This window comes from Bos mutus, chromosome 15, assembly GCF_027580195.1.
Source record: "Bos mutus isolate GX-2022 chromosome 15, NWIPB_WYAK_1.1, whole genome shotgun sequence".
NCBI lineage: Eukaryota > Metazoa > Chordata > Mammalia > Artiodactyla > Bovidae > Bos > Bos mutus.
Genome location: NC_091631.1, coordinates 35248287 through 35320375, shown reverse-complemented (window position 1 = coordinate 35320375; position 72089 = coordinate 35248287). Strand labels below are relative to the sequence as shown.

General features: G+C 44.2%; 3 protein-coding genes across 3 annotated transcripts; 2 read left to right on the top strand and 1 right to left on the bottom strand.

Moving 5' to 3' along the window:
* Positions 1–19667: 19667 nt before the first annotated feature.
* On the bottom strand, positions 19668–28017 carry EIF3F (eukaryotic translation initiation factor 3 subunit F). Its single transcript, XM_005901956.3, has 8 exons — positions 27586–28017; positions 23351–23421; positions 23034–23113; positions 22467–22604; positions 21033–21124; positions 20516–20652; positions 20284–20397; positions 19668–19903 (listed from the first exon to the last, which is right to left on the bottom strand). Exons 1-8 carry the CDS (start codon positions 27983–27985, stop codon positions 19826–19828), a joined length of 1110 nt encoding a protein of 369 aa, XP_005902018.3. The 5' UTR covers positions 27986–28017; the 3' UTR covers positions 19668–19825.
* A 15354-nt stretch (positions 28018–43371) lies between these two features.
* Positions 43372–46360, top strand: NLRP10 (NLR family pyrin domain containing 10). Its single transcript, XM_014480191.2, is given in 5 exon segments — positions 43372–43495; positions 45535–45878; positions 45881–46027; positions 46029–46329; positions 46332–46360. Coding segments are annotated over 5 exon segments (945 nt in total).
* Positions 46361–61501: 15141 nt separating this feature from the next.
* LOC102276579 (olfactory receptor 10A3) lies at positions 61502–62445 on the top strand. The gene is given in 2 exon segments (XM_005901958.2): positions 61502–61760; positions 61763–62445. Coding segments are annotated over 2 exon segments (942 nt in total).
* The last annotated feature ends 9644 nt before the right edge of the window (positions 62446–72089 follow it).

The window sequence follows — 72089 nt, the reverse complement described above, 5'->3', positions numbered from 1 at the left end:
AGGAGAAGCCACCCCAGTGAGAAGCCCACACACTGCAACTAGAGAGTAGCCCTCACTCACCGCGTGTAAAGGAAAGCTCATCAGCAACAAAGACCCAGAACAGCCAAAAAAATAAATCACTCACTAAATAAATAATTTGTTTAAAAGACAGACAAGATCAGCAGAACAGAGAACACAGAAATAAATATATAGACACATGATAAAGGAGAAAAACGGAGAAGGCAATGGCACCCCACTCCAGTACTCTTGCTTGGAAAATCCCATGGACGGAGGAGCCTGGTGGGCTGCAGTCCATGGGGTTGCTAAGAGTCGGACACGACTAAGCGACTTCACTTTCACCTTTCACTTTCATGCATTGGAGAAGGAAATGGCAACCCACTCCGGTGTTCTTGCCTGGAGAATCCCAGGGATGGCGGAGCCTGGCGGGCTGCCGTCTATGGGGTCACATAGAGTCGGAAACGACTGAAGTGACTTAGCAGCAGCAGCAGCAAAGGAGAAAAAAGTAGTCCTTCCAACAAATGGTGCTGGAACAATTGAATATTCATTTTAAAAAATGAACTTCATACCATAAAGAAAAGTTAACTCAAAATGGAGCACAGATGCAAAATGTTAAACCTAAAACCAGAAAACCCTTAGGAGAGAAGCTTTGTCATCTTGAGTTACGCAATCATTTTTTAGATATGACTTCAGAAGCACAATCCATAACAGCAGAAAGTGATAAACTGGACTGCATTGAAAGTGAAAACTTCTGCTCTTCAAAATACGTAAGAGAATGAAAAAAAAAAAAAAAGCCATAGACTTAGAGAAAATATATGCAAGTCACATATCTCATAAAGAAATGTATCCAGGATATGCAAAGAACTCTCAAAATTCAACAATAAGGAAGAACCCAATTTTAAAAATAGGACCCCAAAGGAGATATATAGATGGCAAATAAGCACATGAAAAGGTGCTCAGTAAATAAATGCAAATTAAAAATCACAATGAGATAGTACTACGTACCTACTAGAATGGCTAAAATGAAAGAGACTGACCCTGTAAAGTTTGTGAAAGGATGTGGAAGAATTGGGACTCCACTTGTGGGAATGTAAAATGCTACAACCACTTTGGAAAAGTTTCAGTTTCTTAAAAAGTTAAACGTACACCTACCGTATGATCCAACCAGTCTGTCTCTAGGTGTGTTTACCGCCGAGAAATAAAAACACGTGTCCACACAAAGACTTCTATAGTCACAAAGCTTTAGTTGTAATAGCCAAAAAACCCAAGTGTTTACGATCAGATAACGGATTAACAAACTATGACATCTACATATAATGGAATATTACTCAGCAACAAAAAGAAATGAACATGGAAAGAATAAAAACATGGAAGAATATCAGAGTAACTATGCCGCATGAAAGAAACCAGACCAAAAAAGAATACATACTGAAAGAGTCCCATTCGTCAAAATTCTAGGAAATGCAAAGAAATCAGAGCAGTATTTCCCCGAGGATGGGGAGAGTAGGACTTGGTGGGGGAGGGGGAGTCGGAAGTAAGCATTCCCAGGTGGGCTTCCCAGGTGGTGCCAGTGGTAAAGAACCTGCTGGTCGATGCAGGAGATATAAGTGGTGCAGGTTTGATCCCTGGGTAGGGAAGATCCCCTGGAGGAGGGCATGGCAGCCCACTCCAGTATTCTTGCCTGGAGAATCCCATGGACAGAGGAGTCTGGTAGACTATAGTCCATGGGGTTGCAAAGAGTCAGACACGACTGAAGTGACTGAGCACAGCACATTATAAAGAGGCACAAGGAAACACTTGCCTCTGTGCTGTTCCCAAATAGACACTGGGCTCATTCTTATCGCAGGACCTTTTTACTCGCTATTCCTCTTCCATGGAACATTCTTCCCACTAGCCACACGATTCACTCTCTGGCTCTTTTCAGGCCTCTGCTGAAACATCACCTTATCAGCAAGAGTTGCCCTGACCACACTATATAGTACAGCATACTCACAACCACCCCAGCCCCCATGTAATCAGACTCTGTCCTTATACTGCTTTACTTTTCTTCTGTACACTAACGAGATCATGTTTCACTTAGCACTGATACATATATATATATATATATATAAAAATATAAACATAGACCAAACTATTATATATAATTACAATTATATATATATATATATATATATATATATACACATGGAGAAGGCAATGGCACCCCACTCCACTGCTGCCCAGAAAATCCCATGGGTGGAGAAGCCTGGTAGGCTGCAGTCCATGGGGTCGCTAAGAGTCGGACATGACTGAGCAACTTCACTTTCACTTTTCACTTTCATGCATTGGAGAAGGCAATGGCACCCCACTCCACTGCTGCCCAGAAAATCCCATGGGTGGAGAAGCCTGGTAGGCTGCAGTCCATGGGGTCGCTAAGAGTCGGACATGACTGAGCAACTTCACTTTCACTTTTCACTTTCATGCATTGGAGAAGGAAATGGCAACCCACTCCAATGTTCTTGCCTGGAGAATCCGATGGACAGAGATTATCTGTCCTGAACAATTATACTACATAGTCCCAGAGTCTGGGAAGTCAAACTCACAAATACATAATCATACAACCATGTCGGTAAAGTGATTAAATGTGAGAATACAAATCACTTCACTCCTTTTGGAGAAAAATCTGTCAACAATCCCCAAATCTGAAACTAACAACCCCTCTTTTAATCAAATAATCAATCATGAGAAAAAAAAATGTTATCTGGGACTTTCCTGGTGGTCCAGTGGCTAAGACTCCACATTTCCAGTGCAAGGGGCCTGGGTTCAATCCCTGGTCAGGGAATTAGATCCCATTTGCCACAACTAAGAGTTTGCACACTGCAACTGAAGATCCCATATGCCATGAGGAAGATCAAAGACCCCACGTACTGCAACTAAGACTGCTGCTGCTGCTGCTGCTAAGTCGCTTCAGTCGTGTCCGACTCCGTGCGAACCCATAGACGGAAGCCCACCAGGCTCCCCCGTCCCTGGGATTCTCCAGGCAAGAACACTGGAGTGGGTTGCCATTTCCTGCTCCAATGCAGGAAAGCAGAAAAATGAAAGTGAAGTTGCTCAGTTGTGTCCGACTCTTAGCGACCCCATGGACTGCAGCCTACCAGGCTCCTCCGCCCATGGGATTTTCCAGGCAAGATTACTGGAGTGGGGTGCCATTGCCTTCTCTTGCAACTAAGACTGGGCACAGCCAAATAAATACATGAATGAATATTTTTAAAGATATAAAATAAAAATAAAGTTTAAAAAAGTGTTGTCTTAAGGATGTTTATCATGGAATGGTTTCTAACAGAAAGATGTGGAAACAATGAAAAAGTCCCCAGAAGGGAATGACTGAAGTGTAGGAGAAGTGATGTGGAGGCAGAAGTTACAGAAGATCAAGCTGGATGTGACTGATTTTTCTCAAAGGCAATATCATTTGCTTAGAGTCTGGGGACATGGAGAAAGGGTCAAGTGAGAGGAGTCTTGAGTACGACGCTTTGGAAAAGCTGTTGTGGGAAATGAGAGTGAAGGTAACCCAGGAGAAATGAAAAGATTGAGAGATGATGGAGATAGCCAAGCTGCGATGAAGACCATGAAAGTGAGGACAACCCGCATAGCTGTGTAGTTCACGTGATAGGGTTCTGGCGCCACCATAAGAAAGGGGGGTAGAGATCCAGACAGGGCTAGGGTAGTGGTGAGCATGTGTGAGGAAATACCAAGTGATGGGAGCAAGTGATTCAAATGACCTCTCATGTGGTCCTGGCTGGGAAGCTAAGAAGAAAGGCCAGGAAAGGGCTGCAGAGAATATGCAGAGATGAGGCACTAAAGGACACTATAGTATCATCCTAGAGGATGGGATGATCATGTGTATGATAGCAGAAGTCAAGCAATTCCAGGTATCAACATCTAGGAATGTATCCTGTAAATAACTGAAGAGAAGCCTCTAGAATAAGAAGATCTGGAAATTGGAAGGAGTACGTTTAGTCATTGACAAAGGCATTGAAAGCTCTAGGGATAATGACTGGAGCCTCAATAGATACAAGGTAGTTAGCCAAGTGCCAAGTTGTTGAGAACACATGGAGTTAACGATACTTTGTGCCAGTTATTTTGGATATATTCTCTCATTTTATGGTCCTAATCATCAGTTGTAGAGGTAAGGACAGACAGATGAAATGACTAGACTTGGAAAGTTCAAGGTCAGTGTCAAAGTCTTGAGTTGTTCATTTGACTATCAGCGAATCTAAATAGAGAATACAGGTTTATCAGGGAAGGGTCTGATTTTGAACATCTTGAGTTAGTTGTGAGATGTAGAGATGTAGGGCTAGGCTCAACATAAAGACTGGGGTTGAGGAATTCCTTGGTGGCCCAGAGGTTAAGAATCTGCCTGCCAATGCAGGAAACAAAGATTAGATCCCTGGTCTGCGAAGATGCCACATGCTGTGAGGCAACAGAGCCTGTATGCCATGGCTACTAAACCTACACTCTAGAGCCCACGCCCTAGAATCTGTGCTCTGCAACAGGAGAAGCCACGGCAATGAGAAGCCTATGCACCTCGACTAGTGAGTAATCCCCACTTGCAGCAACTAGAGAAAGCCCTCACACAGCAACGAAGACCTAGTGCAACAAAAAATTTATCTTTTAAAAACTCTATTAAAAAATTGGGGTTGAAGATATGGATTTCTATGTTAAAAGCATTGAGTTGATAACTGAGAATAGAATGGAATGGAACAGAATGGAAAAGGGGAGAGAGCTTTGGTGTGTGCTCACATTTAGAAGGTGGGAAATAAGAGGAGGCAACAATTTTTAAAATGTAGGTAGCATATTGTAACAAATGGCCATGAATTCTTTGCAGCTCCTCCCTTCAAGAGATGAGGCTTATTTCTCTACCCTTTGACTTATTTTGGCCAGTAACAGTGTGGCAAAGTGATGCTGTACAAGTTCTAAACCTAGGCCCAAGAGACCTTACAGCTTCTTTTCTCTCACTGGGAACCCTTCTAGTAGTATGTAAGGAAACCTGAGTTAGCCTGCTTGAAGGAGAGAGGCCCCAGATGGACTAGCCTTAATAGCTGAGGCACCAAACATGTGAGCCAGTGTAGCCAAAAAAAGCTGAGTTTGGCCCGGACCACAAAAACTACCCAACTGCAAAGCCCAAACTGCTGATTCACAAAATCTTGAGCTAACTCAAACAGTTATTATCCTAAGCCATTAAGTTTAGGAGTGATATGTTACGCAGCAATGGATAACTGATACATAAATGGCCTCAGAAGCCAAGGGGAGGGAATTCCCTGTGGTCCAGTAAGGTTAGGGCTCAGCACTTCCCCAGTTGTGGACCCAGGTTTAATCCCTGGTCAGGGAACTTAGATACAGCAAGCTGCATGGACATGGTAAAAAAAAAAAAAAAAATCCAAAAACAAAACCAAACAAAAAAGAAGAAGAAGCAAAGGGGAAAATAGCTTATATGAATAGGTTACACACAGCACAGAGGTCAACTTCAATGGGAATGTGATGGAGAGTACCTTCCCAGGTTCAAAGATGTGGTGGGGACAGAGGCTAGAACAGGGTTGGAAAGTGAGGGTTAACTGTTAGCAGTGGTTTTCTCCTAGGAGTTGGGGGTGGGGGGCTACAGAATCACTGAACTTCACTTTTAATATCTATGCACTATCTGTGTTTGTTGATTGTGTAATCTTTTTAACAGCTTTTTTGAGGATTGCATAACTTTTTTGAATAATTCAATTCTTATGTTTTGAAAACTAAGTAGTAACTAGAAAATGGAAATGGGTGGTATATATCAGTGGTTTCAGCTGTCCCAGAATCATCTGGGAAGGTTTACCCAAGTATTGATTCCAAGGGCCCATACTTGGACGTTCAGATTCAGTTTCTTTGGAAAAGGGCCAGGGAACCTGTTTTTCTTCACTCAGCTCCCCAGGTGTCAAGGTTGTCAGAGTGAGAAGAAAAGAGTTCTGAGGACAGAATTCCTGGAAATATCTTAATGTGGGGGGCTTATAAAGGAGAATAATGATTTTCAAATAGTTTCTGTGGAAAACCAGGGCTCCCAAGAGACATTTACAATACATGCGTGCTCAGTCGCTTCATTCACGTCCAACTCATTGCGACCAGGGATTGAGCCTGCATCTGTCTCCTGCACGGGCAGGCGGTTTCTTTACCACTAGCGCCGCCTGGGAAGCCCACAGGAGACGTTTACAATATTTATTAATAAAACAGAAATGAAAGTTGCTTAGTTGCGTCCAACTCTTGGCGACTCCATGGGGTGTAGCCCAACAGGCTCCTCTGTCCATGGGATTCTCCAGGCAAGAATACTGGAGTGGGTTGCCATTTCCTTCTCCAGGGGATCTTCCTGACCCACAGATCAAACCTGGGTCTCCTATATTGCAGGTAGATTCTTTACCATTTGAGCTACAGGGGTTCCCAGCAATAGGTTCCACTTTTTACTATGTACCAGGCAGAATGCTAAGGCCTTTATATTTATTAATCCATCTAGTGCATGATATTTCTCCATTTTACAGATGAAGGAACAAGTTCAGAGAGGAAAAATAATGTGTTTAAGCTTAGCTAGGTAGAGTCAGAATTTGAATTCAGGCTGTGTAATTCTAGAGACTTGCTGCTTTTGTTTGTTTGTTTATGCAGGGGGAAAAAAGTTTAGTTACTATATAGAATTAATTTAATTTAAATATTTCCTCCCATATATGTATTAGACCTTTGGTATAATGCTACTCCCTGGAGAAGGCAATGGCACCCCACTCCAGTATTCTTGCCTGGAGAATCCCATGGACGGAGGAGCCTGGTGGGCTGCAGTCCGTGGGTCGCAAAGAGTCGGACATGACTGAGCGACTTCACTTTCACTTTCACATAATGCTACTGTGCATTTCTTTCTTTCTTTTTTTACCCCAAATCAAACAGACAATCTTCTTAATTTCTTATACAACAGACAGTAACATCAGCTTTTTTTTTAAACACAAATCTCAGGTCATTTGAAAGGCCAATTAGATCCAAGGAAGAAAGACAATAAACAGTTGAATTAATCAATAGGCACTACAACACCACCTAAAACCTACTACCGTGGTGGTGGTAGTGGGCTAAGGGAGATTAAGCTACAAATAATCTCATGTTAATGTTACAGATTATATAGCAGGAGTTTGAGCTTGCTTTCCAGAAGACTATGGTACAATCACATGGCACCAAGGGATATTTGGCCGGGGAAAGAAGTTCAGGCCAAACGAAAAGGAAAAGGGACAAAAGAGAATCCAAGTGACAGAATCCAAGCAAAGGGTGATGGATCATGCTTTTTCGTGCACATGCATTTTATTTCTCTGAGAATCTAAACAGTGAGCTTAAGTCGGGGAAGGAAGTAACGTACTTTTTTATATCCTTATCTCCAGGGCCCTTAGTTTGCACTCAATACATGTTTGTTGATTAAGTGAATGAACGTGTGGTTTGGGATCTGAAAGTTTTGCTATTTTAAGGTTAATATTTCAATCATTTTAGAGTTCCTCTCCATAGACAGCACTGCTTTTCAAAAGAGCAAGTTCACTGGAATTGTGAGGCAGACTGCAGGCTGATTACTAGGGCTGTGCAATGAAGGGCGGACGAGGAAACGGCATCAAACCGATCCTTTTCAAAGGAGGCAATGAAAGCCAGGAGAGGGGCGACCCAGGTGCGCCTGTCCTGCGGAGGGAGACAAGACAGGTTTGACGAGGTTTACAGGCTGAACGGAGGGGACCAGTAAAGAGGGAAAGATGAAGATTGATGGGGTCAGTGGGAGGTGAGACCCAGGAGGGAGGGAAGGAGGGGTCCCAGGGGAATTAGCCTGAGGCAGGAGGGACACCTGTTCCTTTGAATCTTTGAACACAGGGCTGTCAGAGATGCAGGAAGGTTTTAAGCAGAGGAGAGAGGAGGAAGGCAGGAAGCAAGACTTCAGGGAGATGAGAGCAGCCTGGCTACTGAAGTTTCTCTTCCAGGCCTCACCATAAGGGCCACTACTGCTGCTGCTGCTAAGTCGCTTCAGTCGTGTCCGACTCTGTGCGACCCCATAGACGGCAGCCCATCAAGCTCCACCGTCCCTGGGATTTTCCAGGCAAGAGTACTGGAGTGGGGTGCCATTGCCTTCTCCGATAAGGGGCACGGATCAAAGCAATTAACTTCAGCTTTCTGGAGACTGACAACGGGTTATGAACTTTAACAAAAGCAACATAAAAAATCCATTTACCACCATCATGACTTCATTAAAAAGAGGGGTGACATTTAACACACCAAAAAAGGTAGAAAGAACCAAATCTCAGAATAAATGTACTCTGCTTTATGACCGACTCATTCCGTTGCTTATTTTTCTCATTTCTTCAGAAGGATGGCTGATCCTTCCTGCCGGACCAGTGCGTGGGGAGCGCGGCTTCAAACCGCCCACGCCGGCAGCCGCTTTGCATCCTCGCGGGGAGGATACTGAGCCTGGCAACCCGGCGGGCGCGGGTGCCTCTTCTGGGGCCCCGACAGCCGGCCTCGGGCTGCCACCTCTATCCGCCCAGCAGGCAGCGACTAGCGGGTCCCCGACAGTGACCCGGGGCACTCCGCCCTGGGCTAGCCCTGTCCCCGCCGAGGCCCTGCGGGGCGCAGACCCAGGCGGCGACTGCAGTGCCAAGGGGGGCGCGGCCCGTACTCGAGGGGCGCCCCTTCTCGCCCCATGCACCGCGGGCCCGCCCCGCCCCGCAGTCCCTGGAAGCTCTTTTGCGCTGTTTCAGCGCGGATCGGCCCCCGCAGGGCAGCTGGGGTGGGGTGGGGGAGGGGTGGGAGGTGAGTGCCAACTCGCGGGTCCCAGTGCCCCGGTGCCCTCCTCCGACAGTTCTGCCCCGCATGTGTGAGGACACTCTCGCTCGGCTCCGGGTTCGGATAGCGGAGGCTCTCCGTTCAACCGTCCCGGATACTCAAGCGTCCGAGTGCACCCTGATTGCGGGGTTGGGGGGGCGGTGGTCTGGACGATCGCACCCGCTCTCACCCCGCGAGGACCGGCTTCTCCCGCAAAAGTGCGAGCTTCGTAGAGCGCCCACTCAGGGCAGCCCGGAGGGTCCTTGCGATGCCCATCCTCCAGGCGCCCGCCCTACCTGTCGTAGCTCCAGCGGCTGTAGGACAGGGTCCGGTGGCTGCTGACTCCCTCCATCTCCGTCTCCCGACTCTGCTTCGGACTACGCTGGCGGCGGTGGTGGCGGCGGCGGCGCCGTGGGGATCCGAGCTCGCCTGCTTGCAGCGGGCCGGGCCAGGGCGCGGGCGGAGGACTGTACCATTCGCCCCCCCTCCGGGGGGTGACCCCCCCCTCCGGCTCTGCCAATGGCGGGGACGCGCGGGCTGCGGGGACCCGGGCCCGCAGGGGCCCCTCCCCCGCGCTCGAGTCCCGCGGGGGCGCGGCTGCTGCAGCCAGAACTGCTTATTTATTTATTTCCGATGTGTGCTCTACGTCGCCATAGCAACCGTTCCATCTTTTCCGGAGTCACAAGGGCACCGCTGTTTTCAAACCTTCCCGGGACAGGGACTACTTAGAGGTTTTCCCTTCTTATGCGGGCATAGGAGGCCGGGATGAACACCGGATAACACAGACCACCCTGGACAGATATCCCCCCATCGCCCTCCTTCTGCGTGGATCTTTATCCATTAAACCTGTCACGATCTATTGCCTCCCTTCTCAGGAAAGGGAATACCTATCTCAGAATTTCAAAGATTCCCGCCGTGTCCCCGCTCCCATGCCTTCAGCAGGGAAAACCTTTAATCACTGGAGTGCCCCCTCCCCTAAAACTGTCGCAACTCAGCCTCCTCCTTACCCGAGAGAAAATCCACTTCTTCCTCCCTCTAACCCAGCCAGATTCCCTTGACATATTGTGTCCCCCTTGGGCTCGGAAGACCAAGTTCTGTAAACACTCCTACTTCAGGGCCATCGCTTTCTGTTTATTTTCCTTTATGCTTTCCCTCCATTACCACTCAAACTCCTTTGGGAAAAAAAACCCAGGTATATTGGCTTAACTTCGTCTACACCTGGCTGAGGGTGGCCCAAGGACGAGTGTCTACGGGAGAGGAGCCCGTTGGGTGGGGCAGGCTGGGTGCAGAAAGCCGACCGCGCAGTGGTTCTGCCCCGCCCCTCCTTCCATTCCCTTCCCCCACCCCGGGCTCCTGGCTTGGGGATTTACAGGTATAATCTTCTTGAAGAGGTCGTGGAAGCCTAAGAAGGCCCTTCCAGTGCCTCAGCTGTGGGGAAAGCTGCGCTAACAGGCTGAGGCAGGGTCCGGGTGGAGGTGTCAAGGTTCCCTAGAGGTGGAGTGCTGCCTTAGGGCCCAACCTATCCTAATCCAAGGATCGGGGTCAACTCCCTTGAAACTAGCCTTGCCTGTTAACCTCCTGGATCACAGGGCTTGCCACTAGCAGCTCACCTGTTGCATCCAGCTCACAAACGTATTTTCATTTGTCCTGAGCAGGTTTTTCTTTTTCTTTTTTTCCCAGTAACTAAGCAGACAACACTGGAGAAGGAAATGGCAACCCACTCCAGTATTCTTGTCTGGAGAATCCCAAGGACAGAGGAGCCTGGTGGGCTACAGTCCACAGGGTCACAAAGAGTCAGACACGACTGAAACGCCTTAGTACACATATATCAAGGTTTTATTTTCATTCCAAAGAGCCAGGTGTTGACCATCACATCACTGGGGGCACTTCCTTAATAAATCACTTGTGCTTCAGAGTCTGGTTCTGGAGAACCCAGCCTTAGAAAGGGACTATGTTGGCAGTTTATTGAGTGACAGGGGTTTGGGAGGTAGGATTTATTATATGAGACCAGAGAATGCACTATCTTATCTCTTCTAGCTCTAAATGTGGACTAAAGCAAGAAAGGCATCTTTAGCAGGTTCAAGCTGAGGTCCCAGCTGCCGAGTCTTGGGTTCAATGACCCAAAACTCCGACAGTGCCAGAGGCCTCTGTTTTAGATGAGGACACTGAGTGAGTCTGTGGAAAGTTCCAATAGGAGATCTTTTAGGTCTGAGAGCTAAGCCATGCCTTCGGCAACACAGAATTACTCATTTGAAAAAGCAGCCCATGATGTGCTACAGGCCTGGGTAGCCTGTAGACTTGAAAATGGGATATCAAGACACCATGACCAGAAACGCCCATTGTAGTCTGGGTTAGCAGTCATTAAGTTGGCCCAGTCATTAGCGGGGTGATTATGTTCACTAGTCTTAAATGGACGATTCATTGTATGATGACAGTGGTACTTTTGGGTCAGTTCAGAGAGTACAAGGATGCTGCATGGAAAGGAAAGGTGGTTTAGACTCCATGTCATCCCCCTACTGCACTAACCTACTCTCTCAGCTCACATTCACACCTGGGGGTGTGTGTGTGGGGGGGTGTTTCTGACTGCTATAGCTATAGGAGGACAAAAATTTGAGCCCCGGCCTATGGATGGGTTGGCTTCATACGATGTGCAAAATAAAAATGAATTGCGGCAATATCACACACCCACTCAGGAGGAGTGCTAAATGTGAGTGGTGAGGGAAATCCTTCTCGTGGGCAGTACACTTGGCCATCGGCTTTGCAGGTAGGGAGGCACGGCCTGAGGGGAGAATACACATGGACTCTGGGCAGTGGGGAGTAACTCAACTGGGTGGTCAGAGGCCTGGATGAAGCAAGACTGGAATCCTGGAGAAGGAAGTCTGGGAAAAAGGGGTGTGGATGGACTAACAGGAGCGGCTTCAGACTGGGCAGATTTTTGAATCTCAGTGCTCATCAGAAAGCGTCTGTTGCAGAGGAGGGGCCTTCAACAACCAGGTGCTCAGAATGATGTGTCTGGTGGGTATCAGTTTCTATCCTCGACTAAGAGTTTGGGCCCACGAACGGAGTGGGAAGGTGACAGAGATGGAAGCTCGGCAGAGGCCCAAAGACAGGGCTTCCTCTCAGTGAGGCAGATTTCTGTACTGCTGCTGCTGAATGCTCATTGCAGAGGCTGGCTCCTCATTATGCTGTCGTTTCTTGAGACTGCCCCAACTCCAGGGAAGTTGATTGCATCAGACTCCCTCCACCCTGCAGAGGGCAGCAGGGTGTCATTACTGGAACTGAAAGCTTTTCTGAATATGGACTCATCTTCCCTGCTGTAGTCTTTTCTCCAGTGATTTACAGAATGTTTACTATCAACCCAGGATCCTGTAGAGTGAAATCTCAGTTGAAGGGTGTGTTTTATGGTGAAGGATTGTGACAATGGTTCTGTACAACAATGGGTCTTACCATATTCTTCATCACCTGGAAGCCAAGGGTGGAAAATGGGAATGCCCTTTCAAAGACTTCACCTAGGAGCCAGCTTTGGGATGACAACCGTGGATGAGGTCACTCACTGTCTTCCAGGATGTAGTACATGTATTAAGCTACTGGCTGATAAACAGCGCTGCGTCCCTGGTAGTTAGAACACACAGGGCCAAGCAGTCAAGGGGTGAAGTAGAATTGACCCCTTTCATCATCACCCTGGGGACGTCCTTGCAGGAACTATGTTCTCCATTTCTGTGACTGGTTCTGGTCCTTGAGGGGACGTCTTCCACTGGTTAACATGGAAAGTTCTCCATTTGGGGCTCTCCGTGCCAGTGAACCATCAGGTAAAAAAGAATTGCTATATTTGAGGGCGTGACAACCCCTGACTGTCCAGAAGAGAGAGGTAAGGATAGTCTGTCTGATGGGGTCAAGGAGGGGTCATCTGACACCTGGGTGCTGGAGGGGCTCTTGGTGCTTTCAGGCCTGGTGATGGCAGCGGCTAGGCAACCACAGCCAGCACCACCTGATGACGGCAAAGCCAAAGGCTCACACCCTCAGGACTAGCAATCAGACCACCTTTGGCAGCTGGGTTGTGGGGAAAGAGATGATAAATATTAATAGTGGCTTAGGAGCAACCACAGCAGGGGAACTACACTTACTACACTTTATTCTACAGTCCAGTGGTTAAGACTCCATGCTTCCAATATAGGGGGAGTGGGTTCGATCCCTGGTCAGGGAACTAAGATCCCATGTGCTGTGTAGCACAGCCAAAAGAAAAAAAAAAGTCAACGACAGAGTGGACTGACTTCTTGTGGGTCATGAGCAGATCTGAGCAGTGTAAAGGGTGTATCTTCACAGACACTTTTGGTTCCCTGTGCCATAGCCCATATCTCCCTGACTTCAGCACAGCTGTGGTGGACAGCTCTTCGCACAGTGCTTGCATCCCACTTCAAACTCTCCTGATTAGCTGGAAAAGTATGCTCAGTCCACCTGTGCAAGCAGCCTGCAAGTATGAGGAAGTTAATCTCCTAAGAAATTCTTCAACCAATGGGAGAACTGGTTAAATGTCCCAGCTTTCAAGTCTTTCTGCAGGATAATTCTCAGTGAGATGGAAATGACCAGCTTAACACCATAGATTGTATTTCTTCCCCTCCTTGTCTCCATTCACTTGTTTCTTGGAGGATATTATTGGTTGATTGTGCCCTCCTCTTCCCCAAAGATATGTTGAGGTCCTAAGCCCTGGTATCTGCAAATGTGACCTTATTTGGCAACAGAACCTTTGAAGATGTCATCAAATTAAGATGAGGTCAGTAGGGTAAGACCTAATCCAGTATGATTGGTGTCCTTACAAGAGGGATATATGGACACAGGCCACAAGGAGAATGCCGTATGACAACAGAGGCAGAGACTGAAGTGCTGCAGCTACAAACCAAGGGACAGCTGGGCCTACCAGAAGCTGGAAAAGGCGAGGACGGAACCTCTTCCAGAGGCTGCAGAGGGAGCATAACCCTATAAACCCCCTTGACTTCAGACTTCCAGCCTCCAGAACTGCGAGTAAGACAGCAAGTTTGTGGTACTTTTTAAATGACAACTCTCAGGACTCTAAAACAGATCGCCTTCCCCATCAGCTACCTTCCCCCCCAAGTCCTTGCCACACATTTTACTTTCAGAGGACTCAAACCAAGTAGGTCCCTTCTCCAGCTGCATTTTAGGTCAAAATTTGGGGTTTCTCAGCTACCCCTTACCTCGATCCATCTCTCACACCCCCATCAGCTGAGTAGTCTTACCTGGGACTGTTTGGATGTGACCCTGCCTCACACCATCTTCTTCCAACCTCCAGAGTTTGGAGAGGGCCCCTCAACCACCTGCCCCAAACTCTAGTTAAACATACTGACAGGCTGGGCTCTTTCATAGGATGCCCGGGACTACTCACGAGCTTTGGTACCACTCATTACCCTGGATGGAAAGCCCTAGGAACCTCATTTTGATAATCAAGGCCTGGATGAGAGTTCCTCCTGAAAAGTGGAAGCTGTAAGATTTTTGTATAGAGGGTCTTGTAGATTACAATCTGATGGGAATGAAAGTGGGCCCTAGATTTACGAAGAGAAGCATCTCCAGGAGATTTGTTCACCTATTTTGTACCAAGCTAGCCTCTCCAAAGTAGAAGATGCTTTTTCTTTATCAGCCCTTGGAAAACCTACTCAGAAACTGTAAACTGGCAACCAAAAGACTTCAGTTGGTGCCAGGGCACCCTCTGGTGGCCATGACTCAAAGCCTCAGCTTTACAGCAGTGTTCCTCATGGGACTAAGTGGTCCGTTATCATGGACATAGAGGCTGTTACAAAACTGATGGTCATCATCACGAGACAGAAACATCAGCACAGGACTAGCAGCCTGAATGAGGCAGAAGATGGATCAAGATGGACCAGACAGACCATCATGGAACAAACGGACCTAATCATAGGCTAGATCAGCACCAAATGCAACTGTTTTCCCTTCTGTGAGACATCACTGGGGAAAAGGGGGACAAAGCAGGATTTTATTAGCCCTCTATGAGCTTGAATGGATTCCTAGACATTAGTGAGTGTAAAAGCAACTCAGTTCCAGCAGCTGGACCCTGTTTGAACATTCCTGGCAATGCTGACCATGGCTAGTATGTGGGAGAAATGCTGATTTCATCAGATAAGACTGAAGTCGCAGCCACAGCAGGGCTTGCTGGAGCACAGCCTGGCCATTGCTAGAAGTTCTGTGGATGCTGGAAGGTGAAATGGTCTTTCTGCCTAGAACAGGCTGAGCAGAGCCAAACAAGATGCCACCCCCTGCTGAAGCCTTGCCTCAGACTCCCCGCCTTAGGAGGTGGGGGGACTCAGTGGATCTGTTCAATCCTTCTTGGCCAAAGAATCCAGTAAGACCCTGTGCCTGCTTCCCTCACCAGTGATTATGGGCCATGTTCTTCACAGGATCCAGAACTTTCTGGTCCTTGCCAAAGACCTCTTTGTAAAGGCCTCCCAGTACTTCCCTGGTCCAGCTTTTCCCAGGGACAAAGCTCTAAAGTCATTCCCTCTCTAGGGACTCCAGCAGAGCCCAAGGCCTTACTTATAGCCAAGCAGCCCACAGGCTCAATTGAGAAGGCAGGCTGGAGTCAGGAACAGGGAACTGTGTGCAGATTTCCATGTCCCTCCCATACTCTCCAAAACTACTTTTTTTTTTCACAAGGACTCTGGTTTGGGCTGACGGAGGAGAGGTTTATGGTTATTACCGACTCAGAGAGGGCAGAGGCTGGGGTCATATGGTCTCTGGTCCCCTCAGCCTCTCCCTCCCTCCACAGTGGAGAGAGGGCAATTGGAAGCTGTGATTTATTCTCACAAAGGTCTCTTCCCCTTGCAAAGGCTGGGCGGTGCTGTGTGGACTTCCTCGGTGACATGTGTCACAGAGTACAGGACACAGATTACCCCAAAGAAATGTAAAGCCAGATATTCATATCTGCACACAGTTGTTCACCAAGGAATGTTAGCACAAGACTGGAAATAACCCACATGTCCAACGTTACAAAATTATTTAGTCTGTCCACATTTCATAAAATTTAGTTGAAATTTCAAAAAATTGACTCCTGATTCAAAGAACTTGAGATTCTGGGAGGATCTGAGGAAGCAGGTGTCCCCAGAGAGGACAGGTAACAGAAACTGTTGTGGCTTTTATGGCAACTCTATTTTTACCTCTAGGCTGCTACATCCTTGGAAATACAACTCCCTATACACAGACCATTATAAAACTGAGTAATATTTTGATCTTTATCCCACTTTCTTCAAAGCACTTCCTCTTCTGTGCCCAGTCAATTCCTAGTGTTTTTCAAGACTGAAGTCCCTCTCTAGCTTTCAGGCAGATTTAAGCCTGCCCTCTACTGTCTTCCCAAGACTTATTCCTATCTTTTTATAGCAATTAATCCATTTTGTCCTATTTATTTTTGTCTCTCCACTTGAAGACTGAAACTCGGGCCAGGGGGTAGAGAACATGGTTCACCGACTTCTGTGTCCCCAGCTTCTGATACTGTCTGGCACACGGAAACATCACTAAATACCGATACTTGTAGGGCGAGTTAAACAAATGACCTCCCTCGTGTGCTCCCTCCCTCTGGCCCTTCTCCAAAGGATCCCAATGCCCCTGATGAACTTACTATGTCCAGTGTGTCTCGAGGTAATTATCTTACAAGCCATCCATTCATTTATTCATGTCACACACATTTACTGAGAACACACATTTTCTGGTATCTAACAGCCAACAGAACAGACAGTCTTGGCCCTCACAGAGCTTATGTTCTAACAGAGGGTAAACAGACAAGTCCAAAATGGTGAGACAGATGCTGAATAGGAGACAGTTGTGGGATCATGGCATGGGAGCACTTTCCAAGAGGAGGCAGCATCTAGACTAACCTAGAGCAGCAGTACTAAGCCAGCCAGAGGTGCTGTATTCCAGGCAGAGGGCAGAGCAAAGGGAGTCCAGCCTGTGAGTTTATGGACAAAGCCGAAGAGCCAGGCAAGGCCGTGCTGAGCCTACAGACTATGGCACAAGTGTGACTTCACCCTGGCAGTAGACACCTATGAACTTCATCAGCAGTTTGTCCTGGTTGGATTTATAAGAGCAGTGTGGCTGCTTTGAGAATGGATGGAAGAGGGGGAACAGGTCAGCTGTCTACTCCACACTACCACATCAAACACTTCTATGACCGGAAGTGCAGCTGATTTCCTCACATCAAGCGATGCCCAGACACCAGCTGAGTGTTCTCCAACCTAACTCAATTCTGACATCAACTGCCTAGTCAGCACCAGATCCTAAGGCCAAAGTCTCAGTCCCACAAGACCGCCTCCCCTCCATATTCCCCTCCCACCTCCATTTCAGATACCAATCACAAGTCCAGGTTGACACCAGAGCTTCTTGTCCACTGGCTATGAACTGGAGGTTCCCACAACTGCCTCCTCAGATCCAGTCAACTTGCTGGAGCAGCTCACAGAACTCAGGAAGTCTACCTACCATTACTGCTTTGTTACAAGACATTAAAGGATGTGACTCAATGGCAGATGAAGAGGCACAGGGTGAAGTCTGGAGGGTCTAGAGCAGAGGTCCCTATCCCTGTGAACTTTATGTGCCCTGTCTTCCTGGTATGTGTCTTGTTGCTGGACACGTGCCTGTTCACCAATCCAGCTCCCCAAACTTTGGGCTTTCAATGGAGGACTCATCACATAGTCACAAGTGATTAAATCAGTGGTCATTGATTGATCCAAACTTCAGCCCCTCTCCCCTCCCTGAGCTGAATGTTCTAAGCTCCAATCACATGGTTGATTTACCTGGCAACCAGCCCCCATCCTGTGGTGATCCAGATGCTATACAAACATCGCTCCATTAGCATAAACTCAGGTGCAGTTGAAAGAAGTTGGTTAGGGATAAGATTCTCTCTTTATAGGTCTTATTACTTAGGAAATTCCAAAGGGTTTAAGAACTGCATGCCAGGAATCTAGGAACGTGGATGGAAAAATTTATTTCTTATTGTATCACAGAGGGCAAGAGGGATGGCTGAGTTGTGATGAACTGTTTGAGGCATGATGGTGGGTGGGGGAATTAAGGATTCACCCAGGGTTTCTGGGCTTTGACAACTGCATACATGGTTGTGTTATTCCCTGAGGAAGTGATTTGCTGGGGAGGAAGACAGTCAACTGAATACGAAACATGCTGAATTTAAGATGCTTCTGAGACATCCAGGTGAGAGACATGGTATTTCTGGAATCAGGAAACCAGTTCTGAATTTCAGCCAGAGTTGGAGCCTAGGCATCATTAACACAGAGGGAGTAATCAGCCCCAAGCTTCTCTCAGCTCCTCCAGGCAGAGGGCTCAAGATGGAAGCCTGGGGAATGGAGCTTGTTGGGGGTGGGATGGGATGGCGGATATCAGAGGAGGAAGGACCAGTGTGTAAGAGTGTTGGGAGAAAATCAGGAAGTGTGGTATCACAGGACTCAAGTAACACATGATGTCACACCCAGACACAATGCAGTGTTTTCAGCAAAGGCACAACCACATACAAAGAGAATGTGTGAAAACACATTTCATAGAAAAAACAAATGTGCACATATAGGCAAAGGCTAGGGAAAAAAAAATTGAGCATCCTTGTAGGCACAGAGGACTGTTCGTGTCTTATAAACAACTCTGTGGCCAGGGTGGGCAACAACAGAGCAACGCTGAGTGACAGTCTTTCTCTAAGCCTTTGCACATACTGTTTTTTGTCTAGAATACCCTATTTTCCTTTCTTTTCTTTTTCAATCTGCCTCTTTCTCATTCTTCAAGTCCAGCTTAGATTTCATTTTCTAACTGGAAGTCTTCCATGACCTGTAACATCTTATGATTCCCAAAGTGATGGGCTCTTTGTCCCCTCTGCAGGTTCTAAGCAGGCACCAGGACCTCTTGCTTAGCACACTTAGCATTTGATAAGTATTACATGAGCCAACATGTAACTTGAATTCTTCAGCCTTTCCTCAAAACATCTGGTGTGGCCCCAGTTTACAAAATAAGTCACATTTATTTGCATTTAAGACTTCACCATTTGGTAAACTACCCTGTAACCCTACCTCTGCATCCTCAGCTTCCGCCACCCTCGAGCAGCCAGGGTTTTCATGTATCACCAGCCCTTCTATACCTTTATCAGAAACCAGGCAACATCCCAAACTGCTCCCATCTCTCACCATCCAAGTGTCAACCAGACTTCAGGTCCTCCTTGGATCTGCCTCCTGAACCCAAGTCTCTGTCACCATCCCCAAGGCCCGGCCTGAACCTCTCATCATCTCTTGACAATCACAGTGACCCTCTGCCTCTCTCTCTGCCTACTGTTTTTCTCCCTTTCCCTCCTTCCTCTACCCAGTACCCAGTAATCTTCCTGAAATCCAAATCTAATTATCCAATGCCTTCCCACAATTTCCAGGATAAAAATCCAACCTCCACAGGTTGTGGGCCCTTGTGGTCTGGCTCCTGCCTTCTTAGATTCTAAACAGGTTAAGCAATTTTCCATGTACTTCCTCTGTCCCAGTCACCCCTTCCGGATTTCCTGGTTAAAAAAAAAAAAACATCAGCTCAGATATCATGTCTTACATAGACTCCGACAGACTCTGGTCAGCCCTTATGTTTCCGTTATGTTGTATTTTTGCTTTATGAGAGCAATTATTTCACTGGGCCACTAAACTATGAAGCAGACAGTGGACCAAGAAAAAAATCCAGAGCTGGATTCAGGCCACTCACACACGACCAGCTTCCACCAAAGTACTCACTTCCTAGTTCCTGGGTGAGCTCCAGAACTGCCTTTTCTCTTCCACCCAGAGGGAAACTCACATTAGATGGAATTCACTTAACAAAAGGTAGTCTATGTTTATTTAGAGTCACAAGCAGTTGATTGACTCAGTGTGACTCAGACCACAAAGACACCATTTCTCCTTCACTCCATTCTGGGTCCTGGGCTTGGCTGGGGCCCAGCGTGGCAGGAGGGCTGCCTGAGGCCCCTTCACAGGTTCACAAGCTTCTCATTGAGGGCAATTTGTGACTGTGTGAGGTTGGCCAGATAGGTCACCATCAACAGGTCCTAGAAGAGAAGGAATCCAGGATGAGTGTGGGGCTGGGTAGAGAGTAAGCAGAAAGGCTAGCCAGCTGTATGATGGACACTGAGGGTAAGGCAGTCCTGGGCAAATGAAAGCTGGGAGAGGCTGGTCATGAGGAGGAGGAAGACAAAAAGGAAATGCCTGAGAACACCTTCTCATCTCTGATACACCTGAACCATGGGAAGCACAGAAACGGCAGGAGGAGAATCTGAGCACCTGTGCTTTCTTCCTCACAGCTGGGACTGCAAGGGGGCCAAAGGTGCTGCCCTGCCTCCTCTGTCCTCTCCAGGCCACCTCCCCCACCCCCTTTCACACGTGTATGTGCTGAGGCGCAGGCTCCCAGAAGCCCAGGGAGGGCACTCACGTTGATGTTGCTGTTGAGCATGGTCTCGAAGTCCTCGGGAACTATTTTGGGTACTTGGTTAACCAGACTCATCAAGAAGCGGCCCACGGTATTGTCGGCTGACACCTTTCCAGACTGAGTACCAAAAGAGTCAATGCAGCACAGTTAATTCTTGTCTCTGAGACCGTGGCTTCGCCAGTGCAGCCCCTGCCGCCCCACAGTGGAGACCACGCCCTCCTCCTCCCGTGCTCACCAGCACGTCCTCCGCATACTGCAGCACTGTGCTGAGGGCGTCCTGGATGCGCGCGGAAGCCCCGCCCACTTGCTGCAAGTCACTGGAGAGGCCGATCACCCGGTTGGGGCTAAAACAGGTCTTCATGATCAGGTCAACTGTGGGAGCGGGTGGGGTAGAAGAGACAGAGAATTCAGCCATCCCATTAGAAAAGCGAACTCTAACTGCCTCCTTCTGGACTCAGTCAGCTTCCCCAAACTTCCCCGACTCTGCCCTTACTAGCTTTTCTTCCTTCTAAGAGAGTTCAACCCCTGCACCCAGGATGCTAATCACTGGTTTTGGTCTTATATGAATGGCCACGTAGCCTCTGGGGCTGATGATTTGCCACCTCTAACAACTTCTCAAATAATTCCTCGAGTCCCATACAAACCTTAGATCAATGGTTGCTCTTAACCCACCCAAGGTCCTCCATCCTTGTTATATAGAAATCCCCTCCCTTGAAAAATGTCCAGGACCTACAAATGGGGAGGGCACTTACCTCCAATGCGTTCAGTGTCGTAATACGTGTATTTCACTGTCAGAGGGGTGAACATCACCCCCATGGTCCTCCCAGGAACACCCATTAAAGTGCTGGGGAGACAGAAGTCAAGGTTAACAGATGGCTTTGGGGGACAGTTTCCATGTTTGGTCCCGGCTGGGAAAGCAGTCATATCAAGAGTATGGCTTCCAAGGATCTGATATGAGAAGGTTGGACCAGATGAAGCCCAGACGTCTAAAGAGAACAAGCCACTTTTTTCCCTTAGCTCTTTCCACACACCAAACTCTTGGCCTGAGAGAATGGACTCAGCATTTGGATGGGGCCTGGACCCTTTACAGAGGATTACCTCACACACTGAAATCTCAGTGAAGAGGACAGGACACTGAACATCCCTGTGGAACTGGGTGCCTAGACATCCTTCCCCACAGAAAGAAGTGACAGGACAGGTCTCTTCTGGGACCGAAAAGCACTCATCAGCACTGAAAAAAAAAAATCTATTCTGGTCCATCAAGATTAGACTGGGTGCAATAATTAATCTCAGTAAAGGTGACTGCCTTTACTTATTCAACTATCCACTTTCGTTGGATCTGCAGGAGTCTGAAATATTTGGAAAGGCTAAGAAATCAGGCAACAGCTTAGAGTTTAGTGGTACAATAACTGGCTTGTAAGAACTGACATGCACCACCTCTGTCCCACCACATAATGGTTAACCAGTCACTTCAGCGTCAGACACAGAAACAGCACAAAGTTAAGTGTTGTAAGAGACGCACTAACAGAGGGTGTCATTCCAAGGAGAAAATATAATCCTTTCAACTCCTACAGCCGCCGCTTTTCTGGCATGCCACTACAGCCTTTCCCAACATCCCCCATCACCCAGCATTCCAGCTGCCTGCAAGCTCAACGTGCCAACAGAACAATGTTACTGTCATTCAAACTGTACTATATCCAGGATTAATAGACATGTGTAAGGTAAGGACAGCCATTCTTTAATCTGTACTGCCCTGTGTTCTATGCACAGTTTTAGGAATAATGACAAAAGGGCAATTCAGAAATTCCAATGAACATGGAGAAGAATCCTGGCCAGCACACCATGTGAGGATCGGCAGTAGGAGCTGTGTATGAGTTAACTTCTAGAAAAGATGACAAGAAAGACAAGCTTGCTCAAATACCTAAAGGGCTGCCCTTGGAAACTGGCTATGAGCAATGAGCAGAAGTCTGGGCAGGCAAGGGTCAGCGAGTGGTAACTTCAGGGACAGTTTCTTTCTGAGTAAAACCTCTCCAGTGATAACTGCCGAGAGTGAGGCAGGGGCTTCCTTAGGAGGGAGCAAGTTGCACACTGAAGGATGACACCGGCATGGGGTGGAAGCGGGTGTCACCCAGGCTTAGCATGAACAAAGGAGCCTTCATGCCCTTGTGGCCCAAGCCCCTGGTCACCTGACGTAGGCCTTGATGCTCATGCGGCCGTTCTGGAGGCTGGTGTCCACCGTGAGGTGAATGGGGTTGGGGGCTTCTCGGCTATAGTACTCATGGATCAGCACTGAGTGCTCCGTGATGTCATGGCCTGTAGCGTACCTGGAAAACGGAAGACTTGTGGACTCATGTCTACATGTGACATCAATACTAAACAGGATGGAGGCATGGGTGTCTCTGGGTACCTGACACCCTTGTAGTGTTATACCCCCAGGGACAACATTGAGGGGGAAAAAAAAAAGCACGCTGATAATTTTATTAAATCAATTAAAACAAGGCTGACTTAAAAGCTCATGAAAAACTCTAAGTCACCAGCGAGGCAAAAACGACTCACTCAGAAGCTGCAGCTCAAAATGAGTATTCCTGGCCTCACAGGATCAGAAGTGCCAGCAAAATACACAGAATTCCTGGCTCCTTGAGATAACACACATTCAGTGCCCTGTCTCCAAAAGGGGAAGTACGATAGCTAGTCAGCTGGCAAAAGGTGCTGGCGATCAACCACTGAGACATTCCACCCCCGTCCCAACTCACCAGCCCAGGATGAGCTCGTTTGGAGAGACTTTCTTGTGCAACTCATACATGTTCTTAGCAAACTCCATGTCAACAGCCACCTAATAAGAAGGGCAGGAAGAAGGCTAAGAAGCCACAAGTCCTCAGCAAAATGGGTGAAGAGGACGAGGCCACTCCCAACAAAGAGAAGAGGCCCGGCAAGTGTGTCTAAATGGAACAAAGCTCTTTGAACTGCAGTTCTAGTTATGAGCATGGCACACTTGGTGTAGGAGGGCCTCACAGACAGCCTGGCAAATGAATAGCTATAGACCTTATGGGGGCCTCAAATCCCCACTCACCTCATCTTCTGACTCATTGTGTGGCACTGAAAAGCAATTGGTGACTTCCACTGAGTGCTTGTCAACGGTTCCTGTGGGAGAGAATAGTCCAAGTGTTACAAAACCTGGGCTTCCAACTGCCCCAAACGCTTTCAAGAGGTCTCCTCAAAGTCAAGGAACAACAACAAAAATCCAAACTGGGCTCATAAGCTCCCAAGTTTCAGCCATGTGCCCCAATGGAAGCTGGATTTTCCAGAGAAATGAAACTCCAGAGTTATCGCCAACTCTCTTCTTTAACGATCAGCAAACAGGGTCTATTCTTCCTTCCCAGGGCCTCCTTTTGCCTCACTTCCTGCTACCTGTCCTGCTCCAGATCTTCACTGTAAGATCTTCGTCTTTTGGCCTCTGGACTTTCTCCTTAATATAATTTCACCTGAGAGCTGCCTGGAGGATTCCAACCGTGTCTACGTAGACCACTCATGTAGTAGCCCATCCTCAGAGCACACTTTTAGGGAGCTTCCCCTGTACCTCCCTGCAGCCATATGGTCCCAGTTATAACCTTAACCCTACCATCATCCAGAAAACTTCTCCCTGTGAACCCTAAACATCACACCACAAACTTTTATTTTCCTAGTTCTGATATTTTTATTCCTGCTACATTGTTTCTTGAGCTCACTAAGACTCCCAGTCCCCGGATTGCTCCATTTTTACTCTAACCTACTAGGCCCTCCTGCTAGGCTTCCAGACTACAATGTTGCTCCCCACCAATCAGTGTCTGTTTAATCCCACTTCACTGTGGTTTCTGCCCTCTTGGCTGAAACTATATCCCCAAACCCAATTATACTTTTTATTTTTAATTGAAGTACAGTTGATTTACAATGTTACAAGTTTACAGAAAAGTGATTCAGTTATACTTGTATATACACACATATTCTTTTCCAGATTCTTTTCCATTAATACTAAGTATAGTTCCCTATGCTATACAGTAAGTTCTTGTTGTTTATTTTATATTTAGCAGTATGCATACATACTCTTTATCTTATTTGACCTCTTGTCAACAGACTTGACCACTCTGAGCTTCTGAAATACTGAAGTCTTCTATATTTGCATGCCATTATGGCACCCTTCTATTACAGCATTTATCACATTATACTCCAGTTACTTGCATATAAGAGTATATCTTCATCTTGAATCTAAGGTTAAGAGTAGCATTCATTTTATCAGCTTTTGAATTCTAAGTATGTAATAGTTTTATGGTACATAAAAGGTACTAGTGATTTAATTTAACCAAATGGAATACGTCTCATAAATTGCTTTCTAACTTAAAATTTCTAAGTTCTTAGCAAGCAGAATCTGTGCTTCACTCTTCAGTAGGCATTGCCTCTGTAACAGCTAGCATCGTACCATGATTCCATTCTGGAAGAGGAGCTGAAAATCTAGATTACAGTTGGTCTAACTTGGGTCACTGTAATATTTGGGGGCACCTAATAAAAACATCTATTTCTGCTTTATTGACTATGCCAAAGCCTTTGACTGTGTGGATCATGGAAATGAGTCTGAGTAAACTCTGGGAGTTGGTGATGGACAGGGAGGCTTGGTGTGCTGCGATTCATGGGGTCGCAGAGAGTCAGGACGCGACTGAACTGAACTGAACTGAACTGAATACAAACCTATTTCTGCTTTATTGACTATGGTAAAGCATTTGACTGTGTGGATCATGGAAATGAGTCTGAGTAAACTCTGGGAGTTGGTGATGGACAGGGAGGCCTGGTGTGCTGCAATTCATGGGATTGCAGAGAGTCGGGACATGACTGAGCGACTGAACTGAATTGAACTGAATACAAACCTATTTCTGCTTTATTGACTATGCCAAAGCCTTTGACTGTGTGGATCACAATAAACTGTGGAAAATTCTGAAACAGATGGGAATACCAGACCACCTGACCTGCCTCTTGAGAAACCTGTATGCACGTCAGGAAGCAACAGTTAGAACTGGACATGGAACAACAGACTGGTTCCAAATAGGAAAAGGAGTACATCAAGGCTATATATTGTCACCCTGCTTATTTAACTTATATGCAGAGTACATCATGAGAAACTCTGGGCTGGAAGAAACACAAGCTGGAATCAAGATTGCTGGGAGAAATATCAATAACCTCAGATATGCAGATGACACCACCCTTATGGCAGAAAGTGAAGAGGAACTAAAAAGTCTCTTGATGAAAGTGAAGGAGGAGAGTGAAAAAGTTGGTTTAAAGCTCAACATTCAGAAAACGAAGATCATGGCATCCGGTCCCATCACTTCATGGCAAATAGATGGGGAAACAGTGGAAACAGTGTCAGACTTTATTTTTTGGGGCTCCAAAATCACTGCAGATGGTGACTGCAGCCATGAAATTAAAAGACGCTTACTCCTTGGAAGAAAAGTTATGACCAACCTAGTTAGCATATTCAAAAGCAGAGACATTACTTTGCCAACAAAGGTCCGTCTAGTCAAGGCTATGGTTTTTCCTGTGGTCATGTATGGATGTGAGAGTTGAACTGTGAAGAAGGCTGAGTGCTGAAGAACTGATGCTTTTGAACTGTGGTGTTGGAGAAGACTCTTGAGAGTCCCTTGGACTGCAAGGAGATCCAACCAGTCCATTCTAAAGGAGATCTGGGTGTTCTTTGGAAGGACTGATGCTAAAGCCGAAACTCCAATACTTTGGCCACCTCATGTGAAGAGTTGACTCATTGGAAATCCTTCCCTGATGTTGGGAAGGATTGGGGGCAGGAGGAGAAGGGGACGACTGAGGATGAGATGGCTGGATGGCATTACCGACTCGATGGAAATGCGTCTGAGTAAACTCTGGGAGCTGGTGATGGACAGGGAGGCCTGGTGTGCTGCGATTCATGGGGTCACAAAGAGTCGGACATGACTGAGCGACTGAACTGAACTGAACTAAATACAAACCTAGGGTGGAGAATTGAGTATCGTTTCTTACCATACAGTCCATGGGGTCGCAAAGAGTCGGACAGGACTGAGCGATTAACATTTTCACACTTTGGGAGATTATGAGTAGAGGTGAGGGTGGGGGTGCAGGATGAAGGACAGAGTGAAAATTTTTCCTGGGAACCTGCAAAATGAGTGGAACTTAAAGGAAAAAATAAAGGAGAACAAGCAAAGAGAATACAAAGGCTTGGTTTGAGATAGCTATGGGAATGTTTGTAAGATAATGGATCAACTGAAGTTTCCATAAAATGCTACACTCTCAAAGATAAGAGAGAGAATGGGTGTGTCAGGAGTGTGCTTGATGTGGTGGAGGACAGCAACCAACAGCTGCTTCATACCTAGTCTGTGTCAGCACAGTTAGATGTCTTCAGCAAGTCCCTGAAGGTAAGAGACTTTCCTAACGTTTGCATAAGTCTGGCTACAACTATTGTCCTCTTCTTAATACACCAATTGTCTTTTACAATGGAAACTATTACAAGTTCAAGGGTTAAGAAACAGAAATCATAAATGTGACTAAAGTGGAATCACAAAAGTGCCCCATATCTGTGATCAAGATGGAGTGAAAATTAATTTGATGGGACCAGAAGTCCCCAGAGAAAAGAATACATTGTCAGAAACCCCTTTTTATGGTTTCTTGGTTTTACTCTAACATAAAATACCCATTCCTCAAATTTGGAACATGGCAGGGAAAAACGTTATTTCTCCATGTGATCGTTAATACAAAGAATAGATTTGTATTGTATTAATTGTTTGTGTCCAAACAAAGAATCAGAGTCTACACTGGGGAACGGGGGTCTATATTTCACTGGTGACTAGTATTACAGCGAGGAAAGGAGGATCAGGCTTAGACGTTTAAGAAAGCAGAATATTGAAATTCAAATGGGTTCCTGCCAAACTGGTTAGCTGCTGAGAGGGATATCTTTCTATAGATGTCCCCACTCCGTTGCCAACTAGTTAGAAAAAACTTCTCGGTTAACACTTGGAAAATAAAGACCAGTAGTAGCTAAGGGGGAAAAACTTGGTCACTGGGTTTAGGGAGTCAAAAGGTTTTTGACGTCCCAGTAAGGGTGTGAACACATTTTTCGTCGATCGGGACTAGTAACACTTGAAGTGAAATGTTACTGTGAAGATTAAAAATAAAAAGTGAGTCACTTGGCACACGATACTTATTCAACAAATAACTACAAGGGAGTGAGAAGAGAGGGGAACAAGATAAAAGGAGGTGGGAAGTAGAGGAGAACGTCAATTTCCCCTGACCACTCACCCAGCAGGGTCCCGATAACTCGGGCAGCTCCCTCGTTGCGTCGCTCGTAGCTGTCCACGATGGAGGCCAAAATGACCGGGTGCAGCCGGACCACGCGGCCGCCGGGGAAGGGGCCTGGGAGAGCAGGGCCTGACAGAGACTGTGCGGGGGTCTGCGCTGGGGCTGGCGCTGAGGCCGGGGTCTGGCCCGGAGCCGCGGTCGTAGCCGCTGCTGCTGCCGGGTCTGAGGATGACGCGGGAGCCGGCGATGGAGCTGCAGCCGGAGCCGGCGATGGAGCCGGGGCCGAGGCTGAGGCTGGGGCTGGGGCCGGGACCGGGGCCGAGGCCGGAGATGAGGCCGCAGCTGGGGCTTCGGATGGGGTGGCGGGAGGCGCGCTCGCCGGTACTGCCGGTGTGGCCATCTTGTCGAGAGAGAAGGAGCGAGGAGCGGAAGGGAGCGAGTTGGAGAACATTAGGAGCGCCATAGGCTGAACCTGCACCACGTGAACTAGGTGCTTCTGCTTACTGGCTACTGATGACGCTTCTCAGCGCTACAATTTCCTGCTCTGAGTTTGTGCTCTTTGATTTTGGTCCGATGCGCACTCAGAGAGACTCAAGCTAAGTAGTTCCGAGTAAACTTGGGACCGCCCTGGGAGGAGAGAGACACTGCCACCAGATGGAGCCATACAGCGGTGCAAAGGTCGCAGCTGGCACTTCAATGGGATAATTGGCATTAAGGAAAGAGCTTTGTTCTTGACTGCATCCTAAGGTGTCCATACAGTGTGTCATTCATTAAACAATTTGAATATGAGCCAGACACTTTTAGGAGATATCAGAGAGCAAAACAAAGACCATTGTCCTTGAAAAGTTTACGTTCTAGTAGAGAGAGACAAATAAGTATTTTATAAATGTGTTAGTGAAGAGGAAAAGTTAAAATTTTACATAAACTCCTGCTCGTTCTGCCTCTGTAACTCAGTTTGCTCCTTGCAAAGTCTGGGTCATGTAGGTCATGTAGCCTCAGAAAGTGAGGACTTAAAATACTAGGAACTGGAGCTTATCTCACGCACCCTTGTCCCGCTCTTTGCAATTGCCCAGCCCCTGCAATGCTTCTTAATCACGCCTGCCCATGTAAAGGTCAGCCATTCAGCTCCCCGTTTTGACCCCTGTTCCTGTGCGTGTGAAACGCCTTAGTTTAAATCAACCTGTCTGTCTATAAAAACTCTGTAACTCCTTTGTTCAGGGCTCAGAGCTTGGACTGTTAACTCCTCAGGGCCTGCTGGCTTAACAAACCTGAGTTCTCCAACTCTCCGAGTGTGGTGCTTGGTTTATCCATTACTGGTTTCTGCAACACTATGTGTGGAAGGAGCTCTGATCCTCACTCCTTGTGTAACTTTGGGGAACCTCAGTTCTGTCAGTCAGTTCAGTCGCTCAATCGTGTCCGACTCTTTGCGACCCCATGAATCGCAGCATGCCAGGCCTCCCTGTCCATCACCAACTCCTGGAGTTCACTCAGACTCACGTCCATCGAGTCAGTGATGCCATCCAGCCATCTCATCCTCTGTCATCCCCTTCTCCCCTTGCCCCCAATCCCTCCCAGCATCAGAGTCTTTTCCCGTGAGTCAACTCTTCGCATGAGGTGGCCAAAGTACTGGAGTTTCAGCTTTAGCATCATTCCTTCCAAAGAAATCCTAGGGCTGATCTCCTTCAGAATGGACTGGTTGGATCTCCTTGCAGTCCAAGGGACTCTCAAGAGTCTTCTCCAACACCACAGTTCAAAAGCATCAATTCTTCGGCGCTCAGCTTTCTTCACAGTCCAACTCTCACATCCATACATGACCACTGGAAAAACCATAGCCTTGACTAGACGGATCTTTGTTGGCAAAGTGATGTCTCTGCTTTTGAATATGCTATCTAGGTTGGACATAACTTTTCTTCCAAGGAGTAAGCGTCTTTTAATTTCATGGCTGCAGTCACCATCTGCAGTGATTTGAGAGCCCCAAAAATAAAGTCTGACACTGTTTCCACTGTTTCCCCATCTATTTCCCATGAAGTGATGGGATCAGATGCCATGATCTTCGTTTTCTAGAGGGTTTTATTTTAACTTCCTGAGCCTCAGTTTCCTTTATTGTGTGAGGGGTATAACATCTGGACAAGGAAACTTGTCAATTCCTTTAGTTGGGTCATGTGCCAGCTTCCAGGTGGCAAGGTGGGTGGGTGAGGTTGGATTTCTTAGCCCAGACTCTCATGCCCAAGAACTACCTTCTCCTTGGATCTACCTTTTTTGATTAGAATTCCCACGATCCTGCGCTTTTGCCGGTATTCTGGGTACATTGTTTCTTTCCATTCCCCTTGAGAAATGGAATATTTCCTGACATATCACTAAACAAAGGAAGTCACAGCCATTATCGATTAGCCACCACAGATGGAGAGCTGATGAGCTTGAGGGAATTTAGGAAGGAAAGAATACCAGCCATTTAGCAGCCTCAGACTATAGCCACGCCCCATTGTGAGCCCCAAGGAAATTCAGGATGTGCAAACACAGAATACGGGCCCCAGATAGGTGGATGCATATCAAAGGAATGATTTCTGTGAGCCTAGACTCTTGCATCTTCCCATACAAATAAAAGTGCTAAATTCCTTGAGATATCTGGTTTTCTTTAATTAACAATAGTCTTTTGACATCAGGCTTACCAGCCCTTTGTTACAAAACTGTGTAACCTGGCCCCCTGCCTGGCTTCCTTGGAGCAGCTATATCAGGGTTACTTGAGATGTTGCCTCCTGGGCTTGAAGTCCTAAAAATTCCCATTGAATAAAACATAACTTTTAACTTCTAGGTTGTGAATATTTTTTAAGCTAACACCCCAAACACAGATAAAGAGCCAACCCCAGGATTGAAGTGATCCTTGCATTTGATGACTTAGATGTTTAGCAGTCCCTGTAGAGCAGTGCCAGTGGGTTGGGTTGGATATAGAAGCCAGAATTCAAGAGTGAGGGAAGGGTCAGGTTGACTTATGGTATGAGTGCTGGCTACTCTCTCAAAGAAACTGCCTGGGAAGGAAAGGAGACAGTTAAAGCAGTAACAGAGGGAACAGCAGGATTGAGATGGGGACAATTTAGGCTGGAAGAGTTTTCAGTTCAGTTCAGTTCAGTTCAGTAGCTCAGTTGTGTCCAACTCTTTGCGACCCCATGAATTGCAGCATGCCAGGCCTCCCTGTCCATCACCAACTCCTGGAGTTCACTCAGATTCACGTCCATCGAATCAGTGATGCCATCCAGCCATCTCATCCTCTGTCGTCCCCTTCTCCTCCTGCCCCCAATCCCTCCCAGCATCAGAGTCTTTTCCAATGAGTCAACTCTTCACATGAGGTGGCCTAAGTACTGGAGTTTCAGCTTTAGCATCAGTCCTTCCAAAGAAATTCCAGAGCTGATCTCCTTCAGAATGGACTGGTTGGATCTCCTTGCAGTCCAAGGGACTCTCAAGAGTCTTCTCCAACACCACAGTTCAAAGGCATCAATTCTTCGATGCTCAGCTTTCTTCACAGTCCAACTCTCACATCCATACATGACCACAGGAAAAACCATAGCCTTGACTAGACGGACTTTTGTTGGCAAAGTAATATCTCTGCTTTTGAATATGCTATCTAGGTTGGTCATAACTTTTCTTCCAAGGAGTAAGTGTCTTTTAATTTCATGGCTGCAGTCACCATCTGGATTTTGGAGCCTCAAAAAATAAAGTCTGACACTGTTTCCACTGTTTCCCCATCTATTTCCCATGAAGTGATGGGACCAGATGCCATGATCTTCGTTTTCTGAATGTTGAGTTTTAAACCAACTTTTTCACTCTCCTCTTTAACCTTCATCAAGAGACTTTTTAGTTCCTTTTCACTTTCTGCCATAAGGGTGGTGTCATCTGCATATCTGAGGTTATTGATATTTCTCCTGGCAATCTTGATTCCAGCTTGTGCTTCTTCCAGCCCAGCGTTTCTCATGATGTACTCTGCATATAAATTAAATAAGCAGGGTGACAATATATAGCCTTGACATACTCCTTTCCTATTTGGAACCAGTCTGTTGTTCCATGTCCAGTTCTAACTGTTGCTTCCTGACCTGCATACAAATTTTTCAAGAGACAGGTCAGGTGGTCTGGTATTCCCATTTGTTTCAGAATTTTCCACAGTTTATTGTGATCCACACAGTCAAAGGCTTTGGCATGGTCAATAAAGCAGAAATAGATGTTTTTCTGGAACTCTCTTGCTTTTTCAGTGATCCAGCGGATGTTGGCAATTTGGCTCTGGTTCCTCTGCCTTTTCTAAAACCAGCTTTAAGTGTATTTTAAACCAAGGGTAAGGATTCAGAGGAGAAAGAAAGATTGACTATACAAGTGCAAACAAGGTGAATTGTCTCCAAGGGAGGAAGGAGGACTGGATGGGAAAAGCCTAGTTTAAGAGGGATGGTCTTGCATGGCATGAGGGACCTGCTTGAAAGGCTGCCCTGGGCTCTGGCCTGCCTTCTGGATGCCTGGGGGTGGGGGGGAGGCATCTTCCTTAGCCAGGGCTGGTCCTCTGAGATCATCCCATGGGAAAAAGTCCAGAGGCAAGAAGCACTCCAGTGAAGTGTTGCTGCTCCCTAATGACCATGCAGAACCTTGGGACCTCATCTCCATGTGTGGGTTTGAGTTGGCTGTGGACACTGCACCCTCAAGAACTTTGCCTTTATATCAAGGGATTAAGGACCTTTTTTTTTTTTTGGAGGGACAGAGAAAAGGATGAATCGAGATTCAGAGACATTTGAATGGGGGAGAGAAGGGACATTGCAGGAACTCCTGTCAAATGCTTTTCTCAAGAAGGTGGAGGCAAGACCATCTGCTGAGAATGGCCATGAGCATGGACTTACTCAACATTTAGGCAGGGAGAGTTCACTTAATTTGAGAGAGGGTCAACCTTTTTGTTCTATTCAAGCGTTTGGCATTACAGAAGGCAATCTGCTTTACTCAGTCTAGCAATTTAAATGTTCATTTCATTCAAGAGCACTCATAAACACACCCAGAAAAAATATTTGATTATTTGGGGATCCTGTGCCCAGTAAAATTGACACATAAGATTCTCCATCACACCTGGGTTCCTGGCTGTCCTGAGGAACATGCTTGCTAGTCCTGCCTGACAAGCCCAGGGTCATAGCTGCAGGCTCATGTTAAAGGTGGACCTATAGCTTGGTGTACCCCCCCCACCCCGCCTCCTGACCCCTGTGATGGCTGGAGTGGAGTGAGCCCCAACTTCAGTGACAACCCATCACTTCATGGCAAATAGAAGGGGAAATAATGGAAACAGTGACAGACTTTATTTTCTTGGGCTCCAAAATCACTGTGGATGGTGATTGCAGCCATGAAATTAAAAGTCGCTTGCTCTTTGGAAGAAAAGCCATGACAAGCCGAGACAGTGTATTAAAAAGCAGAGCCATCACTTTGCCGACAAAGGTCCCTATAGTCAAAGCTATGGTTTTTCCTGTAGTCGTGTATGGATGTGAGAGTTGGACTATAAAGAAGGCTGCGCACCAAAGAATTGATGCCTTTGAACTGTGATGCTTTAAAAAGACTTTTGAGAGTCCCTTGGGCAGTAAGGAGATCAAACCAGTCAATCCTAAAGGAAATCAACCCTGAATATTCATTGGAAGAACTGATGCTGAAGCTCCAATATTTTGGATACCTGATGACTCATTGGAAAAGACCCTGATGCTGGGAAAGATTGAAGGCAAGAGGAGAAGTGGGAGATAGAGGATGAGATGGTTGGATGGCAACATTGACTCAATGGACATGAGTTTGAGCAAATTATGGGAGATAGTGAAGGACAGGGAAGCCTAGCATGTTGCAGTCCATGGGGCTGCAGAGTCAGACAAGACGGAAGCGACTGAACAAAAACAGAAACATGAGAGAACCTCAAGGGGGAACCCCAGGCTCTCTCAATTCTGCAATTGGGCCTTGCTTGGGCTGCCCTGTGGGACAGAGCCTACAGGAACCACTCCCTCAGACAGTGGCTCAGACAGTAAAGACTCTGCCCGCAATGCAGGAGACCCAGTTTCAATCCCTGAGTCAGGAAGATCCCCTGGAGAAGGAAATGGTAACCCACTCCAGTATTCTTGCCTGGAAAATCCCATGGACAGAGGAAACTGGTGGGCTGTGTACAGTCCATGGGGTCACAAAGAATCAGACACGACTGAGTGACTAACACTTTCCACTTTCTGGCTGCCCTTGTGGGGCAGAGACCACAGGAGCCACTCGTTAGTGGAAGTCACCCCATCCTTCTACAGACTTGGACTGGCACAGGCAGGCTGGTGGGTTGCCTCCCACCAGTAGTTGGTCCCTGACCACTACAGGTGTTTTCAGGAAGCCATGCTCCTCAGCCAGTCTCCACTAGCCTGAGACATTCCCGTTACACTGAAATTCAGTGACATTAAAGCCCTCTGCCTGGAGACACTTTCAGTGGCTGCTGCAGACCTGCTTCCTGCAGGAGGAATGTTCTACAGCAACCAAACCCCATCAGCTGATTGGTCACCCTGTCAAAAGCCAGCCTGACCAGGCGACCCATGGCTTATAGCACTTGCCTGGCTCCGGGGCTCTCCAAGACCAGTCTCCTTCTTGTCTTCTTGGCTTGGCACTCCCTTCTCTCGATTCTCTGGTTTTCTGATATTCATATCTTAGTTTCTATACCTGCCGCTGGCCTTCCCTCCCTCCCCCCTGGTTTTGGGTCAGTGTAGCTTCTTTCTTTGGCTTGTTAACCTTAACCATCCCTGACTCCTGCCTCTCCAGGATGCTTAGATTCTAGCAGCAGGGAGCCTGACCAACCCCCTTGACTTCATGCCAAGTTGCAGACAGTGGTATGCTACTAAGTGTTCAACAAGCAGCTACCTGAAAAAAAAATGTGGCTCTGGTTTTGGTGTTTACTTATTTCCATGGTGAATGTATATACATGGTGTATATACATAGTTGACTGCAAACTATGAGCAGTCTAACAACTGGCTCTCAAAATACCAGAAAATTTAACAGTCAGCTTTTGTGAGACAGGACGAGCTGGCTGTAGCATCTCTGTTGCATATACTACGTCTTCCTTTCCAATATTTCATTGCTTCACTGCCCACACCTTAGAAATGACCATCTATTTAGGGACTTCCCTGGTGGTCCAGTGGCTAAGAGGGTTGAGTTCAGTCCCTAGTCGAACTCAATCCCATATACCACAACTATCAATGGGAGACTCCACATGCCACAACTAAGAAAAAAAACAAGATCCCACAGGTCACAATTAAAGACCCCGAATGCTGCAATGAAGATCAAAGATCTGTGTGCTGCAACTAAGACCCAGAGCAGCTAATCAATAAATCCTAAAAAAAAGAGAGAGAGAAATGACACTTTACCTGAATTTTGTGTCTATCATCATTTACTTAAAATCATGGCTTTATTTAAATTATATATATGACTAAATAACATATTCTTTAATTTTGCTAGCTTTTGAACTCTATAAGAGTATAATACTGAAAGTGGTAAACTTCTGGAATAGTCTTTTCTTCCCAATCTCAGTTCACTAGGATGTATTCATGGTATTGCATTTAACTATATTTCATTCGTTTCCCTTGCTGTATAATATTTTGTTGTTTAAATATATCAAATTTTATTTTCCAATTTATTGAGTGGGCATGGAGTTGCTTGCATTTCTTGATATTATGAACACCACTGCTTTAAACATCCTTCTGTATATGTGGCCTTGCTACTGCTGCAAAGTCGCTTCAGTCGTGTCCAATCTCTGTGACCCCATGGACGGCAGCCCACTAGGGTTACCCCCGTCCCTGGGATTCTCCAGGCAAGAACACTGGAGTGGGTTGCCATTTCCTTCTCCAATGCATGGAAGTGAAAAGTGAAAGTGAAGTCGCTCAGTTGTGTCCGACTCTTAGCAACCCCATGGACTGCAGCCCACCAGGCTCCTCCATCCATGGGATTTTCCAGCAAGAGTACTGGAGTGGGTTGCCATTGCCTTCTCCGATGTGGCCTTGAGCACCTACCTGGTAATTGGTGTTACTTGTCCGATGGCGGCTGCGAGTGGCGCTCTAAGCGGGGCCGAGAGGAGCTTCCCCACGTCCGAGGTCAGGGGCAGCAGCTGAGAGTGCCAGGCTGCAACGGTGCAGGAACGGCAGAGAAGAGCTACCCAAGTCCGAGGTCAGGGGCAGCGGCCGGGAGGAGCTACCCCACGTCCGAGGTCAGGGGCGGCGGGAGGAGGACCAACCCGACGTCCAAGGAGCGGTGGCTACGCAGGCACAGGAGAGCCTAGAGGTGCTATCCCACGTTGAAGGTCAGCAACGGGGGCAGTGAGGAGATACCCCTCGTCCAAGGTAAGGGGCAGTGAGGAGATACCCCTCGTCCAAGGTAAGGAGCAGTGGCTGCGCTTTGCTGGAGCAGCCGTGAAGAGATACCCCACGCCCAAGGTAAGAGAAACCCAAGTAAGATGGTAGGTGTTGCAAGAGGGCATCAGAGGGCAGACACACTGAAACCATACTCACAGAAAACTAGTCAATCTAATCACACTAGGACCACAGCCTTGTCTAACTCAATGAAACTAAGCCATGCCCGTGGGGCAACCCAAGACGGGCAGGCCATGGTGGAGAGATCTGACAGAATGTGGTTCACTGTTGGGAATGGCAAACCACTTCAGGATTCTTGCCTTGAGAACCCCATGAACAGTATGAAAAGGCAAAATGATAGGATACTGAAAGAAAACTCCCCAGGTGAGTAGGTGCCCAATATGCTGCTGGAGATCAGTGGAGAAATAACTCCAGAAAGAATGAAGGGATGGAGCCAAAGCAAAAACAATACCCAGCTGTGGATGTGACTGGTGATAGAAGCAAGGTCCGATGCTGTAAAGAGCAATATTGCATAGGAACCTGGAATGTCAGGTCCATGAATCAAGGCAAATTGGAAGTGGTCAAACAAGGGATGGCAAGAGTGAATGTCGACATTCTAGGAATCAGCAAACTGAAATGGACTGGAATGGGTGAATTTAACTCAGATGACCATTGTATCTACTACTGTGGGCAGGAATCCCTCAGAAGAATTGGAGTAGCCATCATAGTCAACAAAAGAGTCCGAAATGCAGTACTTGGATGCAATCTCAAAAACGACAGAATGATCTCTGTTCGTTTCCAAGGCAAACCATTCAGTATCACAGTAATCCAAGTCTATGCCCCAACCAGTAATGCTGAAGAAGCTGAAGTTGAATGGTTCTATGAAGACCTACAAGACCTTTTAGAACTTATACCCAAAAAGATGTCTTTTTCATTATAGGGGACTGGAATGCAAAAGTAGGAAGTCAAGAAACACCTGGAGTAACAGGCAAATTTGGCCTTGGAATATGGAATGAAGCAGGGCAAAGACTAATAGAGTTTTGCCAAGAAAATGCACTGGTCATAACAAACACCCTCTTCCAACAACACAAGAGAAGACTCTACACATGGACATCACCAGATGGTCAACACCGAAATCAGATTGATTATGTTCTTTGCAGCCAAAGATGGAGAAGCTCTATACAGTCAACAAAAACAAGACCAGGAGCTGACTGTGGCTCAGATCATGAACTCCTTATTACCAAATTCAGACTTAAATTGAAGAAAGTAGGGAAAATCACTAGACCATTCAGATATGACCTAAATCAAATCCCTTATGATTATACAGTGGAAGTGAGAAATAGATTTAAGGGCCTAGATCTGACAGATAGAGTGCCTGATGAACTATGGAATGAGGTTTGTGACATTGTACAGGAGACATGGATCAAGACCATCCCCATGGAAAAGAAATTCAGAAAAGCAAAATGACTCTCTGGGGAGGCCTTACAAATAGCTGTGAAAAGAAGAGAAGTGAAAAGCAAAGGAGAAAAGGAAAAATATAAGCATCTGAATGCAGAGTTCCAAAGAATAGCAAGAAGAGATAAGAAAGCCTTCCTTAGCAATCAATGCAAAGAAATAGAGGAAAACAACAGAATGGGAAAGACTAGAGATCTCTTCAAGAAAATTAGAGATACCAAGGGAACATTTCATGCAAAGATGGGCTCTATAAAGGACAGAAATGGTATGGACCTAACAGAAGCAGAAGATATTAAGAAGAGGTGGCAAGAATACACAGAAGAACTGTACAAAAAAGATCTTCACGACCCAGATAATCACAATGGTGTGATCACTGACCTAGAGCCAGACATCCTAGAATGTGAAGTCAAGTGGGCCTTAGAAAGCATCACTACGAACAAAGCTAGTGGAGGTGATGGAATTCCAGTTGAGCTATTTCAAATCCTGAAAGATGATGCTGTGAAAGTGCTGCACTCAATATGCCAGCAAATTTGGAAAACTCAGCAGTGGCCACAGGACTGGAAAAGGTCAGTTTTCATTCCAATCCCAAAGAAAGGCAATGCCAAAGAATGCTCAAACTACTGCACAATTGCACTCATCTCACACGCTAGTAAAGTAATGCTCAAAATTCTCCAAGCCAGGCTTCAGCACTACATGAACCATGAACTTCCTGATGTTCAGGCTGGTTTTAGAAAAGGCAGAGGAACCAGAGATCAAATTGCCAATATCCGCTGGATCATGGAAAAAGCAAGAGAGTTCCAGAAAAACATCTATTTCTGCTTTATTGACTATGCCAAAGCCTTTGACTGTGTGGATCACAATCAACTGTGGGAAATTCTGAAAGAGATGGGAATACCAGACCACCTGATCTGCCTCTTGAGAAATCTGTATGCAGGTCAAGAGGCAACAGTTAGAAGTGGACATGGAACAACAGACTGGTTCCAAATAGGAAAAGGAGTATGTCAAGGTTGTATATTGTCACCCTGCTTATTTAACTTATATGCAGAGTACATCATGAGAAATGCTGGACTGGAAGAAACACAAGCTGGAATCAAGATTGCTGGGAGAAATCTCAATAACCTCAGATATGCAGATGACACCACCCTTATGGCAGAAAGTGAAGAGGAACTCAAAAGCCTCTTGATGAAAGTGAAAGTGGAGAGTGAAAAAGTTGGTTTAAAGCTCAACATTCAGAAACGAAGATCATGGCATCCAGTCCCACCACTTCATGGGAAATAGATGGGGAAACAGTGGAAACAGTGTCAGACTTTATTTTTTTGGGCTCCAAAATCACTGCAGATGGTGACTACAGCCATGAAATTAAAAGACGCTTACTCCTTGGAAGAAAAGTTATGACCAACCTAGATAGCATATTGAAAAGCAGAGACATTACATTGCCAACAAAGTCCATCTAGTCAAGGCTATGGTTTTTCCTGTGGTCATGTATGGATGTGAGAGTTGGACTGGGAAGAAGGCTGAGCGCCGAAGAATTGATGCTTTTGAACTGTGGTGTTGGCGAAGACTCTTGAGAGTCCCTTGGACTGCAAGGAGATCCAACCAGTCCATTCTGAAGGAGATCAGCCCTAGGATTTCTTTGGAAGGAATGATGCTGAAGCTGAAAGTCCAGTACTTTGGCCACCTCATGTGAAGAGCTGACTCATTGGAAAAGACTCTGATGCTGGGAGGGATTGGGGGCAGGAGGAGAAGGGGACGACAGAGGATGAGATGGCTGGATGGCATCACTGACTCGATGGACGTGAGTCTGTGAACTCCCGGAGTTTGTGATCAACAGGCAGGCCTGCCGTGCTGCAATTCATGGGGTCACAAAGAGTTGGACACAACTGAGCGACTGAGCTGAACTGAACTGTCCAGTTGTGGCCTCCCCAAATTCATCATAAACCCCAATGGTTATGGTGCTTTATCTCAAGATAGGGTCTTTAAGAAGTAATTAAAGTTGAATAAGGTTATGAGGTTGGGACTTTAATTTAATAGGAATGTGGTCTTATAAGAAGTCCACACTGTGAGGATATAGTGAGAAGATAATGGTCTGTGAGCCAGGAAGAGAGCACTCAAAAGAAACTGACCTTGTTGGCATTCTGATCCCAGACTTCCAGCCTCCAAAGCAACTTGTTTTCCTAGGGGTTTTACCAATTTACCCTACTGTTAGCAATATATAAAAGTACTCACTGATGAGTGAACTCTGAAACATCTTAATTTTTCCCAATTGAATGAATATTTAATGGTATATCTATTTGTGGGCTTAATTTGCATTTTCCAGGTTACTAATGAGGTTGAGTATCTCTTTATATGTCAGTGGCCATGCCTATTTTGACTTCCATGAAAAATCTTTTCATGTCATTTGCTCTGGTTTCTATTAGGTTGCTTATTTAGTTACTTATATATTATTTATTTTATTTTTAAAAGGGATTTCTTTACATACCTTTATACCCATCTCTTATCAGTCATAAATGTTTCAAATACATTCTGCAAGTTTATATATTTTCTTTTTCACTTCCCATGAGGTATTTTTTTGAAGAACCAATCTTGGTTGTAGTGTAGTAAAGATTGTCAATACTTTCTTTATGGTTAGAGCTTTTTGGGTCTGGTTTAAGAAATCCTTCCTATTTGAATATCATAAAGATAGGCATATATTTTCTTTATATTTTAATGTTTTTTTAAAATTTTGTTCTAACCCCTTAATTTATCTGGAATTTAAAAATTTTGACTTTTGAATTGTTATTTCTTTCCTCATTGATCTGCCATGATTATATCAAAGTTTCATAAATGTCAGGTACTAATCCTGGCTCTTTTTTTTCTTTTCCATTTTGTCTATTCTACACAAATATAATGATTTATTAATGACTATGTCTCTGGTTTTAGAATAAGTCTTGGGAATTCCCTGGTGGTCCAGTGGTTAGGATTTTGGACTTTCACTGCTGGGGGCCCAGGTTCAATTCCTGGTCAGAGAACTAAGGTCCTGCCAGCTGCACAATACAGCCAAAAAAAAAAAAAGTCTTGAAATCTAGTAGAGCAGGCCTGATATTAGGTTATTTTAATTGCTGTAGTTTTGGAATATGTCTCAGTGTTTGGTAGGGCAGGTTCTTCCTCCCTTCTGCCATCTTTTTCTTTAAAAGTGTTTTGCCTATTCTTGGCCTTTTGTTCTTTCCTATATGTTTAGGTAAATTTGTAAAACATTTTTTAATTAATTTTTTTAATTGAAGGATACTTGCTTTATAGAATTTTGTTGTTTTCTGTCAAACCTCAACATGAATCAGCCATAGGTACACTTATATCCCCTCCTTTTTGAACCTCCCTCCCATCCTATCCCCATCCCATCCCTCTAGGTTGATACAGAGCCCCTGTTTGAGTTCCCTGAGCCATACAGCAAATTCTCTTTGGCTATCTATTTTACATATGGTAATGTAAGTTCCCATGTTACTCTTTTCATACATCTCACTCTCTCCTCTCCTCTCCCCATGTCTATAAGTCTATTCTGTATGTCTGTTTCTCCATTGCTGCCCTGTAAATAAATTCTTCAGTACCATTTTTGTAGATTCTGTATATATGCGTTAGAATATGATATTTATCTTCCTCTTTTGGACTTACTTCTCTCTGTATAATAGGTTTTAGGTTCATCCATTCGATTAGAACTGACTCAAATGCGTTCCTTTTTATGGCTGAGTGATATTCCATTGTGTATATGTACCACAACTGCTTTATCCATTCATCTGTTGATGGACATCTAGGTTGCTTCTATGTTCTAGCTATTGTAAATAGTGCTGCAATGAACAATGGGATACATGTGAATTTTTCAATTTTGGTTTCTCAGGGTATATGCCTAGGAGAGGGATTGCAGGGTCATATGGTGGTTTTATTCCTAGTTTTTTTTTTTTAAGGAATCTCCATACCATCTTCCATAGTGGCTGTATCAATGTACATTCCCACCAACAGTGCAAGAGCATTCCCTTTTCTCCACACCGTCTCCAGCACTAACCATTTGCAGACTTTTTGATGATGGTCATTCTGACTTGTATGAGATGATATCTCATTGTAGTTTTGATTTGCATTTCTCTAATAATGATGGGGAAACAGTGGAAACAGTGTCAGACTTGATTTTTTGGGGCTCCAAAATCACTGCAGATGGTGACTGCAGCCATGAAATTAAAAGACGCTTACTCCTTGGAAGGAAAGTTATGACCAACCTACATAGCATATTGAAAAGCAGAGACATTACTTTGCCAACAAAGGTCCATCTAGTCAAGGTTATGTTTTTTCCAGTGGTCATTTATGAATGTGAGAGTTGGACTGTGAAGAAAGCTGAGCGCCAAAGAATTGATGCTTTTGAACTGTGGTGTTGGAGAAGACTCTTGAGAGTCCCTTGGACTGCAAGAAGATCCAACCAGTCCATTCTGAAGGAGATCAGTCCTGGATGTTCTTTGGAAGGACTGATGCTATAGCTGAAACTCCAGTACTTTGGCCACCTCATGCGAAGAGTTGACTCATTGGAAAAGACTCTGATGCTGGGAGGGATGGGGGCAGAAGGCGAAGGGGACGACAGAGGATGAGATGGCTGGATGGCATCACTGACTTGATGGACTTGAGTCTGAGTGAACTCTAGGAGTTGGTGATGGACAGGGAGGCCTGGTGTGCTGCAATTCATGGGGTCTCAAAGAGTCAGACACAACTGAGTGATGGAACTGAACTGAATAATGAATGATGCTGAGGATATTTCATGTGTTTGTTCGCCATCAGTATGTCTTCTTTGGAGAAATGTCTGGTTAGGTCTTTTTCCCACTTTTCGATTGGGTTGTTTGTTTTTCTGGTATTGAGTTGTATGAGCTGTTTGTATATTTTGGAAATTAATCCTCTGTCAGTTGTTTCATTTGCTATTATTTTCTCCCATTCTGAGGGTTGTCTGTTCACCTTGCTTATAGTTTCCTTTGCTGTGCCAAAGCTTTTAAGTTTAATTAGGTCCCACTTGTTTACTTTTGTTTTTTATAAATTTGTAAAATTTGATGGATTTCGATTGCATTGACTCTAAAGATTAGAGCTGAACTGACAACTTTGTGATATTAAGTTGACCTATTTGTGAATATGGTACGTAATTTATTTAGGCCTTATTTGATGTAGTTCTATAAGATTTTATATTTTTTTGTGTATAGTATACACATATTTTGTTTATATTTTTGTTGCTTTTGTAGATATGGCATTTATAACTATATTTTCTAATTTTTTATTGCTAATTCATAAAACTGCAACAGTTAATCATCTGTCAGCTCTATTCACCTATCATTTTTAATAATTTATCTATTAATTTTTTTGTTTTCTATACAGATAATCATTCTTTGCAGAAAATAGCTTTCATTTTTTCATTCCTAGTCATTATACCTTTGTCTTCTCCCTCCCCACTTTTTAATTGTGCTGTCTACAGACTCTAGAAAAATAGAATTAAAGTGGTGATAGCAATTGTGTCTGTTTTGGTCCTGATTTTAAAGGGAATAATACTTTTTCTAATCTTTTCTAATGTTTCTAATCTTTACCTATTTGAATAATGTTTCCTGGGGCTATTTTTGTAGGTTCCATTAATGATGTTAAGTAATTTCTACAATTCCTAATGAGTTCAAGGAATTCCTTACAATATCTAGTTCACTAAGAAAGTTTCTTAAAAATAGTTATGAATAGTTTTCAGTTTTATAGTTTTTTGTAGCTCAATTATGATTATACATTTTATTTCTTTTAATTTTTAATGAGATTAATATTTGTAGATTAAAAAAATTAAAACAGTCTCCCATTCTTGAGCTAAACCCAATTTGTTTACTACATATTACTTCTTCCACACAATACTGGATTCAGATTGCTAATATTTTGTTTAGGATTTTTGTATTAAATTTATGAGTGTAATGGGTCTGGGTTTTATATTAAGTTCATAAAGATGAATTTAGATTGGATTTGCATTGACTCTAAAGTAATGTATGGAGCCCAGGAGGCTGTGAAAGTGGTGCTCAAGGTCTCAAAGGTCGTGAACCTGTTGGAGCTCAGCCACATTTGTCTGGATGGCGAGTGCAGCAGGGGACAGAGGAGGCCCTGGCACTCTCCCTTGGTCCATGGTATTTCCAGAGACTCCTCCCCTCCCAGCCTATAATTCCTGCCTTGTCTCACTCTTGCCCTCTGCCCTTGCCTGGGAGCTCCAGTGCCTCAGGGTCCTAGTGGCCTTGAGCTGAAGGCTCTGACTGATTTTGGGTGGCCTTGGTTAGCAGTAAGAGGAAGCAGGATGTCAGTTCCCTGACCAGAGACTGAAGCCAGGCCACGGTAATGAGAGCTCCAAATTCCAACCACTAGACCATGAGGGCCAGTGGCTACTGGCAAGGCCCTGGCTTGTCTGCTTTGTAGAAATGAATTTCAACAAAGAGATGGAAAATGGTGAAACAAGTGTTTATTAGGAAGTAAAAAAAGTACGTGTGAATAGGCACACATGGATGGGGTCAGAGAGAGTTGTGTTTCTGTGTATTTTATATGGGGCATTTCTTCTGGGTTTCCTCTGGCCAATCATCTTATTTTGCCTGGCTCTGAGTCTGTATTTGGTATACCTCAGGGTCCTCCACTCTTAGCCAAGGTGGATTCCAGTGCAGAGGCCTGTGGGAAGCTTGACACCATCTATTATGGGGTGACACCCTCTCCCTTTTTAGCCCCCCAAGAGCTTTTCTGTGCATGGATGGCTGGAAAAGTCTCCTTGACCTCAAGAGTTGAGAAATATGTATTTTCTTTATCTTTTATCTGGGCAGGTCTTGGCTCCTCTCTGCCCCTGTTATTTTGTTTATCTTGGAGTATCTGCCCACAGGGGATTCCCAGGAAGCTCAGTGGCAAAGAATCTGCCTGTCAATACAGGAGATGGAGGGATGTGGGTTCAGTTCCTAGGTTGCGAAGATCCCCTGGAGTAGGAAATGGCAACACACTCTCGTACTGTTCCCTGAACACTTCCATGGACAGAGGAGCCTAGTGGGCTATAGTCCATGAGGTTGCTATATTCCAAGAGTTGGACTCCACTGAGCATCCGAGCATATACGCACACATCTGTCCACAGGGAACAGACTTTAGGTCCTCAGCCTGGGGCCCATCTATCTTCTGCTTCATGGTCACTGCCAGGTGGAGGGTGGGTATTTATTAATAGAAAGACTAGAGTATCTTCTAATGCCCTCCCGTCCAGTTGTCATACTAGAGGAGGGGAAAGTATGAGGAGCTTAGAAGTTGGGGGTGGTGTTCGTGAAGGTATTCTGCTAACTAGAAGAAGCAGCCTCAAGCAGTGAGCTCAAACCTTTCTCCAGCATCTCTCATACAGGCAGCTCAGGCTGCTTCTCACAAGGAACCAGTGGACTGATGCCCCCTAGAGGGCGGGGCGGTCATGCAGCCTAAACAGCCCCCATCCCTTCTAGGGTGCTGGATGAGAAAGGAGGGTCTGTGGAACCAGTGCTTCCTCCACAGTCTCCTTTCATGCCTGGTAGCTCCTCTGACACAGAGACAGGAGGGTTCTGTAGACCAGGAGTTGGGGGGCTCCTGCTCAGAAGCTGGTTTATCTTTAGCACCTGGCTTACCTTTACCAGGAATGGGCTCCTATGAAGTCACCATTCTCCAGTTTCCCTTTCTCCTCTTTCTGTCTTCACCAGTTCACATGGGGACATTTCACATGAACACTCAGACATTTACACATACAGTGACTTTTTCATATACATATATTTTTACAAAGATACATGCTGATGTACACTGATGCCTTCCCTATGCAAAAATACACAAACTTCCATAGCACACTTTCATGAGCATGTGGGGAAACAAGGATTAACTCACACTGCACGAACACCCACACACACACAGAACACAGCCTTGCACACTTATATAGCTGGGCACAAGCACACCACACATGCATATATGCACAGGCACACATACATACACAAACTCACATACACATACTTGAAACGGGCACTCTCCATGTTGCTAGAAGTATAATCTTCAGAGCGGAACACAGAAGATAAGAATAAAGGACAGAGGCCAGCGTTACTCTCTTTTTATTCCCATCTCACTACATAACACCCCACTTGTCTAGCACAGATTATGGACAGGAGAGCATGTGTGCCACCTACAGGAGAGTCAAGAAGGGGCAACAATGGCAACCATGACCAGCTTCTTCCGGTGTCCATGCCCAGCTCAGGGAGCCCAGACTCATCTCCCTGCCCCAGCTGGGAGCTGGAGCTGGACTCTGTCGCAGTGAAGGCTGTATTTGATCCATGAGAAGAGCCCTCCAAGGTCCCACCCAGAGTGGCACTACAGGGGTCAGCTGGCATAGGAAAGATAACCCTGGCCAGAAAAATGGTGCTGGACTAGACCACTGGCACCCTGTACCCAGGCTGGTTTGATGATGTCTTATATGTGAGCTGTAGAGTGGGTCCTTATATGTGGCCCTGCTGGCAGAAGGCAAACTGGACCAGCTCCTCCTCTGGTGTTGTAGGGACAATCAAGCAGCTGTCACAGAGCTTCTGAGGCAGCTGGAGTGGTTCCAGTTCATCCTGGATGGCTATGATGATCTGCAGGGGCCCTTGTGCAGAGAGGTTGAAGAGGCCGAGGTCCAGTCTCATGGAGTACGTGCTGCACCCTTGAATCAGGAGGACGGTACTGCCGAGGTCCTCCCTTCTCATCACCACCCAGACCCTGGCTTCGTGGAATCCAGAGCCCTTGCTGAGACAACCACACTCTGACCACATCCTCAGAGGTTTCTCTGAGGACAAGAAGAGGAGTTATTTACGCTCGTATTTCACAGATGAGAAGCAAGTTAGAAATGCCCTTGACATTGTGCAAGCAAATGATGTTCTCTACAAAGCATGTCAGGTTCTAGGAATTTGCTGGTTGTCTGCTCTTGGCTGAAGGGCAGATAGCAAGAGGCAGAGAGGTCTCAGAAGTGCCCAGCACAGTGCCCAGTCTGTACTGTGGTGTAATGTGATCAATTGCAGCTTAAATAAATAGTGGTTTCACAAATTTTGAGAAACTTCTCAAATTTCCATGTTGGAAATGAGCCAAGGCTTGTCACAGACCTTTAGTCTTGGAGGCTGTAGTGTGACTTGATTTAGCTCCATGCTAATAACATATCATGACTATCCCCAGAGGTGCCTTTACCTGACTTTTCTTACTGGAAATATCAGTCAGTTCTAAGTGCTAACTCATAATCTCTTTTTTCTGCTTTGGTTCCCTCTGTAGAGAAAAGAAGAAAATGGAATTCTAGATGTAGATGTGGTCAGTTCCCAGCTCTCATTCTATTTTTTAAAAAAATCTATTTATTTATTTATATATTCATCAGCCATACCACCTGGCATGTGGGACCTTATTTCCCCAACTATGGATTGAATCCACGTTCCCTAAATTGGAAGTACAGAGTCTTAACCCTGGACCACCAGGGAAGCCAGCCAGCCCTCATTTTACAGATGAGGAAATTGAAGTTCAGTCAGGGGCCCCATCAAGTTCTGGGGTTCCTCAGGCAGCTCTCTAGTCTCCCACACCTCAGCCCATGGTGTAGAGCAGAGGTGCAAAGACTGTCCAGGCGCCGCAAACCTAACCCCATTCAGCAGTCGCCGAGAGCCCCAGTGCAGCTGAGAGTTTTGACACTGCCTCGGACCCTCAGACATCCCTCTTTTTGCCTTTCACACAGTTTTATTGCTGTTATGACTCCTCACAAGTTGAGTTCATGTGGACCAGTTCCAGAAAACTGCTGGACATGCTCAGATATATGAATCCAAGTTAACTCAGCCTTGAGTGATCAATGTGGGACTCCATGACACTCATTATTATGAACTCTTCTTCACACGGAAAGTTTGGTGGCTCCACATTTGATAATTATATACATACCTGTTGAACACATAGACTGTGTGTATATACAGAATCTGTGTAAGAAACTGCATGTGTGTGTGTGTGCTTGCCCAGTTGCTTTAGTCGTGTCCAACTCTTTGTGACACTATGGACTGTAGCCCGCCAGTCTCCTCTGTCCGTGGGATTCTCCAGGCGAGAGTACTGGAGTGGGTTGCCATACCCTCCTCCCGGGGATCTTCCTGACCTAGATGCGGGACTGATCCCGCACCTCTTATGTCTCCTGCATTCGCAGGTGGGGTCTTTATCACCAGCACCACCTGGGAAGCCCGAAAGTGTGCACATGCACTTAATTAAAGAGCAGTTTGTACTGGGTTACTGAGGAGGCTAGTGGAATCCATTTGGCTAGCTTGTGTTGGCCCCTAGAGAGTTTGAGTGTTCTCAGCAGACCAACTCCTGAGAGTCATAGATATTTGGGGAACAACAAAACAGGTGCCCAGTCATGTTGCTGGTTTTTCATGGGAACAAGGAGACCTGTTTTTTTTTTTTTTTTAATCAACTCACATTTATATTTATTCTTGGTTATTTAGCAGTCTTCTTTCACATTTTATTTTTTTTACTTTACAATATTGTATTGGTTTTGCCATACATCAACATGAATCCGCCATGGGTGTACATGTGTTCCCCATCCTGAACCCCCTCCCACCTCCCTCCCCATACCATCCCTCTGGGTCATCCCAGTGCTCCAGCCCCATGCATCCTGTATCATTCATCGAACCTAGACTGGCGATTCGTTTCACATATGATATACATGTTTCAATGCCGTTCTCCCAAATCATCCCACCCTTGCCCTCTCCCACAGAATCCAAAAGACTGTTCTATACATCTGTGTCTCCTTTGCTATCTCGCATACAGGGTTATCATTACCATCTTTCTAAATTCCCTATATATGCGTTAGTATACTCTATTGGTGTTTTTCTTTCTGGCTTACTTCACTCTGTATAATAGGCTCCAGTTTCATCCACCTCATTAGAACTGATTCAAATGTATTCTTTTTAATGTCTGAGTAGTACTCCATTGTGTATATGTACCACAGCTTTCTTATGCATTCCTCTGCTGATGGACATCTAGGTTGCTTCCATGTCCTGGCTATTATAAATAGTGCTGCAATGAACATTGGGGTACACGTGTCTCTTTCCCTTCTGGTTTCCTCAGTGTGTATGCCCAGCAGTGGGATTGCTGGGTCATATGGCAGTTCTATTTCCATTTTTTTAAGGAATCTCCACACTGTTCTCCATAGTGGCTGTACTAGTTTGCATTCCCACCAACAGTGTAAGAGGGTTCCCTTTTCTCCACAGCCTCTCTAGCATTTATTGCTTGTAGACTTTTGGATAGCAGCCATTCTGACTGGCGTGAAATGGTACCTCACTGTGGTTTTGATTTGCATTTCTCTGATAATGAGTGATGTTGAGCATCTTTTCATGTGTTTGTTAGCCATCTGTATGTCTTCTTTGGAGAAATGTCTATTTAGTTCTTTGGCCCATTTTTTGATTGGGTCATTTATTTTTCTGGAGCTGAGCTGTAGGAGTTGCTTGTATATTTTTGAGATTAATTCTTTGTCAGTTGCTTCATTTGCTATTATTTTCTCAGGAGACCTGTTTTTTAAAAAAAATGAATGTAATATCCAACTGAAATTTAGACATGCTATTTTACATAGGATTCACATTCAAATCAAACTAGATTAAGCAAAAATTAAATGACCCACTATTTTCTTTCTTTTCTTTTTTTAAAGCTGATTTCTAGTTAGGTCTGTCTGGCTCTTTCTAACAATGTTATCTGGGCTTCCACTGTCTTTCCCCTCTGTTGCTCTTTCTATAGTTGCCTTTTGCTCTTATATGTCAGAGAAGATGGCCACAAGGGGCATCAACCTAAACCATTCTTACAGCCAATAATTCCATAGGGAGGGAATAGTCTTTATGAATAGCTCCTGCAGGGAAGTTGGAGAAGGATTCTGACCTGACCCTGAGCAGGTGTCAAGCCTTGAACAATCTCTTTGGTCTGGACAATGAACTCTGACTTGAGTGACTCTCATGGCCTAGGTCACATTCGAAGGGCTGAGTAAGAAAGGACCAGCACCTCCTGAAACATAGGGAATGGAAAAGTGGATCCCTAAGGAAAGAATTCTGAGCAGACAATATATCATACTGTACACTGATAAAGTGTCTACATACTGAACACAGACAAAGGCTAGGCTGGCCTCTAGTCTGGTTGGTTGTCAGACTCTGCCTCGTGGGAATGCTGCTGGCTGCTGTTAAGCAGGGCCTGATAAGAGGTGTCAGGTTGTGGAACCCTCAGAGGCCCCCGGGCTAGTGCTGGCTCACTGGTGGGCAGAGTCAGGGTCTTGAAGACTCTGGGGCTGCTGCCCACCCACTGGCAGGTGAAACCAGGGCCTGGGGTTAGTGCCAGACTACTTGCAGGCAGAGCTGGTTCCTGGAGTCTGGTGGCAGGGCATAGGGATCTGAGTGCCCATTTCAGACTGTATGTGGAGATGGGGAAGTAGCTCCTGACACAGTTGTGTATGGCGTCAACTGAACATAGCTGTTGTTCAGTTGCTAAGTCATGTCCAACTCTTTGAAACCCCATGGATTGCAGCATGCCAGGCTCCTCTATCCTCCACCATCTCCCAGAGTTTCCTCAGATCCATGTCCACTGAGTCAATGATGCTATCTAACCATCTCATCCTCTGCCACCCCCTTCTCCTTTTGCCTTCTATTTTCCCCAGCATCAGGGCTTTTTCCAATGATTCAGCTCTTTGTGTCAGGTGGCCAAAGTATTGGCGCTTCAGCATCAGTCCTTCCAATTGAGTATTCAGGGTTGATTTCCTTTAGGACTGATTCATTTGATGGGATCTGGAGTGTCCTGAAGTTTGCGTTGCCCTGCTAGTGGGGAGAGTCTGGCCTAATTCTGTCTGCCCTCGGGTGGATGAGGCCGGTCTAGAGATCTGCGCAGACTTCCTGGTGGGAGGGGCCCGTGCCTGGCTACTGGTGGGTGGAGTTAGGTCTTGGCCCTCCGGTGGGCAGAGTGGCAGTGGGCTTAGGAGGTCTTCAGGCCCCTGTCTGCAGAAGGCTGGGGCTGTGTCCCTGCCCAGTTAGTTGTTTGGCCTGAGGCATCCAACACTGGTGCCTCCAGACTATTAGGTGGGGCCAGGTCTTGGCCCTAAATGCTGGAGGAAGGAGCCCACACAATGGTGTCGGCCTGTCAGCTCGTCCTTCAGCGTAGGATGAGCTCCTAAATATGGGTGCTGCTGGCGTCTACGTCCCCAGGTGAGCTGCAGGTGCCTCTCCAGGAGACTCTCCAAGACCTGCAAGTAGGTCTGGCCCAGGCTCTTATCAATTACTGCTCTTGCCCTGGGTCCCTGAGTGTGTGAAATCTGTGGAGTGGAGTCTCTATTTCCCCTAGTCCTGAGGGGCTCCTGCAATTTAGCCCCGCTGGCCTTCAAAGCCAAATACCCCGAGGGCTCGTTTTCCCAGTGCTGGACCTTCTAGATTGGGGAACCTGATGTTGGGGCTCAGAACTTGTGCTCCTGTGGGAAGGCCCCTGGGATACAATTATTCTCCAGTTCGTGGGTGTCCCACCTGGGGGTGGTCCCTCCCACCATGGGTCTTGGTCTCATTTCTTCTTTATGCTTGTAGCTGTGGAAGGTCTTTTCTGGTAGGTCCCAGTCTTTTTCACTGATGGTTATTCTGCAGATAGTTGTGATTTTGGTGTGCTCTTTTTTTTTTGTTTTTAATGAATATTAAAAAAAAAAACCCTTTTATTTATTCATTTATTTTTGGCTATGCTGGGTCTTTGTTGCTGCATGGGCTTTTCTCTAGTTGTGACAAGCAGGCACTACTCTCTAGCCGTGGTATGCGGGCTTCTCATTATGGTGGTTTCTCTTGTTGCTGAGCATAACCCCAGAGTGCTCAAGCTTCTGTAGTTGTGGCTCCCGGGCTCTGGAACACAAGCTCAGTGGTTGTGGTGCATGGGCTTAATTGTTCCTCAGTACGTGGGATTCTCTCAGACCAGGGATCGAACCCGTGTCCCCTGCATTGTCAAGTGCATTCTTTACCACTGAGCTACCAGAGAAATCTGATTTTGGTGTGCTCTTAAAAGGAAATGGCTCTCTTAAAAGGAAGCTCTGGGTCTCTCTCTAGTCTCTTGGCTGCTCTCCTCATCTCCTTACTTAGCTTCCCTTTGCAGGGTGGGAGGTGTGAGCCATGAGAAAAAAAAAGCTATGGTCAAAAGGAAAGAACCAGGAAACAGCTCTCGGGTCCTTTCTGAAAGAGTGGGGTTTGACAGTGGCACTTGGAAGGTGAATCAGATGAAATATAAGATGTCTAGTTAAATTTGAATTTAAGATGGACAATGAATATTTTTTTTTTACATGGGACATACGTTGAAAAATTATTTGTCGTGAAGGCAAAGGCACCCCACTCCAGTACTCTTGCCTGGAAAATCCCATGGACGGAGGAGCCTGGTAGGCTGCAGTCCATGGGGTCACTAGGAGTCGGACACGACTGAGCAACTTCACTTTCACTTTTCACTTTCCTGCATTGGAGAAGGAAATGGCAACCCACTCCAGTGTTCTTGCCTGGAGAATCCCAGGGATGGCGGAGCCTGGTGGGCTGCCGTCTATGGGGTTGCACGGAGTCGGACACGACTGAAGTGACTTAGCAATCTGAACCTCAGATTCAGACTGGTCATCCTGTGCTATTATTTGCTCAATCTGGCTGCCCCATTCGGAGGAGGGTCGTGAAGAACAGGCAGTGGCTGTGAGCCAGGTGGAGTAAGGTATCAGCTGCTGTAGCTCCAGTTACCACTGAAATCCACTGCCACCTCTCCTTGCCTTCCCTGGGACTCAAAGCAAAGAGGCCTCTGTATACAACTCACAAACTTGTGAGGATCTGTAGTAGGTTAAAATGTGAATGCTTCTCGGTATACTTGGGAGTATTTGGGAAAGGGTTGCCAGGAAACTAACACCCAAAACAGATGTCCTTTTCATTATAGGGGACTGGAATGCAAAAGTAGGAACTCAACAAACACCTGGAGTAACAGGTAAATTTGGCCTTGGAATACAGAATGAAGCAGGGCAAAGGCTTATAGAGTTTTGCCAAGAGAATGGACTGGTCATAGCAAACACCCTCTTCCAACAGCACAAGAGAAGACTCTACACATGGACATCACCAGATGGTCAACACTGAAATCAGATTGATTATATTCTTTGCAGCCAAAGATGGAAAAGCTCTATACAGACAGCAAAAACAGGACCAGGAGCTGACTGTGGCTCAGATCATGAACTCTTTATTGCCAAATTCAGATTAAATTGAAGAAAGTAGGGAAAGCCACTAGAGCATTCAGGTATGACCTATATCAAATCCCTTACAATTATACAGTGGAAGTGAGAAATAGATTTAAGGGACTAGATCTGATAGAGTGCCTGATGAACTATGGATGGAGGTTTGTGACATTGTACAGGAGACAGGGATCAAGACCATCCCCAGGAAAAAGAAATGCAAAAAAGCAAAATGGCTGTCTGGGGAGGCCTTACAAATAGTTGTGAAAAGAAGAGAAGTGAAAAACAAAGGAGAAAGGGAAAGATATACCCATTTGAATGCAGAGTTCCAAAGAATAGCAAGGAGAGATAAGAAAGCCTTTCTCAATGATCAGTGCAAAGAAATAGAGGAAAACAATAGAATGGGAAAGACTAGAGATCTCTTCAAGATAATTAGAGATACCAAGGGAACATTTCATGCAAAGATGGGCTCAATAAAGGACAGAAATAGTATGGACCTAACAGAAGCAGAAGATATTAAGAAGAGGTGGCAAGAATACACAGAAGGAGTGTACAAAAAAGATCTTCACGACCTAGATGATCACGATGGTGTGATCACTCACCTAGGTCTAGACATCCTGGAATGTGAAGTCAAGTGGGCCTTAGGAAGCATCACTACAAACAAAGCTAGTGGAGGTGATGGAATTCCAGTTGAACTATTTCAAATCCTAAAAATGATGCCGTGAAAGTGCTGCACTCAGTATGCCAGCAAATTTGGAAAACTCAGCAGTGGCCACACGACTGGAAAAGGTGTTTTCATTCCAATCCCAAAGAAAGGCAATGCCATAGAATGTTCAAACTACCACACAATTGCATTCATCTCTCACGCTAGTAAAGTAATGCTCAAAATTCTCCAAACAGCCTTCAGCAATACGTGAACTGTGAACTTCCTGATGTTCAGGCTGGTTTTAGAAAAGGCAGAGGAACCAGAGATCAAATTGTCAGCATCTGCTGGGTCATCAAAAATGCAAGAGAGTTCCAGAAAAATATCTATATCTGCTTTATTGACTATTCCAAAGCCTTTGTGTGGATCACAATAAACTGTGGAAAATTCTGAAAGAGATGGAAATACCAGACCACCTGACCTGCCTCTTGAGAAATCTGTATGCAGGTCAGGAAGCAACAGTTAGAACTGGACATGGACCAACAGACTGGTTCCAAATAGGAAAAGGAGTACGTCAAGGCTGTATATTGTCACCCTGCTTATTTAACTTATATGCAGAGTACATCATGAGAAATGCTGGGCTGGATGAAGCACAAGCTGGAATCAAGATTGCCGGGAGAAATATCAATAACCTCAGATATGCAGATGACACCACACTTATGGCAGAAAGTGAAGAAGAACTAAAAAGCCTCTTGATGAAAGTGAAAGTGGAGAGTGAAAAAGTTGGCTTAAAGCTCAACATTCAGAAAACTAAGATCATGGCATCCAGTCTCATCACTTCATGGCAAATAGGCAGGAAAACAGTGGAAACAGTGTCAGACTTTATTTTTTTGGGCTCCCAGATCACTGCAGATGGTGACTGCAGCCAAGAAATTAAAAGATGCTTTCTTCTTGGAAGGAAAGTTATGACCAACCTAGACAGCATATTAAAAAGCAGAGACATTACTTTGCCAACAAAAGTCCATCTAGTCAAAGCTATCGTTTTTCCAGTAGTCATGTATGGATGTGAGAGTTCGACTGTGAAGAAAGCTGAGCACTGAAAATTGATGCTTTTGAACTGTGGTGTTAGAGAAGACTTTTGAAAGTCCCTTGGACTGCAAGGAGATCCAACCAGTCTGTCCTAAAGGAGATCAGTCCTGAGTGTTCATTGGAAAGACTGATGTTGAAGCTGAAACTCCAGTACTTTGGCACCTGATGTGAAGAACTGCCTCATTGGAAAAGACCCTGATGCTGGGAAAGATTGAAGGTGAGAGGAGAAGGGGATGACAGAGAATGAGATGGTTGGATAGCATCACCAACTCAATGGACATGAGTTTGGGTAAACTCCAGGAGTTGGTGATGGACAGGGAGGCCTGGCGGAGAAGCCAATGGCACCGCACTCCAGTACTCTTGCCTGGACAGAGGAGCCTGGTAGGCTGCAGTCCATGGGGTCGCTAAGAGTAAGACACGACTGAGTGACTTCACTTTCACTTTTCACTTTCATGCATTGGACAAGGAAATGGCAACCCACTCCAGTATTCTTGCCTGGAGAATCCCAGGGACAGGGAAGCCTGATGGGCTGCCATCTATGGGGTCGCACAGAGTCGGACATGACTGAAGTGACTTAGCAGTAGCAGCAGCAGCAGCAGGGAGGCCTGGCATGCTGCAGTCCATGGGGTTGCAAAGAGTCGGACACCACTGAGTGACTGAACTGAACTGAACTGCCAGGAAAAGACTGAATTTATATAAGTAAATCCACACAGCTTTGAGATTGGGTTGGTGTGCTACACTTGACAATAGCCTGCACTGTCCAATGACATCTGGGACATGGTTACCATGTAGGAAGTGACTGGCAGAGAACACATTAAGTCAGATATACCTGAGGTGGCTACATGCTTAGAAAGATCACCCAGCTCTTCCTGCTTTTAGTGTGTCTTTTTCACAGCAGTAGGTGGACAGATACAATAAAACAGATAAATATCAGGGCTCCCCCAGGTGGAAATAATGCCTCAGAATGAAGTTCACCTGCGACAAAATCAAATGTAACAAAATAACTTTATAAGCATGTCAAAACCATACCAGAGGTAGTAGAACATTCTTGATGGCCTAGAAATAATAAATGTAAATTACTTGTTCTCACTGTTGCTAGTTGCATATACATAAAATATCACCGATGTGAAAATCAGAGTGATTTACTGGACACTCAGTGAAAGCAAAAACAATTAGTTCCAAATGTTGGATCTGCCACTTTCTAGATGTATGTATGTTTTTGTTAAGTTATTTATACTTTCTGAGCATCAGTTTTTAAAATATGATATTATAAAATAATAATTATAAGTTCATAAAAATTATAAAATCAAAACCTTATAATAATAGCACTTTCAGTTCAGTTCAGTTCTCAGTCATGTCCGACTCTTTGCAACCCCATGAATAGCAGCACGCCAGGCCTCCCTGTCCATCACCAACTCCTGGAGTCTACTGAAACCCATGTCCATCGAGTTGGTGATGCCATCCAGCCATCTCATGCTCTGTCGACCCTTCTCCTCCTTCCCCCAATCCTTCCCAGCATTAGGGTCTTTTCCAACGACTCAACTCTTCGCATGAGGTGGCCAAAGTATTAGAGTTTCGACTTCAACATCAGTCCTTCCAATGAACACCCAGGACTGATCTCCTTTAGAACGGACTGGTTGGATCTCCTTGCAGTCCAAGGGACTCTCAAGAGTCTTCTCCAACACCACAGTTCAAAAGCATCAGTTCTTTGGTGCTCAGCTTTCTTCACAGTCCAACTCTCACATCCATACATGACCACAGAAAAAACCATAGCCTTGACTAGATGGACCTTTGCTGGCAAAGTAATGTCTCTGCTGTTCAGTGTGCTATCTAGGTTGGTCATAACTTTTCTTCCAAGGAGTAAGCGTCTTTTAATTTCATATTAAAGTATATTTAATATATAAATAGACATATTTATAAAATATAGTATATATTTTGTATTTATATATATAAATAAATATATATATATATTGAATATATACTATATTTTATAAATATTCTGCTGGATCATGGAAAAAGCAAGAGAGTTCCAGAAAAACATCTATTTCTGCTTTATTGAGTATGCCAAAGCCTTTGACTGTGTGAATCACAATAAACTGTGGGAAATTCTGAAAGAGATGGGAATACCAGACCACCTGATCTGCCTCTTGAGAAATTTGTGTGCAGGTCAGAAAGCAACAGTTAGAACTGGACATGGAACAACAGACTGGTTCCAAATAGGAAAAGGAGTTCATCAAGGCTGTATATTATCACCCTGTTTATTTAACTTATATGCAGAGTACATCATGAGAAACGCTGGACTGGAAGAAACACAAGCTGGAATCATGATTGCCGGGAGAAATATCAACAACCTCAGATATGCAGATGACACCACCCTTATGGCAGAAAGTGAGGAGGAACTAAAAAGCCTCTTGATGAAAGTGAAAGTGGAGAGTGAAAAAGTTGGCTTAAAGCTCAACATTCAGAAAATGAAGATCATGGCATCCGGTCCCATCACTTCATGGGAAATAGATGGGGAAACAGTGGAAACAGTGTCAGACTTTATTTTTTGGGGCTCTCAAATCACTGCAGATGGTGACTGCAGCCATGAAATTAAAAGACGCTTACTCCTTGGAAGGAAAGTTATGACCAACCTAGATAGCATATTGAAAAGCAGAGACATTACTTTGCCAACAAAGGTTCATCTGGTCAAGGCTATGGTTTTTCCTGTGGTCATGTATGGATGTGAGAGTTGGACTGTGAAGAAGGCTGAGCACTGAAGAATTGATGCTTTTGAACTATGGTGTTGGAGAAGACTCTTGAGAGTCCCTTGGGCTGCAAGGAGATCCAACCAGTCCTTTCTGAAGGAGGTCAGCCCTGGGATTTCTTTGGAAGGAATGATGCTAAAGCTGACACTCCAGTACTTTGGCCACCTCATGCGAAGAGTTGACTCATTGGAAAAGACTCTGATGCTGGGAGGGATTGGGGGCAAGAGGAGAAGAGGCCGACAGAGGATGAGATGGCTGGATGGCATCACTGACTCAATGGACGTGAGTTTGAGTGAACTCCGAGAGTTTGTGATGCACAGGGAGGCCTGGCATGCTGCGATTCATGGGGTCGCAAAGAGTCGGACACGACTGAGCGACTGATCTGATCTGATCTGATATATTGAATATAGTACAATATATATTAATATATTGTACATATAATATACATAAATATTTTATAAAATATAAATAAAATATAAATGTAGTGACAATTTTCAATTTATAGCAGCAGTTATCATTGGAAAAGACTCTGATGCTGGGAGGGATTGAGGGCAGAAGGAGAAGGGGATGACAGAGGATGAGATGGCTGGATGGCATCACTGACTCAATGGACGTGAGTCTGAGTGAACTCCGAGAGCTGGTGATGGAAAGGGAGGCCTGGCGTGCTGCGATTCATGGGGTTGCAAAGAGTCAGACACGACTGAGTGACTGAACTGAACTGAATGATGACAATTTTATTTTATTTATTTTTTAACTGATAAGTTTGGTTTTTTCGTTGAAATACATTTAACATATAACTGTGAAAATTTAAGGTGTACAACATGATAATTTGGCTGTTCTTGTCAGCATAGACTGAACATTGGTTCTAACACATACCTTGTGAAATTAGTAACATTATTTTAGCAGAAACGTAATAGAGGCAGAGAAGTTACATATTTGCTCAGTCATAAAACTAGTCCAGATATTTTGACTTCAAAACAAAAAGCCCCAATTATAAAATCATCTGATTGTCTTCTTCTCCATTAAAATTTCAGTATTACTATATTTGTACTAGAAAATATCAAACACATTGGTAAGGACATCCAGGCTTTCTACAAAGTAACTTCAATCAACTTAATGTATTTCGTATTACTAATTAAGAATTTCTTAATTGGGGAGGTCATGGTGGAATTGAGCCTCTTGAGTGAAGAGGTGTTTATTCCCCATAGAAACGGAGAATGTTGCTCCAAGTTTGTGCAATTGAATTTTCTTAGGTCCATATGGGATATTCTTATGGGCAAATCTATATAAATTGGGAGTAAGTTTTTTAGAGAAAGATTCTCCTACATCAAACAATTCAATGCTGTATAATATTATAAAATCAGTGCATTGAACAACTGAGTTGCTTTTATGGGAGCATTTCTCCAGTAAAGAAGTGAAATATATGTTTAAATGAGATGAAAGTCAGAGGCAGTCATTAGGTTAGGAATTGGAGAGTCTACTTATGTACCTGTCAGTGGGTTTACTGTTTACAGATTTTCTCGATGATAATTGGAGACGCCTATCAGTGCTCAGGTAAGAATGCCCACTACACCACCTTTCATATTCAAGCATAAGTTTGGGCAATAATTAGAGCTCTAAGTAGTTTGCTTGCACTAATTATCAGTTCATAGAGGTTTGTAGCTGGAGTGGCAGATGGTCATAAATAAGGCTAGTCATGGAGAAAGATGAAATCCAGAGGAGGAAGTGGTTTGCCCAAGGTCATTTACAGAAAGTTAACATTAGAGTCAGAAGAACACGTCAGTGAATTCGGCCAGCATTTTAGTTTATATTGAAAGGAAAAGATGGACCATTCGGGTTTAGTTTTTTTTTTTTAATGAAGACAGCACATTTAAATTTGTTTCTAACTTTATCAGCCCCAGGAGTTTGTATATTTTTAATATACTCTGAATTTTCTTATTTTTAAAACTAATTTGGTTTTACCCACCTGGAGTTTAATATATACTTTTGCCTACTAGAAATGGTACTTAAAAAGTTTATTTTTCCTGTAGAGTTTACTAATTTGGAAATTTTTTTGATATCTAAACTATAATTATTAAAGTTGATACAAACATTTGATTTTAATTTATCACTATGGCCAAATTCAGTAAATCACCTTGCCTTTTATTCTCTGCTATTGTCCTAATGATCTGAACTGAAGACAACATTACATGTCTTTAGATTGCTTGTCTTTCTGTCCTGGCTTCCTCATGTCCTACAGTGAAATTCTGCTAGTTTTCAAAGCACCCTCCAAAGGCTAATTCTAGTACTAAGATGTCATTGAATAAATACCTTTGATTTCAGCAAGCCAGCCTTCCTGCTTCCACTTCATGGCCCTTCTACCATGACATCCTGTGCTTATGGTTGTTCACTCTGCTTTTACATTCAGAAGTAATATTTCCCTCTTTAAATTTCTAGAGTACTTGTCCTGACTCTGGTTTCCCTTAAATGACAGGCTGAGAAAAGGCATTTTATTTTACTGACAGAAGGAGACTCTGAAGGTTTGGGGAGGGAGGGTATTATTTTGGCTGGGATATGAGGGATAGATTGGAGGAGAAGTTACAAAACCTGGAGAAGCCAGTTTGGAAACCATTTAACGATGGGAGGGAGGTTGAAAGGAGAGGAAAAGAGGCAGTGAGCTGGAGCAGTGAAAGTAGGGATGAACTTGCTGAGCCCAGAGGGACTCCAGATTTTAAAGATCAAAGCGTCCAAAAGTGAGGAGGATGCTAGAGGCAGGGGAGAGTTGGTGTGGATGACTGGAGGGGAGATCAGGGGAGAAGTGAGTTGCTCTGCCCAGAGAGGGGCTCAGGAAGATTGGGGGGAAGATGATCAGCTCTGCTTGGGGCTGGCTAGCCCATAGGACTCAGACAGCACGTGTGCCTCCTACATGCTCATCCACCACGATTCCAGTGTTCCCTTCAGCTTGTGTGTCATCTGCATGGAGGGGAAGCTTTGCAGGCTGCAGTTTTCCAAGAACAAATCGGAGAAACACTCATGTCAGAACCAGAAGAGATGTCTTGGGTTATTTGTCTGCTCCCAACCACACAGGGGAACTTGAGTGCAGAGAGAAGCAAGGACTCATCTTGGAGGTAGTGGCAGTCTGGACTAAAGCTCATTCCTCCAATCTAGTGGTATTTCCAATCCTACAAGAAGCCTCAAACTTCTACAAAAGCCATGGATTAATTCTGGGGCTCTCGTTTTGAATTTGATTTATTTTTCCTTTAAACACTACATTCCTTAAGGGCAGAAAGCCCATTCCCTGGGCTTTCCTAATTTTAATATTTATTATTCCATCTATTCAGTAAATATTGGTTTATTATCTATTATATCATTTAGTATCTATTCCAGGCACTGAGAATACAGTGAATAACAGAACAAAGTTCCTGTGCTCCTGGAGCTTATATTCCAGAAGGGGGAGTTAAATAATAAGCATAAAACTCTAATAAATATGTGGTATTTCAGTTGGTGATGAGTGTTACAGCAAAAAAGAAATCAGGGTGTTGGGAGTCAGTGAATGATGGGGTAGAGAGTAGTGGGGAAGTGAGAGAGAGAGAGAGATTGAAAGAGAGAGTGGTTGTGTAAACCACAGGATCAGAATGACAAAAATGGTATTTTTTTATATCCTTGAAAGTCACTTTAATGGTCACAAGGATAGGCCATGGAAAACTGACCTCTAAAGTTTCTCATTCAGGCAAATTTCAGTATAATTAGTCAGATCAACTCTGACTAGAAACTGGAGTGCTTGAAACAATTTACTTAGGTGTATCTGAGATAAGTGCCTTTAAATTCAACCTCTTAAATGTTTCTGTATTTGTTGGGGTATATTATTCATATATGTTTTTTAAACAAAGTTATTATAAATGAATTTTGAACCTTAGCATTTATAGTAAATATTCACTGAAGTTTTGTTTTAATTTTGAATTACTAATTATAATTTTTTCCAGATTTTTTTTGCTATTTGCTATTTGTTTATTTGAAATACTTAATTTGAAAGCTCATATATAAACATGAAATTGAAAATAGCAGAGATGCATACATCAATGTATTATAATAGACAATAGATTTTAAATAATATAATGTCTGTGTATATTTTAAGGAAAAGATTAATTTTCCACCTAGCAAAAAAATTACTGGTGAACATCTGCTATTATTTTGTACTTTTGAAACAAGATTTCTGAGCCAAAATGCTTCACTTCTTTATTTGTACTTGGAAGAGTCCCTATTCCAGTATATTAGCCATTGTCAAAATTGCCAACTTGATTCTTCAGAATGAACTCATCATTGTATCTTCTGTCAAGAATATCACACTCAAACTCTCATCTATTGGATTTTTACTTTATTATTTACATACATGGTCCATAAAAACAATATACGCTTCACTATTGAAATGAAAAGTGGAAACGAAAGCTTTGTGGTTGACTTCATCCTCTTGGGCTTTTCTAATTTTCCTCAACTCCAAGGGCAGCTCTTTTGGGTGTTCTTGGCTGATTATCTGGTGACTCTGCTGGGAAATGCCATCATTATAGTCGTCATCTCCCTGGAACAGAGCTTGCACGTTCCCATGTACTTGTTTCTCCTGAACCTGTCTGTGGTGGAAGTGGGTTTCAGTGCAGTCATCATGCCTGAGATGCTGGTGGTCCTCTCCAGTGAAAAACTACGATCACTTTTGCAGGCTGTTTTGCACAGATGTACTTCATTCTCCTTTTTGGGGGTACTGAGTGTTTTCTCCTGGGGGCAATGGCTTATGACCGATTTGCTGCAATCTGCCATCCTCTGAGCTACCCAGTGACTATGAACAAAAGGGTTTTCACAAAATTAGTTATAGTCTCATGGGTCTCATGGATCATGGTGGCTACTGTGCAGACCACATGGGTGTTTACTTTTCCCTTTTGTGGCCCCAATGAAATTAATCATCTCTTCTGTGAGACTCCCCCAGTGTTAGAGCTTGCATGTGCAGACACCTTTTTGTTTGAGATCTATGCATTCACTGGCACCATTCTGACAGTTATTGTTCCATTCTCGTTGATACTCTTGTCTTATGTTCGAATTCTCTTTGCCATCCTGAAGATGCCATCAACCACTGGGAGGCAAAAGTCCTTTTCTACCTGTGCCTCCCATCTCACATCTGTTACCCTCTTCTATGGCACAGCCAGTATGACTTACTTACAACCTAAATCTGGCTACTCCCCAGAAACCAAGAAGCTGATGTCCTTGGCTTACACGTTGCTTACACCTCTGCTGAATCCACTGATCTACAGCTTGTGAAACAGTGAGATGAAAAGAGCTTTGATGAAATTATGGCGAAGAAAAGTGGATTTACATACATTCTAACTGTGGTGAGAAGGCATGGGGTATTTGGTCACTGCTCAATGGAACTCTACTTAAATTTAACAAATGACCACACATTTCTCAGCATGAACATATATAATTTGTTTAGTTTTTCAAGTTTGACAGTATATTAGGAATTTCTCTCTTTTGATTGTGATTCAGTTTTTATTGAGAATGTGTTTTGATAAAATGTAATAAAACAGTTTATCTGTTTCTCTATTATAAATATCCAAGATATTACTGGATTATTGTTATTAAGATGAAGGCTCAATAAATATCAAGTTCCATATGTTCATGGTCTTCCCTGGTGGCTCAGAATGTAATGAATCTACCTGTAATGCAGGAGACCTGGGTTCGATCCCTGGGTCAGGAAGATCCCCTGGAGAAAGGAATGGCAATCCATCCAGTGTTCTTGCCTGGGAAATCTCAGGAACAGAGGAGTCTGTCAAACTACAGTCCATGGAGTCCCAAAGAGTCGGACATGCTTGAGCGACTAACACTTACACTTTCTCTCTCGTTCCATACGTTCATATGTACTGCTATTTTATTCCTATATGACAGATTCCTCAAAGTGAGTCTGATGAATGAAGAGTATGTGCTTATAAATTTTAATGGTTATGGCAGAATTACTTTTCAAAATCATTGTAATTCTTCAGACTTATCCAAAGGCTCACTCTGCTGCTGTAACAGGGTAGAGCTTCAAGAGACCAAAAAAATAGATGAGATTTTACTTTCTGCAGTGAGAATCTTCCATAAATTTGTAAATAAAATTTAGCTATTTGGGGGAAACCAAACTGTTCTACTTAAGGGTCTCACACAGATTATAATTCAAAACAGAACTTCTCTTGATATTTTCCCATATAGTCACCCAATGTTGGGGACCAGAGAATTCCAAGGGAACTTCCTGAAGCCTCACTTGATACTGTTAGTATCTTTCTTCACTTGTAGACCACAGTTTTTAGAGACTTTTGTTAAATTTTCCTTTATAGTTTCAGATTATAGACACTTTGTTTATCCACCTAGGATGGTTCTTCTTCTTCTTTTTTTATTGTGGGAAACTAAGTGATTTTTGTGCATGTTTTCGTTGAGTCATATTATCAGTGGTGTGATCTTCCTCAGGATAGTTTCTCATTTTGCAACATCTGGAACATGTAATGCTTGCTTTCTCCTTTAATGTTGCTGTTTGTACACAGAGAGGGGAGTGCATTATTGAATCTACATCATAGGAGCTTCTGCTCTCCTTAATTTCTGCTCCAGGGGTGGTAATAAAGGGATAAAAACTATTTCCATTGTCATTCAGCTGTAAGAAAAACGATTTGTGATTACTAGAGCCTCTGCCAAAAAACTGGAGCATGAAACTGTGAAATCAGAATTTCACACACACAATAAAGAAATTTCATCATCAAATGGTTGTAACCAGTTTGAGTAACATTTGAATCTTGTATAATCTTCTTTTCAGTAGGGCATTAAACAGGCGTTTGGAAGTCCTTTTAATCAAATGCTGTCTCTGAGTGAAGTTTCCTTCTCATTGCCCTTAGAGGGGCCAGTTAAATAAGGCCATCTAGGAAAAAAAATCTCTGAAGCCTAAACCCAAGCCAAATATGCAGCTTTGTTTTGATATTTGTTATTTTTTTGTTTTGTTTTTGTTTTTGGTATACACTTTCATTCATTGGCATATACCATTCATTCATTCAATGAATTTTTGTTAAGATGAGTTTTAATGAGACTGTGCCTGGGGAAATACAGTTTCTGACCTTGATGAATTTATAGTTTATTGGATGACCACTAACTTTGGAATGTCACAGAAGTCACATTGATCTCTGTCTCCATCCCAGGGGAGGAATAGAACTTGATCTTGTAAGGTTCAAAGTTTGATCACACATGTGATGATTTCAGAGTTACATTGTTTCTTCATTTGGTGCCAACTGTGACAAAATATAGCTAGTTTATAATTCTACTCCAAAGAGTAGCAATTCAGGTAACACCAGCTTCAACCTCATGGCAGCAGCTGCTGCTGCTGCTAAGTTGCTGCAGTCATGTCCAACTCTGTGCAACCCCATAGACAGCAGCCCACCAGGCTCCTCCATCCATGGGATTTTCCAGGCAAGAGTACTGGAGTGGGTTGCCATTGCCTTCTCTGCTTAGTTGGATTAATGTAAGACAAATGCTTCAAAGAAGTTAATCTTCACAGCATAAAATCTGTTTTTTTTTCTTCACATTTTATTCTAAAGCCAGATCATCCTCATCTTCTTTACCTCTGAAGATTTCTGCTTGCCTTCCTTCCCCAACAGTGGGAAGCAGAGAAAACATGGAAAATGAAGAAAAGTACCTATACTGGGGTAGCATCTTATGGGTGAAGGTCTAACAGGCCCCTCTGATAACCACAGAGTTGATTATGAGGTCTCCTCTGAGAGTCTAGCATGTGACCCCCACACGTGGCTCAGAGACTTTAGAGGAGCTGCTGCTGAGTCTTTCCTCTTGTGGACTTTGTACCACTTTGAAATATGTAACTTGAAACTGTAGTAAAAGACAGGATTGATATTCTTTTTGCTTCTGAATTTACAGTTGCCTGGCTGATTTTAGATACATTTTGTAGATTCTACTTCTCTCATTTCTATTATAAGGATATTATTAGCTTGAATTTTCCTTATATAATTATTAACAAATGTGTGATGCGTGTATTGTTTGGTTGCTACACTCCATAATAGAAGTTTTCCGAGGGTAGTGACTATATGAATTTCTTCACCCCTGTGTTCCAATTGCTTCATACAGGGCCTGGGATAGAATAAGTGCTAAATAATACTTTTCTAACAAATAAGAAGATGGCAGTCTGAGGTCAGATGTTAGTCTCAAGTCCTGGAGCAGACCTAGAGGACAGGACAGGCACAAGAATTAAGCAGGAGCTGGTAGTAGAACAGTCCCTGAGAGGAAATCTTAGGAGGGATCTGAGGGGAGTGGGTGGAAGAGATTGTTCAATAAACTTTTTTTTTTTTAAATCTATGCCCAAGTTACCTAGAGTGTTCTATTGTATTCAGCTCTTTCATGATGTAGTCCATGTAAATAAAATGATATGATCAGGGGACTCACAAGATATTAGGAATCTCTTGACATGTTGGTGTAGCCAGTTATAGGGGATGTTCACTTTTCTTTGACCTCAAATATGACACATCTGTCACAAGTTTCAGTATCTCAGAGCAAAAATCATCTTAAGTATCTTAGAGAGTATGTGATGTTTCAGCTCAGTTCAGTTCAGTTGCTCAGTTGTGTCCAACTCTTTGTGACCCCCACGGAGCACAGCACTCCAGGCCTCTCTGTCCATTACCAACTCCCAGAGTTTACTCAAACTCATATCCATTGAGTCAGTGATGCCATCCAGCCATCTCATCCTCTGTCGTCCCCTTCTCCTCCTGCCTTCAATCTTTCCCAGCATCAGGGTCTTTTCCAATGAGTCAGTTCTTCTCATCAGGTGCCAAAGTATTGGAGTTTCAGCTTCAGCATCAGTCCTTCCAATGAACACCCAAGACTGATCTCCTTCAGAATGGACTGGTTGGATCTCCTTGCAGTCCAAGGGACTCTCAAGAGTCTTCTCCAACACCACAGTTCAAAAGCATCAATTCTTTGGCGCTCAGCTTTCTTTATAGTCCAACTCTCACATCCATACATGACTACTGGAAAAACCATAGCCTTGACTAGACAGACCTTTGTTGGCAAAGTGTCTCTGCTTTTTAACATGCTATCTAGGTTGATCATAAATGTGATGTTTGACTTCCCCTATAATAAACATGACAAGCAGTAGTTTCATATCTTCTTGAATTCCTCTCCTATGGGAACTGTTTGACTTTCAAAGTACTATTTACTATTCTAGCATTCAGGGGAGCCATCTACATTCTTTTTGGGTGCAAAGCTGGCTCCCCAGGCTGACAGTCAACTAAACATATGTATTCAGAGACCTTGTTAGAGACCTATATCCTTCAGATACACACACACACTCATGCATGCATACAGGCCATCACTTGGCTGTTGCCAACAGAAGCTGGCTAAATCATTTAATCTACATGATTGGATGTTAATGTAGGACACAAAGATCATCACACTTCATGCCTACTCTATATGTCCATCTACATGTATCTATCTTAGATCTCCTTACTGCCAAACTTCCTTTCTTTTCTTTCCAGTCCAAGGCAACAAACTCTCTTTCTCCAGTCTAATGTACAGTACTAGCCCCCTGATCCAGTACCCTCAGGCTCCAGTACTATGGGTTTTCCTGCCCTTCATTGGTATAGGCCAGCTAGGTCTTGCAGTTCCTTTGTGATACAGTCTCTTTTTTCATTATCTGGTCCAGTGTCTCTGACTGGGTTTATATGACTTAACTGTATGTATAGGACTGGATTCCTAGAGCGGAGATGAAGGTAATTCATGATTATCTTCCTGAATCTACCTTATGTAGTCTTCCTGCTCTTAATGGGGGAGGGATTGGCAAGTTCTGAATCATCAGAAGTTTCAGAGATATCTTGGAGGGAAAGTCCTTGGAGACATCCATCCAGATTTCCCATTCCATATGTCAAGCTCTTAGATTTTTTCCAATTTCAACTCCAACCTTGGCACAACACACATTCCTTGATTAAGCATTGAACTATCTTTGAAGTCTAGCCATTTAAAACCCTGGATTTGATTTAGCTTTTTCTGCTTGGCCACAGCAAGAGATGAGGGTTCTTGTGAAGTACTGAAAGACTCTTTGGCTCTCATACTTAGTTTTCTATGGTGTTGATTATGGTCACCTTTTTGTTGTCTATCTGCAGGGATCAAAGTAATATAGTAACAACTGTGTAATTCTATTATTCTTTGATTTATCAACCCCTCTTCCTTCTTACCTTTCAATACCTGAATCATTTCACTATCCAGACATTTCCCACCAGGGCTACATTATTCCAGGTCACCATCTTGAAAGCTTTTACTATGAACTTTTCAGTTGTGCCAGGAGATGTCTATGTTTCACATAACAAAAGGAATGGGAACTATAAGACCAGTCAGATGGTAAGATTCAGTCACCGAACACTATTTTATAGCCTCCTGTTGCTAACTACTTTGAGTACTGTCTGTGTTCCCTGGATTTTCTAGGTAGCAGATACTTAAATGGAGTTAGAAGTGCAAACATCTGGAAAAGAAAAAGCGCTGAAACAGGACTGGGCAGGAGGCCTGGAAAAGTCTTCTGACCCCAATAGGGAGCTCTGGATTGTCCATTGGAGTTATCCTTATGGGTCAGAGATGGATAGATCCTTGTTCAATATTCGACTCTGAGAAAAGTGTGGTCTTGGCAATCTTGATCAACAAGAGCAAAGCTAGAGGAACCACACTTCCTGATTTCAAACTATATTACAAACCAGTGTAATCAAAAGAGTATGGCATTGGCATAAGAAGACACATATACAAATAGAACACAATAGAGAATCCAGAAATAAACTCATGCATATGTCATCAATTAATTTTTAACAATGAACCAAGAATGCACAAGGGGGACAGAATAGTTTCTTCAATAAATGGTATTCAGAACACTGGATGTACACAAGCAAAAGAATAAAATTGGACCCTCATCTTATACTAAACTAAAAAATCAACTCAAAATAGGTTATAGATTTGAATGTAAGACCTGAAAGGAAAAGCTCCTGGAAGAAAATCTAAAGGATAATCTCTTTGACATTGATCTTGGCAATGATTTCTTGAATTTTGACAACAAAAGGAAAAAAACAACAAAAGCAAAAATTAACAACAGGGACTATATCAAACTAAAAAACTCCACCGCAAAGGAATCATTCCATCAGCTAAATGATAGGCAGTCTATGAAATGGGAGAAGCTATTTGCAAAATAGATATCTGGTAAAGGAAAGTTATGACCAACCTAGATAGCATATTGAAAAGCAGAGACATTACTTTGCCAACAATGGTTCGTCTAGTCAAGGCTATAGTTTTTCCTGTGGTCATGTATGGATGTGAGAGTTGGACTGTGAAGAAGGCTGAGGGTCGAAGAATTGAGCTTTTGAACTGTGGTGTTGGAGAAGACTCTTGAGAGTCCCTTGGACTGCAAGGAGATCCAACCAGTCCATTCTGAAGGAGATCAGCCCTGGGATTTCTTTGGAAGGAATGATGCTAAAGCTGAAACTCCAGTACTTTGGCCACCTCATGCGAAGAATTGACTCATTGAAAAAGACTCTGATGCTGGGAGGGATTGGGGGCAGGAGGAGAAGGAGCCGACAGAGGATGAGATGGCTGGATGGCATCACTGACTCGATGGACGTGAGTCTGGGTGAACTCTGGGGTTGGTGATGGACAGGGAGGCCTGGCGTGCTTCGATTCATGGGATCGCAAAGAGTCGGACACGACTGATCGACTGATCTGATCTGATCTGAAAGGGTTAACATTCAAAACGTATAAGGAGCTCACACAACTCAAAAGGGAAACACAACCAACCTGATTAAGAAAATGGGCAGAGGAACTGAATAGACAATTTTCCAAAGTAGACATACAGATGACCAACAGGTACATGAAAAGGTAGTCAGTATCACTAATCACAAGGGAACTACAAGTCAAAACCATAGTGAGATCTCTTCACACCTGTTTAATAGCTCTCATCAAAAGCAGGAGATAAGTCTTGGTGAGAATATGGAGAGAAAGGAACCTTTGAACACTGCTGGTGGGAATACAAATCAATGCATGACTGTAGAAGGCAGTATGCTGCTGCTGCTGCTGCTAAGTCGCTTCAGTCATGTCCAACTCTGTGCGACCCCATGGACGGCAGCAAACCAGACTCCCCATCCCTGGGATTCTCCAGGCAAGAACACTGGAGTGGGTTGCCATTTCCTTCTCCAAGGCATGAAAGTGAAAAGTGAAAGTGAAGTCGCTCAATCGTGTCCGACTCTTAGCGACCCCATGGACTGCAGCCTACCAGGCTCCTCCATCCATGGGATTTTTCCAGGCAAGAGTACTGGTGTGGGGTGCCATTGCCTTCTCCGAGAAGGCAGTATGGAGGTGCTCAAAAAAATTACACCTAATATTAATATATGACCCAGTAATTCCACTTCTGGGTAAATATTCTAAGGAAAGGAAATCACTGTCTTAAAGAGACAGCTGCCCCGTGATCATTGCAGCACTATTTACATGAGCCAACACATTGAAACAACCTAACTGTGTCTATCAATGGGTGAACAGTTAAAGAAAATGTGGTATTAACATAAAAATACATACACAATAGAACATTATTTAGCCATAATAATGGGAATTTTACCATTTGTGACAACATAGTGGACCTCAAAGGCATTATGCTAGGTGGAATAAATCAGAGAAAGGCAAATACTGTATGAGCTCACTTCTATGTGGAATCTAAAATAACTAAACTTGGAGAAACAGAGAACAAATGGAGATCAGCTGAGTTGGTGGGGGGAGTGGGGAAAATGGGTAAATGAAAAGGCACAAACTTTTAGTTATAGGATAAACATTTCTGAGGCAGTAATCTATAAGATGATGATGATAGTTAACAACCCTGTATTATATATCTGTACATCTTGAAAATTCTCATCAGAAGGAAAAATTGAGGTGATTGATTAAATTTACTGTGGTAATTATTCTGCAAATATACATGTATGAAAGCATTAAATCATGAACCTTAAACTAACTCAATATTTTGTCAATTATTTCTTGATAAATTTAGATAAAACACAAAACAGCAAAAAAAATTAAGTCTATGACTCATTACTGCTCAGGTGATACGCATAAAGTAAAGAAAGCATGGCTAATTGAACATACAGGGAAAGTGCAGCCAGGACTGAGTAAACCTAGATCCCTATACCAGTCCTGCTTGCCATGTTCTGCTGCTGCTGCTGCTGCTAAGTCACTTCAGTCGTGTCGGACTCTGTGCGACCCCATAGACAGCAGCCCACCAGGCTCCCCCGTCCCTGGGATTCTCCAGGCAAGAACACTGGAGTGGGTTGCCATTTCCTTCTCCAATGCATGAAAGTGAAAAGTGAAAGTGAAGTCGCTCAGTCGTGTCTGACTGTAGCGACCCCATGGACTGCAGCCCACCAGGCTCCTCTGTCCATGGGATTTTCCAGGCAAAAGTACTGGAGTGGGGTGCCATTGCCTTCTCCATGCCATGTTCTAGGTTTTTTATAATAATAATGACAACAACAATAATAAATTTGTGCTCTATTAAGGGTCAATTATTTTCACAATAATAATAATGAGTTTTAGGGTTTTTTTGCTAATTGTTGTTTTGAAGTTTTATTCCAAAGTATATTGTGTGTATGACTATCAAATATTTGCATTTATTGCTCTTTTCTCACTGACAAATAATCAATTTTGTAAAGATCCCAGAGATATTTTGGTGGGAAAATGTACAGTTAGCAAGGTAGAAAGTGTTCTTTCTGTTCCATAGTTACTCTCTCATTACCATGTTAAATGAAAATGTTATTAAAATATTCCCATTTCTATGTCTTTGTTTTTTATTTGTTTTGCCAATCATTGAGGAAATATGTTAAATCTCTATTGATTTTTAAAAATAAATTTATTAGTATTGGTTTTGAATTATAGTTTAATATTAATCTTCCTTCCTTTGTATCCCCTTGCATGTATCTGAAATGGATTTATCTGGTCTAATATACACACTGGAACATGTATCAATTGTGATTCTACATCTTGATGATTTCTCACAAACTGCACATCACCTGGGTTACCATCACCTACCTCAAGAAATAGAATATTTTAGTATGTCAGAAGGCCCTGGGATGGGACTCATGGGGTATGAATCATGGAACTCTCATATTAGACGTCCATTCACATGCCTGATGCTTGTGACGAGTTCATGTGTGTGGTGTTATCCCATCATAATGAATGATATGGAAGGGATCTTTGGATTGGATTTTGTGATGAAAATTCATTTTCCTCCGCATAACTGGTACATTTCTCACCAGACACAGATTGGATAGAATGAATCCCTAAGTGTTGTCAGCCTTATTGCTGTTGGAAGGGGGAAGCTTCCTTGAGAATGGAACAGCCTACTCCAGGAAAGCAACAATAAGAAGCAGACAAAGAGAATCTGCAATCCAGCCTCATCATCCAGTTCTAGACAAAGACCAGCCTGCAGATTCATTAATCTTTTCACTCCACTGGACTGAGCCAATAGTCTCCTGAATTGTTTAAGCCAGTTTAGATTGATCCCAGAATCCCCTGATTTTCAGGTGTACTCAATAAGTATAATAATGCAAAATATCAAAATCTTTGTGGGAGGTGGGGTGGGAAGTCAGCCAGGCATTTTACAAAGAGTCGTCCATCTACCTGTCCTAATCTATAGCTCAACACTGCACAGCTGTACCTCCATTCAGCCATTCCCTCCCCTCTGGCTCACCTATCTTTGCTCACACCTTCCCCTCACTGCTTTCTTCTTTTCCCCTTTTAAACCTTTACTCAATCATTATTTCCACCTCCTATCGAGAGATGTCACGGTGCAATTGAATCCCTTGTGTTGGGAAATGTTTATTCCCTGTAGGAATATGAGGGAGTGGTGCTCCAGGTTTTGTGCTCTTGAGCTTTGTCACCTGAGGGGGCAAGTTTAAACCTCTTTAGTTATTGTGCAAAAATACAAGAAAGCATGTACGAAC

Excerpts from the sequence above, each read along its gene's own strand:
- EIF3F (XM_005901956.3), bottom strand. The coding sequence starts at position 27,985 with ATGGCCACACCGGCAGTACCGGCGAGCGCGCCTCCCGCCACCCCATCC. Across the intron at positions 23,422-27,585 it reads AGTTATCGGGACCCTGCTGG|GAACCGTTGACAAGCACTCA; the intron begins GTGAGTGGTCAG and ends TCTCTCCCACAG. Across the intron at positions 21,125-22,466 it reads AGCATCAAGGCCTACGTCAG|CACTTTAATGGGTGTTCCTG; the intron begins GTGACCAGGGGC and ends CTGTCTCCCCAG.